At 33.4% G+C, this 72,089-nt stretch overlaps 4 protein-coding genes across 4 annotated transcripts; 2 read left to right on the top strand and 2 right to left on the bottom strand.

The window, feature by feature from the left end:
- The first annotated feature begins 16,700 nt into the window (after positions 1-16,700).
- On the top strand, positions 16,701-17,861 carry LOC141688895 (protein LIGHT-DEPENDENT SHORT HYPOCOTYLS 5-like). The gene has a single exon (XM_074493039.1). It carries the CDS (start codon positions 17,057-17,059, stop codon positions 17,708-17,710), a length of 654 nt encoding a protein of 217 aa, XP_074349140.1. The 5' UTR covers positions 16,701-17,056; the 3' UTR covers positions 17,711-17,861.
- Positions 17,862-20,230: 2,369 nt separating this feature from the next.
- LOC141693273 (gamma-interferon-responsive lysosomal thiol protein) lies at positions 20,231-23,721 on the bottom strand. Its single transcript, XM_074498310.1, has 5 exons — positions 23,347-23,721; positions 21,836-21,901; positions 21,486-21,626; positions 20,890-20,982; positions 20,231-20,675 (listed from the first exon to the last, which is right to left on the bottom strand). The coding sequence occupies exons 1-5, from the start codon at positions 23,617-23,619 to the stop codon at positions 20,460-20,462; spliced, it is 789 nt and encodes a 262-aa protein (XP_074354411.1). The 5' UTR covers positions 23,620-23,721; the 3' UTR covers positions 20,231-20,459.
- A 292-nt stretch (positions 23,722-24,013) lies between these two features.
- On the bottom strand, positions 24,014-46,835 carry LOC141693272 (phenylacetaldehyde reductase-like). Its single transcript, XM_074498309.1, has 6 exons — positions 46,648-46,835; positions 46,305-46,480; positions 45,659-45,844; positions 44,197-44,359; positions 24,533-24,719; positions 24,014-24,396 (listed from the first exon to the last, which is right to left on the bottom strand). The coding sequence occupies exons 1-6, from the start codon at positions 46,772-46,774 to the stop codon at positions 24,252-24,254; spliced, it is 984 nt and encodes a 327-aa protein (XP_074354410.1). The 5' UTR covers positions 46,775-46,835; the 3' UTR covers positions 24,014-24,251.
- Positions 46,836-55,885: 9,050 nt separating this feature from the next.
- LOC141691589 (uncharacterized) lies at positions 55,886-58,350 on the top strand. Its single transcript, XM_074496359.1, has 3 exons — positions 55,886-56,655; positions 56,899-57,490; positions 57,589-58,350. Exons 1-3 carry the CDS (start codon positions 55,886-55,888, stop codon positions 58,348-58,350), a joined length of 2,124 nt encoding a protein of 707 aa, XP_074352460.1.
- The last annotated feature ends 13,739 nt before the right edge of the window (positions 58,351-72,089 follow it).

Here is a 72,089-nt window from a genome sequence, read left to right on the forward strand (position 1 = left end):
TCCTCATTCGGGGGACAGGGACGCGTCTGACACTTGGGGTGAACCGTGGCTATACCTGCGTTCGTAAATCAAGGGAGATAGCTGTAGCGGAGTGTTATCCTTGCGCAGGGAGATGCACTATCCGTGAAGTCCTGCGATTACGGACGAGCCTTGGGCCTTCGCGGTTGGGCCTCATAGTTGGACATTCCTAAAACTAGCGGAAGATGGATTCTGGACCGGGCCTGGGAATAAGAAGTCTAAGCCCATTAGATTTCTTGTTCCCCAAGAACTACGTGGGCTTGATTCCCTATAAATAGGGATACGTAGGCAAATTGTGAGGGGTCGGAAGCGAGAGCCATAAGGAGCCACCACCAACCCTAAGCAATCTCAGCCCCCAATTTATCACAACCACCACACTCCGCTCACTTTTCAGGCGAAGAACCACCATCGTAGATCTTGATTCCGGCGACGAACCTCAAACTTTGTTGATACCAAATTCCTCCGTGAACACCTTGTAATATAAACTATATAAAATGTACTTCCTTAGTTATGGTATGGTAACGAGAATGTTAGAGAAAATAAGATAATTATTTATATTGGAAGGATCTAATATTTTAATAATTTTAATTATGTATAATATTATAAACAAGAAATATCAGATGTAAAAACAAGATATTATTATTGTGTTTTCACATATAATATAAAAAATTTATAAAATATATTTTGATTAATAAGTTTAGATTAAATTTATTTTAGATTAAAATATTAATTTGTGTAGAGATTATATCTATACTATTCTATAATAGCCGGAATAGAGATAATTTGGTTCAACGGTTTGATTCAACGATAATTCCCTAATTTTGATTATTACAAAAATAGATAAATAGTGTTTTATATCTAATAAACTACTAAATTATTAAACTACTAGAAATAGTCTATTTATTCTAATAAATTACGACCACATGTCATTCTATTATTTTTATTATAAATTTATAATCATTATATATTTATATAAATATTTTAAAAACATAATATAACTGAATAAATAAAAATTTAAAATATTAATGGGCGATGCACAGGATTTATGCTAGTTATATTATAATAGCCGGAATAGAGATAATTTGGTTCAATGGTTTGGTTCAACGATAATTCCCTAATTTTGATTATTAAAAAAATAGATAAATAGTGTTATATATCTAATAAACTACTAAATTATTAAACTGCTACTAAATATAGTATACTTATCCTACTAAATTACAAATACAACTTATCATATTATTAAAAGATATAAATAATAGTGTTACATATATGCTAAACTACTAAATTGTTAAACTACAAGAAATAGTCTATTTATTCTACTAAATTACGACCACATGTTATTCTATTATTTTTATTATAAATTTATAATCATTATATATTTATATAAATATTTTAAAAATATAATATAACTTGGTAAATAAAAATTTAAAATATTAATGGAAACCCATGAATCGCACGGGATTTATACTAGTATATATAATTATATATATAGGCTTTTACTCCGTGGAGAACCATTGTTTTCATTATAAAATCTCATCACAAATTGTAAAATTTTTATTTTAAAAAATATAAAATTCGATGCTAATCTAGAATAATAAATATAATAAAAAATTTAACAATTAAAATTTGATAAAATTACCTAATTTTAAATTTGATTCTACAGTGAAATAATTTTTAATAAGTGTGATTCTACTTACAACCAATTTAAACTTTTTTAATAATTTCAATGATTTTTTGTGTAACTTTGACTTTTAACTTGATAATTAAAATTTATAATTATATATGATGAAAAATAAAATAAATTTTATATATTATATATTTTAAATAATGGTTTTTCGCGATTCTCTATGTAAGAGATTCTCTATGTAAGAGGGTATTCCATGGAGTGTTAACCTATATATATAAAGACGTATAAAATTATAGTTAATTATAATTAGTATTTTGTAATTTTATAAAATAAATTGGATTTATCTACGAAAAAATTTAGTTAATCCATTAAATTGTAAAAAGTTAAAAAAAAAGTCAGTTTTTCAGCTAATAACTCTTGATCTTTCAACCAGCTTCTAGAATGGCTGCACCGATACACGAGCCTTAAATATAAACTTCGTAATATACTCTCTTAAAACGTTTGGCATAACATTATTTTGACGGATATAACAAGGGTGCATATCACAGTTTTAATTAAGTTGTATGTACCCCAGATACAACTCACCCTAAACAAACCAATTGTCAACAATACCGATAAAATATAATGATGTGCATTATTTCTGTTATCGAATTTAAATCATGGAGTCTTGGTACTTTTTTCGAATGAAATAGCTAGAGCGTAAAAAAAAATTAAAGAAAACAAGTAAAATTGGCGGTGATAATTCCGATAAGCGGGCGGCTCCGTCCGACGGCGTTCCTGGACCTTCCGTGCGGGGGTGAGGTGTAGCTGCTGGTTGGGCGCCTGCAAAACAACACCGGAAAGAGGGTTTGGCTCCCACGGCGCCTCCGGTGTTTTTGAATGTATGAGAGTGTGTGAATGTGTATATTTTCTAACCTCTAAACCTTTCAGCCTTGGGGTATATATAATCCCACAGTAGGGTTTAGGGGTAGTTACCTCTAAATCTGGGCCGTTGGATTTTGGGAGCGGAGGACGCCTGGCTTAGAGGATTGCTTACACGTGTCCAGGGGAGGACCACCTTCAGAGTGTCCTAACGGCCTCTGACATGCGCCGTGTTTGTCTGGTGTGTTGGTTGTTGATAGCTGTCAAAATCACGTGCCCGCGTACCCTTACTTGGCGGGTTGTGGGATGTGCATGTGTTTGCTAGGGACCCCTCATGGTGGCTTGAATCCTGATTCGGATCCGGATAGGCATTAGGTCCGGGTTCCGGGTTGGATCCAGATCCGGGTCATGGTATGGGCCTGGGTCTGGTCTCTCCATTTGATTGTACTGAGTGAGGGGGGTCTCGGTACATCGATTGGGCCCGGTATTCCATAGATCCAGGTTGGTCCTTACCCGGGTCTCTTGTACCCTATCAGGCGGTACTACAAAATTTTATGGAAGATAAAGAGATAGTTATTTAGAAAAATGATTTCTAAGTACTTGCAGGTTGGTATCACAAAAGAGAAATGTAAGTAACGAGAAATAGATAGGCGAAGGGATAATTTATTAGTCGGTGAATATCGGCAGCGGAAAATTGAGAGAGTGAGATAAAAAAAGGAGGAGAGTTTCACCGTGTGACGACAAAGTCTTGCCATTTTTCTGACTTCTTCGTGTATTTTTGACGAAATAGACTTACCATAAAAACTATGTTGGGTTATTAATTATACTAGTTATAATATGCACGGCTCCCGTTAATATTTAAATTTTTTATTTATTTTATTATACAATAATTTTAAAATATATTTATATAAATTTATAGTAATAATAAATTTATAAAAAAATAATAAGATAACATGTGGTCGTAGTTTAGTAGAATAAATATATTATATATGATAGTTTAATAATTTAGTAGTTTAGCGGATATATAATACTATTTATTTATTTTTTAATAATAAGATAAGTTGTGGTTGCACTTTAGTATGATAAGTAGCCTATGTGTGTAGTAATTTAATAATTTAGTAGTTTAGCGGATATATAACACTATTTATTTATTTATTTTAATAACCAAAAATAGGGGATAACCGTTATTATAGTATAGTATAGACTAGTTGATAACCCGTGCCAAGCATGATTAAAATAATAATGATTATAAAAGTTAATTCTAAATTATAATTAAAATATATAATAAATAAAATTGTACTATAAGAATAAAAAAACAGGTAATATTACATATAAAATTATAAGTCATCTAGAAATCAAAAAAAATAATGATATATTTAGAGCTATAGTAAGATTTAAAAAAGGGTGAAATCAAAAGTTCGTGAAATCGAAAAGGGATTCAACCGAAGTACCCCTTAAAAGATGGATTCCCTTATTAATATATAACAATGTATAAATGATTTCATTTTATTATTTTAATAAATAGTAAAAAAGAATTCTATGAAAATAGAAATATCGTAATTATAATATGATTCCAACAATTTATATTTTGTTAAAAAAACATAGAGCTCTACGCGAAATAAAAATTTAGGAGTGAAACCAAGATATGGCTACTAAGATAAAAGTAAGTACCATGTCAAAAAATAATTAGTTCTACGGATATATAATTGTAATCATAATATATTTTGAACAATTTTATTATTTTTTAGGGGTGAAACCAAAATATATTGTTTATAATATCTATATTATTTTATTAAAAAGGAATTTCAACAACAAATTGAAATATTCTAAATTAAAATATTCCAGTCTAAACACATGACCTATTTACTTGGTCGTGATTTATATTTTCAGAACCTATTTAGCTGAGCCAATACATGAACCTATTTATTTTAAAACATAATTAAAAATAGGATTCAAACTTATAAAAATAAAAAAACATGGCTTATAACATTTAAAAAACGGGTAAAATTAATACATATAGAATTATAAGTCTTATAAGAATAAAAAAGGATAAAGATGATACAATTAGAGTTATAATATGAACCATGTGAAACCAAAAGGTAGTAGAACAAAAAAACAAGTGAAATTAAAGTGTCACTTGAAAGAGAGTTTCGCTTATTAATAAAAGTTATTAATTACTATAGTTTACCAAAAACACATGTCTCCGCAAAGTCGGTGGAGCATGTGGGTTAATTTGATGCAAAGCAATTATTCTTTTTATTTTGAAATAATCGTACTTGCATTAAAATCAACTTGCCTCAGCAGCAATAGTACATATAATAAACTCCGGAGCAGTGACTAACCACTCCTGACTCCCTGACATTGAACACGTAGCTTGTGCTAACAAATGTGCTACCGTATTCGCAGACCTATTGTGACGAACGAGAATTTTGCGACGTAATTAAGTTAATAAAGTATGATTTATGTGATTTAATTATAAAATATGTGATTTATGTGATGATTAATTGTCCTTATTGTATATTAGCATCTGGGAGCGTAGATAGACGCGTTCCAATTTAAAGAGTCAGCTTAGGAATTAAGATGTGTTGTCGGGCCGTCAGGTAGAACGGAACCCGTCCTAAAAAGGGATTAAAGTATTTAAAATATGTGTTATTATGTGAAATGAATGTTTAAGTGATGTATTGCGTTCTAGTGACGTGTCGGTCGATAATGATATGGTAAAGCGTAATTGAAACGCTGAGCGTCGGGCCGTCAGGCAGAACGTGACCCGATACGCGAAAAGAGGAGTAATGATAAAAAGGAATTTTTTTTTATGATCAGACATGAGTTGTCATGTGTCAGTATATGTGCTTGCTTGTCTGTATGCGTGATTACGTGATCCGTTAATATTTTATGGATTTAAGGGAATCATTTGATTTAGATAAGGTTTATTTAACCTTCGCACATTTTTATAAAATTATCTGAGTAAGGTAAAGGCATGAGACTTATTTTGTTATCTTCGAAATAGTCCTAAAGACTTTCTAAAAATGATAGACGGATTTATTTCGATGATCGTGCATTTTAAATTGATTTTTATGTGATAAAATGCTATTTTTAGCACAAACTTGTAAAAATCGTATAAAATCAACCGTACGCTCAAAAGTTTATTATGAGTAATGGTTGGAAATCTAATTTCGAGATCTACGTCTTAAAATTGTCACTCGCAATAATTTTTGACTTTCCGAGAGAGATAAATTCAATATTCAATTTCTATCTTATTTGAGTAAAAAGAGAAGGTAAATAAAAAATAAAGGGGAATTAGTGAATTACCAAATTACCTCTGCCCCCTTATTATATATAAACTCATTCTCTTCCCCTTTCTTTCTTTTCCACCCGGCCACTTCTTTCTTTTTCCATTTTCTCATTCTTCTCTCTCTCTCTCTCTCTCTCTCTCTCTCTCCCTCTCGGTACATATCTCTTCTTCACTTGATTTTTATGGATTCTTCCATAGAACTTCATCCTTGTTCTATATATAAGCTTTGATCCTCTTGCATGTGTGGTTTGGTACTTGCATGGGGATGTGTGTGTGTAGGTTCGGTTGTGCCGAGTTCTTGTTTTATAGAATCAAGATGATGTGAATTTGTGATGATCATGTCTTGCATGTGTTTGTTGTTGAGATTTTTAGAAGTAATCGGATGTTTTGTGGTTGGATACCCTCGAATGAGGGCACCACCATGAAGCCACCGCCACCGGTGATGAACTCCGGTGAACCGGTGGTGAGTGATGATGCTACCACACCAGAAAACTCATTTTTGATTGTTGCATGTGGTATTCTTGAAAAACCCGAATGAGTCCTTGATTTTTAGAAAAATAAATGTGATTGTTCTTGATGAAATGACTTGTTCATGCATGTTCTTAGTGGTAAATAAAAGATTTGACTAGTTGAGGATTTAGAGAATCAAAATAGAAGTTGCATGTATTGTTTTGCTTGAAAACCGATTGGTTCTTGTTTATTAAGTTGGTTTTATGATGAAAATAAGTTGTTGATTGATAAAAGGATTTTTATGATTATTTTAAAAATATTTGGACTTGTATAATTGATTTGGATGCTAAAGAAATCAAATTTGAGGGTTGTATATTGAGGTTTTGGTTCGGCCTTTGTACTAATAAAAAGGGAATTGGATTTTGTGACTCGATCTTGGTGTAAACTATGTTTAAATGAGATTGCATGTTGGTTTAAAAGAAGAATTGGTGATGCATGTCATTGTTTGGTTCTTGAGTTGTGATTTATGGTTATAGCCGAATGAAAAATGAGTTTAAAAGAGATTGGTTTGATGCTAAGTGAATGCATGCATGATTAATTAGGAAAATTTGATTAGGGTTTAAATCATTAAGTGATGTTTTGATGTGTAATTCGGAAATTGTGGTTAAAATGAGTGTTTGATTTAAGAGATGAACTTGAATTGCATGTAAGCATATATGTATAGTTATGGTTCGGATTTTGTTGATTAGAGGAAAATGATTCTTTAAAGGTTTTTGAATGATTTATGTGTTTATGTGAACTAAGTGAGTATTTGGTTGATTTTGTGGTTGGTATTTGCAATAAGGCCGAATAGGCCCTAAGAGTTAAAAGTCAAAACTTGGTTTTTGATAATCGAAAGAATGATTGGGTATGTATATATAAATGTTTATGGATTTGATTGTTTGATTATAATATGTGGTTCGAATTAAGGAATAAAAGAAAAGGGAACTAAGTTGATTGATTTTAAAAGCTATAAGTGATAGTTATGGTTGTAAAGATTTAGTGGTGTATGAATTGTGTACCCGTATAAGTTATAATCGTTTGATTTAAAGAATAGTCGAGATTAAAGCAAGTATAAGTTAATTATTGAGTATTTATAAAGGCTACGAGAAAAGTATATGTTATGTGTTATGTGCATGTGTGTATATAAGCTATATTCGTATAGTTCGAGTCAAAAGTATAGTCGAGCTATCGTATTGAGTGAACGTTCTGGGAACGAGAGTTGAAAATCTAATTAAGGTTTGGTTATGATTGTAGATTCGGAGCGTAGGGCATTCAGGCTAGGAAAGGGAAAGGTATACTAGGTGGCAGTAGTTTAACCTTCAGGAAAGCGAATTCAGGCAAGTAACTCTAATTACTTGTGTAAATGGTTATAGAGAGGATATTGGTCATGCCATGTAGAGTATTGAACTGTTAAAAGAATGAACTCATGTTATTGATTTGAGATACCCTGTATTTGATCTTGTAAACTGATATTGATAAGCTTATTGATTCAACCCTTTGGTAACCTATCTTCCTGTTCAAATTATTTGTCATACCATGAACTGTTATAAACCCTATAAGTACCTTTACATATCCTTTGTAATGAAGCGACACTCCTTGATCACCATATTCCCTATTGATCCTCGAAACAGTTTTGATTATTTTAACTTAAGTACCTTGTTATCATTGATTCAAAGACCCCTAGAATTGCACCTTCTTATCCTTGATTCATTTCCTTAACTTTGATTTCTTGAAATTGAATCTAAGAATGAGTTTCGACTTGAAAGAGTCCGAATGATTTCATATTCTTGGTAATGATAAAATGAATTTAGAAAACCTATTTTTTCCAACTCAAGGTTTTCCAAATGAATTCCTGATGGATTGGATTGGGACGTAAGAGGCTAGTGGGACTAGTCCAGTCATAGTAAGAGGCTAGCGGGGCTAGTCCAGTTTAAGGCTGAAATTATGCCATTTGGTACCTTAAAGACCAGATGGAGGTCTTTACGGGTTGATCACCTGTATCATAATGAAATGAAAGATAAAGTGGTCCAATCAAGGGTTTCGTATTGATTTTAAGAAGGAATTGAAATTTCCTACTCAGTAATTGATTCTTTGAAAATGAAAATAGTTATATTGCTTTGATAAGAGTTGATTGTGATATTGTGAAGCTTATAGTTCATGAACCCCGATTTTAATTCTGTTGATCATACAATTGATTCCATATAATAAAAAGATTGTCGCTTTCCATTTGAAAGATCTGTTTGGATCCTTTAATGATTTGTGATGAATGTCGGCTTTCCCTCTATTTTGAGCCTTGTTCATTGAAAGCCTAAAAATTTGCTTCATAACCCTTTCATAACCCGAAAGATATAAATCTGCCACCTAGATCTGATAAAGTAGAATGCCCTGAGATTGATAAAGTATATTGTGGGTTTTATACCGTAGAACTGCTTTATAGTTACTTGCTGAGTTTTATACTCATATGTTCTGTTTTAATCTAACCATGGCAGTTAAGCAAGAAGATGGCCAGGCTTAGGCGCACTGCTCGTAAGAGCGTACCTGGTGGTCCCTATCATGTTGAGGGCTTCCGGTTGCCAGAGCAGGTAGTGGTGTTTTTGAGTGAGCAAGCGTTTGCCAGAGAGTTGTAAAGATACAATGGGTTATCTGTCGGTTTCAAGCCGGGATCGACTATGTATATTTGAATTTATTTTGGGGTTGTAAGTTATATTTTATGATTGGTAGTTGTAATCTTGTCTCATACTTTATCCTGTTTGATCATGTTAGTAGGCAATCGGGGTTTATGCTTATTTCATTAGTAGATTAGAGGTATGTGGGTCCTCATTTCCTAACCCCGAGATTGAGGGCATCACACCTATAACAAAAAACTATTAACACTTCATTAAAGTGTTTAAGTATCTCTACAATCTTCGATGATAGTATGGAAATAAGAACGACCTTCTGCCTCATTAAGTGCATCCACAACTCATTTTGCATCACACTCAAATATACATTTGTTCCATGAGAGGGCCTCCCTCAGCCCTATGGCTTCAACTTCCCGAGGCTGCAAATGCTTCTGGATGACCTGACTTCGAGCTCGAACAAACTACCCTTTGTCGTCTCGAATGATAGAACCTACCCCCGTATTTCCAGTTCTTGTATAACACATTGCATCTATATTTATTTTTATCCAACCCTCAGGAGGCTTACACCATAGCCTGTTATGCTCATGCTTCTACATCTGTTGCTTGACAAGTTCCTCTTTAACACGAACCCATTCCACCAGCATATTACTCGATCTGGATTGCACTCCAAAACTTGAAGTGGCATTTCCATTCCACACCCAATTGTTTCGCCTCTGCCACAAATTCCAGCACACCATTCCCACCATACCAATTCTGTCATTTGTACTACTTTGAAAGACTCGTTTAAGTAAGGATAAGGCATTGTCTTTGATGATCGGTTGCATAACGTCGACAAGGCCTGCTTGTAACCACACCTCTCTAGAAAAACCTCATTCAAACATAACATGCATATCACTTTCAACCGTTAGATGACACCAAGGACAACTGGGGTTAACATTCATAGTTTTCCCCCACAACGTTTCAACAGTAGGAAGGACTCCTCTGCCTAAACTCCATAATAAGTTTAATACCTTACCCGGAAGTCTCAGACTCCACAGCTTCTTCCAAAAAACTTTTTCAGTACAATCGATCTCCCCTTTCAATCTTCTGTAGCAGCTCTTGACCGTGAAATTTCCTATATCCTCAAAAAGCCAAAACCACGAGTCTTCTCTGTCTCCCAATGGTATAGGAATTTTCTTTATTAGCTCACAATCTCGAGCGTTACATATATCAGCCAGAACATCATTATCCCATTGTCTCATATTTTCTACAAACAAACTCACCACATTTTCTTCCTTCAGTTCATCTGGCATATTAGAAGTAAGACAACCATTATCTGGGCACGGAATCCACGGTACCTGCCAGATTTTTGTACTTTGTCCATTTCCTATCCTGCGTCTACAACCTTGTTTTAACACCCCTTGTGTTGCCAGCAGGCTCCTCCACACATAGCTGGGGTTTGATCCCATCTTAGCTTTCAAGAAAGTCGATTTAGGGAAATAACGGGCACGTAGGATACCCGTCAGTAAAGGATTTGCATCAGTTATAATACGCCAAGCTTGCTTTGCAAGCATTGCAAGATTGAACTCCCTCAAACTTTTGAACTCCAACCCACCATTCTCCTTAACCACACAGAGCTTTTCCTAGCTCAACCACTTTATTCCTTTCCCTGCTTCGCCATTTCCCCACCAGAATGAGTTCATTTTCTTCTCGATCTTATCACACACTTCCAGTGGGATCAGGAACATGCTCATCCAAAAATTTGGTACCACTTGAGCTGTTGTTCGTAACAAGGTCAGTTTTCCAGCCTTCGACAACGTTTGCTTCTGCCATGCTTGCAATTTCTGATCAACTTTCTATGATAAAAAAGAGAAAGTAGCAGCTTTCCTTCATCCCACAACCATTGGCATTGCCAAATACTTACCCGGATTCTGCACTGCATTTACCCCAAGAATTTGACAGACTGCAGTTTTACTTTCAGCACTCGTGTGTCCAGAAAATGTAACCGAGGACTTCATGTAATTTATCTTTTGCCCCGACAACTTCTCATATCTATTCAGAATATTTTTCATCACATTTACCTCTGTATTATTTGCTCGGAAGAAAAAATAACAGTCGTCCGCAAACAAAAGATGTGAAATTGTAGGTGCACCCCGAGCAATAGTACATCCATGTAGCAAACCCATTTCTTCATTACGTCGAATAATATAAGTAAGCCCCTCTGCACACATGATATAGATATAGGGAGATATCGGGTCTCCTTGACGTATTCCCCGATGAGAAATGATATTTCCAAACACACTACCATTTCAGATAAAACTGTACGAAACAGACGTAATCAAACCCATTATTCTTGTAGTCCACAATTCTGAAAAACCAAACTTACTCATCATGTTTCGAACAAAGTCCCATTCCAATCGATCATATAATTTCGAAATATTGATTTTGAACCCAGCTATACCATTTTTCCCTTGAGACAAATGCCACATATAATGGTTAACTTCGAAAGCAATTAACGCATTATCATTCAGTAGACGTCCTTCGATAAATGCACTTTGTTGGTCCGAGATTAGCTTGTTTAAACATCCCTTTAATCTATTAGCCAACACTTTTGATATGATTCGAACAAGGACGTTGCATAGGGATATAGGGTGTAAGTCCGTCATCTCTTGAGGCATCTTTATCTTCGGAATTAAACACACAATGGTCTGATTCACCTCCCTCGGTAACACACCTGTACTTATATATTGTTGGAAGAACTTTACCACATCTCCCCTAACTATACCCCAATAATTTTGGAAGAACGCAGGATTCAAACCATCCAAACCAGGCGATTTCTCCGGGTACATAGAGAAAACCGCTGATTTCACTTCCTCAGCCGAAATCACAGATTTCAGCTCTGTATTTTCCTCCTCTGTAACTTTTTTTACTATCTCCCTATCCGTAATTTTTCTTTTTTTACAAGAGGACATAAATATATTTTTGAAATAATTTATCACCACGTCTTGAATTTCCTCTTCTGTCTCCACCCACTCCCCTGCCATGTTTTTTATTCGCTGAAAAGCATTATTCTTCTTTCGTGCTGATGCAAATATATGAAAGAATCTAGTATTCTGGTCACCATGTTGTAGCCAAAAGATTTTAGCTCGTTGTTTCCAGTAAACCTCTTTTTTCTCCAATAAATTTAAGAACTCCCATCGAACAACGTTATAAGTTTGAATCCCAACAACATCTTTTCTTCCTCTGAACCTCCTCAGCTTTGTTCGACACTCCCCAAGTTCATGGTTGAACTCCTGACTCTTCCCCCCTCCCCATTCCTCCAACTTAAGACAGCAGTACTCTATTTTTATCAGCTAAATTCCTGTCCTAAGTATCTTCCCAGTTGTTCTTTATTAAATTGAAACACTCCTGCTACTTGATCCATACATTCTAAAAGCGAAAACGCTTACTTTTTGGAACATAAACTTTCTTGTTTATCTGTAAATTTAAGGGCAAGTGGTCCGAAGTGGCCACCTCTACCACTGTAACCTCTGCTAAGGGGAAAAGATGTCTCCAACTCGGATTACAAACCCGCGATCTAGACGCTCTTGTATCCAGTTTTGATGTCCTCATGATTTCTCCCATGTGAATTTCTACCCCACGAAACCCAAGTCCATCAGCTCACTGTCTCTAATGACATCTCCAAACCCGTTTAAACACCAACGTGGATGGTCCTTACCCCCTCTCTTCTCATCTGCAAACAGTAAGTCATTATAGTCACCGATTATACACCATGGTAGTGATGACTTACTTGCTAAATACCGAATTAAATTACATGATTCATATCGCCTTCCTCTCTCAGGACACCCGTAAAAGCCAGTGTATCGCCATCTCCCCACTTGATTATTTTCAATCTCAAAATCAAAAAAATACTTATTACTTTCAGTAATTGTACATCCTCCTTCGTTCCTCCATAACAAAGCCACCCCTCCACTGTGACCTACTGCATCTACCACCAGGCATCCTGCATAGTTTATTTCTTTACACACAGTTTCCACTTTATTTTTTGTCGTTAAGGTTTCAGATAGAAAAATAAAACTGGGCTTGTATTGTTGAGTGTTTTCTTTCAGAAATCGAATTGTTCGTGGTTTTCCCAGCCCACGACAGTTCCAAGCTAGGATACTCATTGCATTAGGCGGGCCTGATTCACAGGTCCCGCATCTAATACGTTTTTTGGCCCATTAACTTGGGTTTGTCCAGTTTCTGCTGCTCCCACAATTTCGTCCGAGATATTTACATTTTCTACTCGCTTCCTTTTAGGGTCAAACATAGCTATCTCTCTTTCAACTTCATGCCCGCCTATTTTGCCAAAGTTGTTATTTAAAATATCTTGATCCCCAAAATCTTTCCCCTGTTGCTTCCTGATTATCCTTATCCCACCATCATCTCCCCCAATCTCGGTTAGCTTACCATCTATCTCCATGAAACGCTCCTCCACCGTGCCTCTGCCTTGTACGGTGGTCATTGACTGCCTACCTCCTCCTGTCTCCTCCCTCCTCATACTACCTTCGCCCCCTTCTCTCAACCATTTTACACCCAGGTTTTGATTATTTGAGTTTCTAGTAGGAGCTCTTAGCCAAACTCCATAAGCCCGAGTTACTTCCTTATCAGGGTTAGCGTATACCAGGTTATAGTCTCGTTCGGAATGCCCCATTAGACCACAAACGAAACAGAATAGACTCAAGCGTTCATACTTAAAATTTATCCAACTCCAGTCTCCACCCTCCCGCTTTATCTTCATCCTTCTTCTTAATGGCTTGTTTAAATCCAGTGTTACTCTTATACGTGCGTACATTCGCCATCCTCCATTTACATTAGTAGGGTCAGATTTGACAAATATGCCCACTACATTTCCAATATTCATAAATATATTCTCAGACATAAAACCTTTTGGACGATCGTAAACTTGTACCCAGATGTCACTTTCATTCAGATTTACTAGGTGTGGGTCTTTGTCTTCCTCAAGTTTTTTATGTACCAGTAGGCTTTGTTCAAACGTCCACGGCCCTCCGTCCAAGACCTTCTGCATATCTAGAACATGGTAGAACACGAACGAATAACGATGATCTCCCAAATCATGTATCTCCACACCTTCCTTTGGTCTCCATAATGATGCAAGTACATTTTTCATAGCAACAAAATTAATGTTTTTCTCCGTGAGGAATCTCCCCACCAATACGTATGAGTTTTTCTGCTTCTTCACTTCCCCCTCAGTACAATTACCCCTCATTCGTCATCCTCTTCCAATGCTAATCGTGAATACAGCTCTTCCAGGATTGATGGTATTGCCATAATAAAAACAGAGATAAAAAGGCAGACGAAATAACACAAAAGATTTACTAACTTGTCACAAGGACAAGACAAAAGACCTTGCAATTTAGGTTGTAATCATGCAACTATGCAAGACTAGCTAAAGCCTTTAAACCTTTAGCAATTATTCTTTTATTATGAGAAAAAAATTGAATTAGGGCATAATGGTTCATGTATGTATAGTCTCTCGATTTCAAATTAGCGATCATACTTTTTTAAATATATATAGGTCGTTTTGTAAGAGAGGAACTTTTAGTGACGAATCTTAGAGAACTCGAACGTTTCATTTTTTTTAGAATTTTATCAAGAAAAATTAAAATTTTATTCAAAAAATATAAAATTTGTACTAATGTAGAATAATAATTATATTTGAATATAATAAAAAATTTAACAATTGAAATTTAAGTTTTTCATTATTCAAATTTGATTCAACTATGAAATAATTTTGAATAAGTATGATTTTACGGTGCTTATACTACATAATTATTTTATACTATTTCATTAAATTTTAATTATTTTTTAAATAGAAAAAATTGTATAACTTAATTTTTAATTTGATAATTAAAATTTGTTATTATATATAATGAAAAATGAAATAAATTATGTATTTATATTTTTTTTTAAATAATGGTTTTATACAAAATTTTATAGTAAGCCATGCATGAATGGCCACCTTATACACGCTCAGTCTCAAATTTGTCATACCTTTTAAACGTATTTTTAAATCTAAAGTGGGCAATTTTATATATTATATGTCCATTTTCCAATTAGTTATCTAATCATTTTTCAAGAAATAACAATGAAAATAAAATTCTTATATATCTTAAGATATGTATGAAAAAATAGAAAATACTAATATTTTGGGACCGGACAGATGATTGGTTTACTAGATGACGGCTAATACTTAAATATGTATTATCATCTAAAACATTTTACTAATTTTTTTTGTCAAAGAATAAAGCTTGAATGTATAACAATATATACAAATTAATAAATTGAATAACAATTCCTACTCACATATATTTATACCGTAGTCACATAGGAGTACATTTCAACCAAAAATAAAATCTAAATTGAAAAACAAACTTTTTTTTCCTAAATAAAAAGACAAACTCACTTATATGCACACCTAACTTTCACGCACCAACACTGTCATTGACCAATTATGTTGTCGGCAGCGAGCATTTCCGATATTTCAAATTCTGAAATTGTATTTTTCAGACAGCGATAAGGTTTCTTGCAAAAATCTAAATAACAAACTATTTTAGTTATTTATGGCCTCTTTAGCAGATTATGGGCTCGTTTCATATTGTTGTTGCACATAATTACAACAGTTTTTTTGCTGAAAATTTGTTAAAAAGGTGTTTAGTAAATTTTAAAATCGATTACATGAAGAAGCATTTTTATTCTAAAAGTTATTATTAGCAAAATATGTCCTCTCATACTTTTGTAAAAAAACCGTTTTTAGCATTTGCATGAAGTAGGTATCAGTTTCACAATCAAACTTTCCAAAAAATATTATTTTTATATATTATATCTAAAAATATATATAGATTAAAAAAAAATACCAAACAATCATAATTTATCCTTACACTATTTTTTCTATGAGCTTAACAGTTTTCAACAGAGCCATTCCTTTACCTTTTCTTAAGATACATTTTTCCAGCTGCTTTAGCTCAAAAGATCGCCTATCACCGCGAGAAACATGATCTTTACGAACCCCTAAATCGATCATTTTAGGTTCAATCAAATTGGCCGAAATAAACTTACATAGATGCATGATAATGATTAGTCAACCAATTTTGAATGCTATCATAATAATCGGTCGGTAAATATTGAGTATCGACCGAGTTGGATGTCCATCAATATTTACTTTGAAATTCCGACTGTTTATATAATTTGATGGTTTATTCTCGCTGCATTGTTCGATCAGTGTTGTGCAATCGGAAAATACGTCATTTCTAGTAGTGATACATGCACTTTCCAAAAGTAACATTTTTATTGAAAAAATCACAAATATTAGATAATAAACATTTTTTAGTTACAACTTACAAACCATTATTCTATAAATTAGTTGACTCGGATAGACAAGTAATCAGAAATCAAAATCGGAGATCAACTATTTGAAGTTAAAAGAATAAGTCATCCTTGGATACTATAAATGACAATAATGAGTATCCAAAAACTGGGCTATTTACTTGTTTTGAATACGAAATAGAATATAACGGATTTGAAAGTTTGACAACCTTGGTTACAACTTAATATGTACTCTCAAAATAAAATTTTGGCTACTGAAAAAATCAAATTACTCATAAAAGCACGACAAAAGGACGGAAATGAAAGAAACAAAAACAACAAACCCCGTATATCAAGGACCAAAGGGAAGACAAAGAAATCACAAGAAACAAAAATTTAAATCCAAATACCTCAAGACATCAATATCTCTCTTGGATTCTCTCACAAGTCACAAGTCTCTCTCTCTCTCTCTCACTTATTGGTTCATGCATTTCTTATTCTCTTTTATTTATTATTTTATTTATTCATATTGTTCTCCTATCATTTCATTTCCCACTCTACCTCTCTCTTCCCATTTCATTCTCAATGGCCACTCTTGCAAAACTTTTCTAAGCAGAAATATTAGTAAAAGGCCAAAAAAACAGAGAAATTGAATTCACAAAATCTTATTAAAGCAATGAAATATCCTCTATTTCCCGTGACAAATCCTTCTCTCTGATCCCCAGCTCTACCAAAGTTCATGCACATATATATTTGCTTATTTATGTACATATAGGTAGCCTTAAAAACCAAAAACAAAAAATGGATGCAGCCGCATCAACAGGAGGAGGAGAGGGGGCTGCATCTTCATCGGCTGTTACCGTGGCAGTAGACGGTGGTGGATCAACAGCTGCCCCGCCTAGTCGGTATGAGTCACAGAAGCGGAGGGATTGGAATACCTTCCTGCAATATCTGAGGAACCATAAGCCACCATTAACCCTAGTCAGATGTAGCGGTGCTCATGTGATCGAGTTTCTTAAGTACCTAGACCAGTTTGGAAAGACTAAGGTGCATGTGGCCGGGTGTCCATATTTTGGACACCCGAATCCTCCAGCACCCTGTGCTTGCTTACTTAGGCAAGCATGGGGTAGTCTTGATGCGTTAATAGGCCGCCTAAGGGCAGCATACGAGGAAAACGGAGGCCGTCCTGAGTCCAACCCGTTTGGAGCCAGGGCGGTTAGAATATATTTAAGGGAGGTTAAAGAAAGTCAATCCAAAGCTAGAGGTATACCTTATGACAAGAAAAAAAGAAAGCGGACGGCAACTGTGAGGACTGCCACGACGGTAAGCTCTAATATACCGGTGGCTGATGGGGGAGGTGGAGGTGGCGATGTGAGTACTGGTATGGTTAATGCTAGTATACCTCCTCTTCAGCAGTGTAGTCCTATCCACAAAGCTCAATTTCCAGAGAAGTAAATTTTGCTTCACAATATTTTTAGTTGTTTTTCAAGTATATACTATTTCTGTTAAGAAAATGATTCTAATACAAATTATAACCTAGCTAGGTGGACCATCAAATTTTGTTAGAATTTTCTTCTGTTTAAATCTACTAATCACTTTGTTTCTACTCTCTTTCTATCTAAAGGGGACAAATTGTACAAAGATCTAAATATAAGATGTACTCCCTCTGGTTCGTTATACAAGATGTTTGACGGAAATTTTCTTGATCCGTACAATAAGACGTTTGCAAAAACATAAGTGATTATACGTGCGTTACACTGCACACACTAAACCTTGAACATTCATATTCGTAAAAAAGGCACATAAGTGATTATATGTGTGTCCGCACACACTAAAACTTGAATATTCTTGTCCGGAAAAAAACATGGACAGAAAAAATGTCGAAACAAGTAACACTGATTGAACACTGACGAGGACTCATGGTTAAAAGAAGAATTTATTTTTCCTCTTTTCTTAAATAACTAAACTTGAATTATTAGTAGAAGGTTTAAGATAAGGGTTGACAATGATCAATTTGATGTATAGAGAGAATTACTTAGGCGTGCAACTTGATCAATCATTTAGTTTTATGTATATGTATATTAATTGAAGGTGCTAATTTGAGTGGTTTAGAGGTCTGCTTCCTGAGGAAATGTAAATTACTTTATATTGATAGGAATGGATTTGTTTTTATATTCGGTGTATGTGCTAACGTCTAGCCTAACAAATTTAATTATTGACCTATAAAGATTGATGTATTCACTAATGTTTTTATATTCCTTGCTGGGTATAAAAGGATTCATTATTGCCTAACTCTGCAGCACACCTCCAGATATATTCATACAATTAGCAGCCGCTTAGACTAGCTTTTAATTGCTAAAATTTCCCGCAAAATGATATGCTATAACGTACGGTTGCTCCTGAGTATCTCTCGTTATGAGAACAAATTAAAGAAACAAGCATGTCACTTTAGGTGACTATATATATACCTATAAGTATCCAAAGCAAAATTTATTTGGGCAACTATGCATACATTACATGGGGACACTCCTCACTTGTATACAAATAAAAATTGGTGTATAGGTCAGTCTGTGACTCTGCGCGTGTATGATTGTATTATTATGTACATACAGAATTCACACGTGGGTTCAGGGTCACAGACGTATAGTAACAGTATTGACTTGGAGTTCTCAGGTGTGTTAATCTTGTATATTTATGACCATGTTGGGACCTCGTCTAGTCTCTTTTCAGATGTAGATTGATCCTCCATCTCCCCCACTCTCTTGTTTTCTTACCATCTCTGTGTTTGTTGTTTTCTTTCTTCAATATCTCATCAGTATGTATGGCAATTCTTCCTGATACTTCTGTCACATCTCGTACATAGGAAAATGACCAAAGTAACAGTTTTTTCCGGGTAGAAAACAACAATCCCGGTGTATGTTATATCAGGGAAGGATCTAGTAAGGGACACGAGGAACACTGTTTCTAAAAATTATACAAAACTATGACAGTGCCGGTAAAATTAAATTTTATTAGGTGGTGTTCCCGTGAAATTCATTCCTGGGTTCTCCCCTGATACATCTATCTACGTACACTCCGAAAGCCCGGTGTAAGTAGGTAATCCTGGTTAGATTTAAAACGATTCCAAACATGCAAGTAACATCCATCTGAGGTCTCACATCATAACTTTTAGGCACTGTTTTGGATATAAAAATCAACAGTTTATTTTGTTCCTAAAGAGCCACTGGTCCAGATTCCCCAACTTTCTACAATTAACTTTTTTGCTGCACTTGTAAGATGAGAAATTTACACAACAGCCTATCCTCGTTTACATACATATAAATATAGTATTATATATCAGCACTAGTCGATTCATAAATCAGTATCTCACAATTGTACTAGCTACATTCCAGCCCTGTAGTCTTGCGAATTGTGACTTGTGAGACCCACGAGAATATTTACTATTTATATTGAATTATTGTACGGATATCGAATGCTAATAATAATAAGAAGCACCTTTTCTAGCTTATACAAATGATACAATATAAGCTAATGATTATGTATATTTCAAATACAGATCCTAATTCAGCCTTTGGTAATACGAGGTCAAGGTCGATACTCTAGTAAATATGATGGTATTTAAATTTCTGACCTTATCACAAACACATCATATGCTGGTAAAGTAGCCACTTCATAACTGACCTTGAGTTCAAAATAACCGTCCACGGTAATAATATTTGCAAAGCTAAGTAGGGGACTCCATCTGAGTAGAGCAGTTCCTAGAGTTACTGGGCCTAGCTTGGAGGCTCAGACTAGTATTTTCAGAAGTGGTTTTTCCTAAAATATAACATCTAAGCCACGGCCCAAATAAAACTTTCAGGCTTTCAGCCCATACATTTGTAATTCTGCACACAATGTATCTTGCTACTATCAATGAATGACCTAACATATAGAAGATATATATAGCATAAAATTTAATTTCCTATGCAACGCATATCAAAACAAGTATAACGTCGTAAAATATTAATTACAATACGATCTGAATTTTGTATTTTCCAACTTGAATGACTGGGTAAGTTGCGTAACGTAGGGCATTTTGCAGTCCTCCCGCATTCAAGTACAAAGAAATTAGTAACACAACTGTATGTTTCGGGAGCCACAATTTATTGGAGTACACGAGTTTATACAAGATATTTATCACACACTTTACGGGAACAGTGCATACCTAGATCGAAGCAGCCACATTATCCTGCAGAACCCAGGATGATATTGCTAATACTAATTTGGACAGCATTGTCTTGGTTGCTTTCTCTGTGTAGCATACTTTGTGTATACCATTAGCATTCTTCTGAGTTGGGCTACTAAGGGATGATTCACACGCTTTGGGCAAGTTGGTGCCTTTATAAGCCTTACACACGTAACTTATGAAATCCGTGTAGTCCTAAGACAGAAGTGGCAGTGTCATCTTTTGGACATACATATGTCAATGGAATAAGAACAGTAGTGAATTTTAAAAGGATTCATGATTGGCATATTTTAAAGTTTTGCGATCTATAAAATACATCAGCTGCATACATAATTATGATCTGACAGTTTATAAGAAAAAGAGATATGCACTTCTTAAATATGCTCTTAACAAGGCAAGTAACACTTACATCGTATAAGGGCTGTCCATCCACAACTAACCAAGGCACATATGTATGACGAGGTTCGAGGGCATCCGTTTCAGCTGCATACTGTAGTTCAAGCTGTAGAAGAACATTTTTAGTTTGATTAATCGGGCAAAACAAAAGTATTAAAATTGTAAACTTTATCAAACTATCTGAAGCAGTGAATAGATTAATACGAAAACTAACCCAAACTTAAAAAATAAAACATATGGGCAAAACAACTGACAAAACTAAAAAGAAATATACAGCACAACAGATATATGTGCAAAACACATGTAAAGTGCTATAACTATTGATCAGCTAAACAGGAATGCAATTAGTAAAAAAACATCTGCTACTTCATTTTACACTGTCAGATAAATAGGCAAGGCCAACTATATATTGAGCGTGCATGATGATCTAAGCAGCTCTTCACAAAGTTATAGAACGACATAATATAACTTTATGTTGACAAAATCAAGGACATTAAACCTTATGCTGGCTTACTTAAAGAAGATTAATCAATATGTCATACAATGTACAGGTATAAGAATAAATTCGTGGAAACAATATACATGTACAGAAAACTTTTGAGAACTAACCTTTTTCCCGTATCCACTACCATAACAATCCATAACAGGTTTAGGATCCAAATTCAATTTTGCAAAGCATGTCTCCCACTGGTCATAATTGTCCTCATACACAAGACTTTCAACACAGTAGATAAAAGGGAAATGATCTTTCTGCATCAAATAATTGACAATATTACGAGAGTAAGTTGATATTTTTTTCGTCAATATGAAATTAACAACGATAGCCAACTCTGTAATCAGAACTTCTCAACCACTCTCAATGGTGTAGTGTAGCTATATACATATTCATTCAGATGAATGATAGCATAAAGTTAAGTTAGGAAATCCATTGTAGCAGTAAAATTGGTGAGTGAGGTTACCACATCAGGCCAGGTATGTATGGCACATGACTCTACCGTGTTGAGCACGCATTCCATGGCACCATGCTGCAGATAACAAGTGAAATTTTGTAAGTGCGAGTTATTGAGTATGAACACTATGTTATTTTACCAACTCCTTCAAAAGTCAAAACCTTATGAGCTACAATGTTAGGAATAGGACTTAATATTCAACCTTATGTCCATGTTGTATATCTGAGAATATGGGGTTCTCACAATTCGAATTCGAGACTGTTGGGTCAGAAGAGTTTTGATACTCATACCAAGTCAAAGATTATGCTCCATGTACTTGGAAGTTATTTTTTTAATTTTTGTTAGATATCGCATTATTTTCTTCAACACCTTCATTTCATTCCTATCATTATATGTTTAGTTAGGCTTTTAAACCTCTAACAAGGGGGTAATTACTACCACTTAAAAGAGGTTTTCATCCAGACCACACACCCTTCTAAACCAATATAAACCCGCATTTTTTTGAGAATAAATACCCTATTAACTTTGCTACTCGATTTCTTCGCATAGCTCATCATAGAAAATTGCACTTTTTATACACTGTCCTTAAATCATACCATCCCCCTTTTATATGTTCCCAGTTTGCATTTAATTTCTACCTCGTTCCATTTCTTCCAAACCAAACTGTGCATCAGTGTTCGCAACTTGCGAGTATAGCTTAATATGCATATCATTCTTATATGTTAAGACACTGCACCATCTATTTGATCATACACTACTAAAACTAATATATTTTTCTTATTAAAAATTGAACTCCTATAATAATTTTTATGATGATTAAAAAGATAAAGGAACTCTCAGGCTGATATCTTTGAAGTGAATAAAACTTGGTTAAAAAAGAGTTGAAGAACTATATGTTGGCTGATTGTTTGAATTAATATATCACTGCATTTTGTCAAAAAAAAATTATAAAAACACCCTAAAGCCTAAGGCCCTGTTTGGCAATTAGCGGTTAATTAGTAGCGGTAACGAATTGAATTAACTGTTTTGACTAGCAATTGAATTAGCAATTTTGAATAAAATTGTTTGACAAAGAACTATCTGAATCAGCTATTTGTATATTAACTAGACACATACCAATCCTCCAACAGGTAGCTTTTTAAAAATTAGCAGACTGGATCCAAACTAGACACATTCAAATCCACTAACCACCGAACACCAATACCAGAGCATTCATCTTGTCAAACCTCTAATTTGGTGCAATCCGCTAATTTTCCTCAAACCCCTAACTTCCAAACACGGCCTTAATCCTCCATCCGAAATTTTCATATATCATATTCAAATTCTAAACATAACAAGCTAAGCAATATGGCATAATATGGTCTAAAGCTAGCCAATCTTATACTAATTGATCTAAACATTAATACCAAAAAATAAAAAAACACCCATAAACAAAAAAAAAAGAAAAAGAAAAAGGTTCAACTCCTACAAAGCATCAGACTCACTAAATAAAATCAAGAACAACAAACAAGAAAACTGACCTGGCAAACAATGGTGTTATTGGGTTTGATCTTAGCATTACCATAAGGAACAAGCTTAAGAATAGAGATAGAATCAAGCCCGTCTTCAAAGTACTTGTACAAATAATTCACTATCAGATTTGAACAGTATGGGCATAGTGTTTCATAATACAAAGCTATTACAACTTTTTCATTTTTCTCAGCTTCTTTTTTAGAAAGATTTGTAGATGATATTAATGGGGTTGCAGAGATTAAAACGAGAAGAATAAAAGATACGCATGTGCTGCGACTCATTTTGATGCTGTGAATGTGATCGGATAGTTTAGTGTGTGTTTTGGAACTACAAGTCTTGCACACTTTATCTTTGAAGTTCACGGTTAGACTGGTAGTTCATGTCGTGTAATGTATACCGTGTTTGACTTTTTGTACATATGTATCATTTTGGAACCACCATAAATAATATTAATCATAAATAAACAAAAAATATCATTTGAAATATTTCTGATTATTTCTCTATATTCAACTTTTTTGTTATCAGGTGTTCGATTCATCTCATACGCACCTCAGAAAAAAGGGTTTTCGGGTTTTGTTTTATTTTATAACGGAAAGAAACCTTTAAAAAATATTATCATGTGATAAATAAATGATATTGGCATTTTGTAATTTGTGAGTAGGTGGCATCAAGATATATGACAAGCAGAATGCAGACATCAAGCATAACGTATATGGTACAACATTCAAGCCAGGTGCAGACCTGTTTTCTTACAAACCTGGTTTCTCTTCAAGCTATAAAGAGATTAAATTTTATTCTTCCAGTCACTACAATGTCTACATGATAGTACATTAATATATTAGAAATATCTATTGTACAGTCTGTAGATCCTGTCAAGACACTGTGACCACAATGGCACAATTTAATGTCTACTTTAAGACAGAAACCCTTTGCTCTTCAAGCTTTCTACAGAATCCTTGATAATCTGCTCCATCGGAGTAAACTGCAATCCCAAGTCCATCAGCTTCTTCGCTCCATCCTTCGATCTTAACAACCCGGGTTGGGTATCCCTTGGTATGCTGTTATAATAAGCATTTGTTTAAGCAACAAGTTATCATCCATTGGAGACAGATGAAAGAAATAACATTAAGCTCTGAATACAGTGATCAATTTCTTATCAGTAAAACATTAGCTTCAATGAAGTTGACACACTACCTAGGAAACTGATGTTCAGGATACAATTCTGCAACCTTCGCCGCAAAGTCGCCATAATGAGATATGGCTTCAACACACATGTGCCTTCCAGTTGCTGACAGGTTTTCATAAACTAGTATATGAGCTAGGGCCACATCTTTAACATGAACTGATCCCATAAAGAAGTCCTCATAAGTTTCCGTACAACCTGCAAACAAGTACAGGAAATATAACTCTGGTAGTCTAACAAAGAAGTCTAGACTACAAAATCAATGAAGAAGAGAAGTTCTGTAAAATTTAAACTACCAAGAAAGTAAGTGTAGTTTTAAAAATATAATTAATCCAGTTGGTTGATGTCATGCAAGATTTGAATAAGCCAATACAATACAGAGAGTATTGAACATATGCAAGTATAATATTTACATAAATCATAAAAACAGGAATCTTTGATAGTTGATTTTTCCGGTTAAAGAAGAAAACTCGGGTCATACTAAAGTACATGTAATAACTAATTTTTTAAATAGTTCAGCATACAAAACCAAATTCTACAGTTAAATTTACATTGCAGCCATATCTTTCAATTACAGAAACTTAATTACCTACACACCTGTGGCTCCAGTGAGCCATCAATCCTCGACATCTTAAGCCAAGGGCAGAATTTAGATCACAAAAATATACGGGATTGTCATTAATTTTAAGGGAAAAGAATAAACTGCCTGATTACGGTAGTTGTCATGTCTCTTTTAAAGGTCTGTAAGGCTTACATGCCCAAAGCTCTGTCAATTAAATTTTATCACTCAGACGGACTGCATGCCCTAAAAGCAGAAACACTTCTGGGGCTAACTTAAGAACGAATTTAGAGAAGCTGAATCTGGTAAAAGAAAGATATAGATCAAATGAATTTCTTCATTGAAAACATTCTCTGTGAGAAATGTAATGCATTTCTGCACCATTAATTTACAAAGAGTCATTCAGAAACATTTAAAATATCAAACTGACTTGTCCCTTGTTGTTCAAACAAACCTGTATTCTAAAAAAATTCTTAAATTCTCTTTAAAGTTATTTGCATAGGTAAAATATCTTTTAAGCATTAATGGAGTAATAGTGAAAACAATCTGCGATTAATACATATAAATCAAACAAGTGTGTGCGTGAGTAAACGAAATCAAACAGAGAAAGAAAAGATATAAACAGAAGAGAGATCCTCGAGTCCAGTTGAAACTGTCTCCTTAAAACTATTTCGTCTCTCACCGTATGTGCGAGTCGATAGCCTCCCAGGATAAAACGAGGTAGCGGCGGCGTTACGGATAACGAGCACCTTCAGAGAGCTTGAACGGGCACGAAATTATCACCGACCGAGAGAGAGATGTAGGGTTTGTGTTTAGGAGGACGGCTGTATATGTTGAGTTTTTTTGACCCTAAACCCTATAGCGAAAATATATAGGCTTAGAGAAACGTGTGCACTACTTCTCTTATTTAATTAACGCGTTAATTAAATTTAATTCGAGAGACAAATATTATTCGTAATTGAATCGAATTATAACTGTCAAATCAATTCATATTTCTATGTTCATCAAATCATTTGATACAAGTGGCAATATAAAAGATTTTGATTATGTTGCAAGTTTGTTTCTGAATGTTATTGATCAAGAAGGGGCCGATAATGTGGTTCAGATCATCACCGACAATGCTGCTAACTTCAAGGCAGTTGGTTTAAGCATTGAGGCAAAGTACCCGCACATTTCCTGGACTCCGTGTGTGGTTCACTCGCTTAATTTGGCTCTCAAGTCCATTTGCGAACCAACGGTAAACTCCAACCACTTTGAAAAATGTAAGTGGATCTCTACCTTAATTTCTGATTGTGATGAAATCACTATGTTCATTCTAAATCATGGCAAGGCCCTCACTTTGTTTCAAAAGCATTCAAATCATATGTTGGTTAAAACGGCCGAGACTCGTTTTGCATCCCATGTCATCATGGCCCAAAGGTTATTGTTAGTTAAAACTTCTCTTGAAAAAACAGTTTTAGATCCTAATTGGAAAACATTTAGAAAAATAAACTTAGAGTCCAAGGCTGATCATGTTAAGGAGTGTGTAATTTCTGATCGATGGTGGGATAAGCTTGAGTATTTTATAGGCTTCACATCTCCTATATATAACATGATAAGGTTGGGAGATACTGATACTCCATGTTTGCACTTAATTTATGATATGTGGGACACAATGATTGAGGAAGTAAGGGAAAAAGTTTTTAAGGAAGAGGGGGTAGATTTAAAAATGGGTGAATCTTCATTTTTTAATGGTATTCAACATATTTTGGAAGCAAGGTGGAATAAAATTAACACCCCTCTTCATTGCATGGCTCATTCACTTGTTCCTAAATATTATAGTCAATCATGGTTGGAAAGTGGTAGTGGAATTGTTCCGAGAGTGGCCCCAAATGAGGACCAGGAGGTTTCTCTTAATAGGGCCAAGTGCTTTAAAAAAATGTTTCCAAATCCAGATGATTTAAGAAAGGTGAATGCTGAATATGGAATGTTTTCTGCTGCGTTGGGTTTTTTTCGGAGTCTCATGTTATGGATGCTAGGATTCATGAGGAACCACTTAGTAGGTGGGCTAGTTATGGGTCTGAAACACCAATGTTGCAAAACTTGGCTTTCAAGTTACTTTCACCACCTGCTTCTTCCTCTTGCTGCGAGAGAAATTGGAGTTCTTTCGGAAATATTTAAAGTGTAAAGAGGAACAAATTAGCATCAAGTAGAACCGAAGAGCATGTGTATGTTCATAGTAATTTGAGATTGCTATCTCGTAAAAGTGAAGAATACACTAAGGGTCCTTCGAAATATTGGGATGTTGGTATGATTTTTGAACTTTACAGCCAATTTATTTATTTTTTTCTAACTAATGCTAATATTTTCTCTTTTTTTGTAAGGTGGAGATTCACTTTATATTGATGATGGATATGCAGAAGCATTTGCTAATATATTTATTGATGATCCTAATGCCGAGGATATGTTGTTTAATGAGGAAGGTGGAGAAGGAGAAGAAAATGTTGAGAAATGATTAGACTAATTTTGAAGTCCTAAAGATGCATTGTGGCATCTCATATGTTTTCCTTTGTTTTTCAAAACTTTATCACTAAGTTTGTTTCATTTGAATTATTGTTGCAATTGCTGCTACTTGGTTTTTTGATAGTTATTTCATGGAATTTAAGTTCGTAATTTTGTTTTTTTTTTAAATAACATAACTCAACATAAATTCTGAAAACACTTTATATATAATTTAAATTTATTTAAAATAAAAAATTGAAGTGTCCATATCCCCGTGTCTGATCCTTATTAAACGTGTCCCCGAGTCTACGAATTTAAATTTTGAAGAGTCTGACACTCCGATCCGTGTCCGATCCGTGTCCGTGTCCGATCCTTTTACAAGAGTCCGAGCATCCTAGAGTTAGATTACGCATTGCAGCAATAGCAAACATCATCCTTATGGACGTTATTCTCATTACAGGAGAATATGTATCAAAGTAATCAAGGCCTTTTTGTTGCTTGTATCTTTTAATTACAAGTCTGGCCTTATACTTATCAATAGTGCCATCAGTTTTCAACTTCTTCTTGAAAACCCACTTGCTACCTAATGGTTTGCAACCAGTTGGCAAGTCCACTAATTCCCAAGTATGATTCTGCATAAATGAATCAACTTCATTCTTGATGGCCTCTTTCCACATAGGCCCATCAGGTGAGGTAACCGCCTCCTTATAGGTTTTTGGGTCACCTTTTTCGAGCAAATAGGTCATAAAATCAGACCCATAGGATTTCTCCGTTCGTTGTCTTTTGCTCCTTCTCACTACCCCACATTTTCGTCTTCACTTTCGTCACTCTCATTATCGTCATCTACAGACTCATGAGATCGTTTAGACGTCGTAGGTTGGTTTCCTGGATTACAGGGAAACATCGTCTCAAAGAATGAGGCGTTCCTTGATTCCATAATGGTATTCTTTTGAATATCAGGAATCTTAGATTCATGAACAAGAAACCGATATGCAGTACTGTGTGGAGGATATTCGATGAAGATACAATCCACAGTCTTAGACCTATCTTCACTTTCTTCGGTGTAGGGATCAGTACCTTTGCAAGGCACCCCCACACTTTCGGGTGTTGGTAACTTGGTTTCTTTTTCTTCCACATTTCATAAGGACTTACATCCTTATTCTTGCGCATCGTAATATTTAAAATATTATTTGCGCTTAAGATGGCTTCTCCCCACATCGATTGTGGAAGCCCAGAGCTTAACAACATCGCATTCATCATCTCTTTCGGTGTGCGATTCTTCCTCTCAGCCACACCATTTGACTGAGGGGAGTATGGTGCAGTGACCTCATGGATTATACCATGTTGTTAACAGAATTCCCCAAACGGTCAACATATTCACCTCCACGATCATTTATGTATTTTAATGCGCCTTCCCTCTTTAGGGTTGTTAGATATATAAACGATCCAGAAAAGAAACCTACCCCCAGAAATTGGTATCAGAACCAGTAATAGGCGTGAGATGAACAGTAAAAACACTGTAGCAAAAGTAGCCGTGAATAGTAGACAGTGAATAGTAACTAATGAATAGTAAAAGGTACTTGAATAGTGAAAATGAAATAAAATTTAACGTTAAATGAGACTTCCGGCAAGAATAAATAGAGAAACGAATAAAGAATATAAATCTAAAATAATAGCAACTCTATTAATTTTATTTATAGTAGAAAACAAAGCAACACAACAGATGTGTAAGAAAATTTTATACAGACAATTAATAAGAAGAATTTGACTTATGGAAGATTTGAGGATACGATCAATTCAGTATATAGCTGATAAAGAACCAACATATAACAGGCTAATAAATCAACAAATTGAAAGTTGTAAGATAAGCATGCAAATAATAAATGAAAAATTAGATATTATAGCTATGTTACGAACAACGTTGGAAGAAAGAGATGAAAAAATTAGGAGACTAGAGGAAGAAAATCTTTTATTAAAACGAGAAAAATTTATTAAAGAAACTAATTTAGAAATCCAAATAAAAGACTTAAAAGAAGTATTAACTGAACAATATAGATTAATAAACGATTTGAGACAAAAAATTAAAAAATGAATTGGACAGATCCAAATGCAATAACTAGAAATAATAGAAAACTAAAGCAATTAATAAAAAATCAAGAAAAATTAGAAATAGATCTGGAAAAATTACTAGAAAGAAAAAATAAAATAACATGGACAAGAGAGAATAGCGAAGAAATTATGAGAATTTACCAACAACTTGGAAATATGATAATAACATTTAGAAATGATAAACTAAGAATACAAGGACTTAAAAGAATAATTTTAACAAATAATATAACTGGATAAAATATAGATGGATAAAATGTCATTAGAAGAAATAAGTGAAAAACAAGATATATATTATCAAATGGATGAATACGAAGGAGGAACATCACAAACCCTAAGTTTTAAACCAGATATATATAATCAAATTCAAAGTGAAACAGAAGAATTAACAATAAAAAAGATATTCAAGACATCATATTTTGAAAGAAATAAGGAAGTTAGGTATATAGCCCAAAAACATGAGAATGTAATAGATATAGATACAATAAATGGAAAAACAAGAATAAATTTAATAACGGATGGATTAATAAAAAGAGAATTATCCAAATTAAAACAAAAGGAAGCAAATAAACTAAAAAATATATATTTTGGAGCAATAGAATTTATAATAAAAGCATATTTTCAGAAAAATATCGATACCCCTATACAGATATATGTATTGGATGATAGAATAATAGGAAATATACAAAATTCATTAATAGCGGTAATAAAAGGGAACTTGATATATCAGAAATTAAAATTTATAATACAACCCGATTTCAGTATATCACTAAGGGATGAAAATAAAGAAAGATCTTTAACATTATACTATAAGTTAGATGGAATAAAAATGCAAAAAGGAAGTAAAGTTATTAGTATAGAAACCAAAATGGTTTATGCTATGACTGGAAACCATCACGTAAAGAAACAAACGGAATTAGGAATAATAGTACCAAAGTTATATAATGATATATTAGAAAAAATTGAACATAAAGAAGAATCTCAAATAACAATCCCAGAAGAAATTACAATAGATTTTAGTAATAGACAAATGATTCCAAGGCAAAGAATTAAACCAATATTAGAAGGATCTAGATTAAGTTTTAGAAAAGAACAAAATCCTATAAGATTAATTAGATCAATGAGTATGACGAGTAGAAAGATAGATTTAATAAAGATAGATACTGATAGTTTGAAAATAAAAATAATAATATTTGACGAAACAATAACAAGAGACTGTATAGCAGAAATTAATACAGGAGCTACCAAAAGTTTTATTCATATAAGCAAGGTAAATGAAGAAAATTGTAAATGGATAGAACCTCAGACTTACAGATATGCAGAAAATGATAGAGAAATATTTATTACTAAATGTACTAATTTAAAATTTAAAATATTAGACTTGGAATATAATATAAACATAGGAGTAATAGAATATGATAGTTCGAGTGAATTATTATTAGGGAGCGACTTCTTAAAAATGATAAATTATAAAATTAATAATAATGGAATAAAAATAGTAGATCAAGGAAAAGAAAGATTTATAGAAAAACTATGAATATACAAGAAAAATTAAGAAATAAGAAAGAAAAGTTAAAGAAGATACAGAGTATGTTAGAGAGCGAAATAGATTCACAAATAAAATACTTAGAATATAAGGAAAGACAAACAAAGTTAGAAAATGATATTAAGAAATTAGAAGAACATAGTAAAAATACTAGTAAATATTGGATAGATGTTGGAAATGGTTGGAAGAAGCGAATCAACAAATAATAAAATGTCAGACTCAGAATTTATAAAAAATTTATGGAAAATTCTGAAATAGAAATAGAAAATAAAAATATAATAGAAGCTTTAGAAAGAATGAAAAATGTAAATGCAGTAATAAAACAAGAATCTAATAGTGACCAAGAAGATAAAGATAATTATACTGATATAGAAACTGAAAGAATAAAAAATGAGGAGATGAATAACTACCCGGAAGAAGAAGTAACCGACCATAATATGGAAGTTATAACAAGATATAGGAACACGATACCAAAACACATACCAATAGGACAACATAATGAATTTAAAGAATTCATAGGATCAATGTCACAAGGCGTAAACTTAAATGGATACTTTTTAGACTTAGATAATGTATATGAAGAACAAGAAATTAGCAGGAGAATAACTGATTGGAATTTAGGAATGTATATAGCATTAATGAACTCCACTCATACAGATGAGTTAGAATATACTTATAACTTGATCTCAAAAACGTTAATTGGAAAGGTAGCATATTGGATAGAATCCATAGAATATCAGTTAAAAACTGAAGTACTAAGGTATGCAACGGATTGGAAATCAATGTTACAAATATTTGATATGATATTAAAAAGAGAATTCTTAGGAGAACCTTGGATAGTAGCTAGAGACCAAGTTCTAATAGAAAGAAAAATAGAAATAATAATGAATCTAAATAACATGAAATGCTGTAAAATTAACAAGTTACCAGAATATACTATAAGTTTTACTAAATTCTTTTATGAAGCTAGATTCTTACCTGAAGAAGGACATATATATCAACAATTATATTATGATCATTTACCAGAACCTTATAATACTGAGATAACTAAGGAATATAATAAGTTAGAACCTCGTGAAAACACTCTGGGTGAAAGAATAAGAGTACTAAGAGGATATCTAATGAGAAAATGTGAAGAATATAGGGTAAAACAGAAGGTTAAAAAGGATAAAAAACTAGGATTAAGAGAAATATGTGGATTCACTGAAAGAAGACTAGTATTTGGATGTGAAGATAAAAAACCCTATAGTAACTATAAGAAGAGGTATAATAAGAAAAAATCATATGATAGGTACAGAAGCAAACAAAATAGAAATAATTATCCTTATAAATACAACAGATATAAGAGAAAAAGATTTAGGAAATTTAGAAATACACCAGAAAATAGGAGAAGATATAAAAATAAGAGAAAGTTTAGAAGAAAACCTTTTAAAAAGAAAGATATAAGTGAATGTAAATGTTGGAATTGCAATGAAAAAGGACATTATGCTAATAAATGTCCTAAACTGAAAGAAAAGAAAGTAAAATATATAAATACATCACAATTCATAATGGAAATAGAACAAATTAAAGAAGATGACAATAGATGGTATGAATATGAAGAGTTTTATGTTAGTGAAACTGATAATGAAATAAACTTTATAAATTATGAATCATCTAGTGAAAGCAATTGAGAGGAATGGTAGCAATATACATAGAAGCAGATGTAGAATATAAAAAATATAAATTCCTAAAACAAAAAATATTTATAGAAAGTGGAGCAGATCTATGTCTAGTAAAAAAGGAAGTTTTAGCTTCATATAGATGGTAAAAATCTAATGCACATAGAACTAGGGTATTAGGATTTAATGAACAAAAGAAAGAATTAGATGTAATAGCAAAAAACATGAGAATAAAGCTAAATAAAACATTATTCAATTTACCTATTGTATATCAGAATAAGATGAAGCAATCTATATTATTAGGAAATAACTTCTTAGATTATTTTAAAACACATATAGTAACTTCAAATACCCTATCATTACAAACTTCGTGTAATAAGTGGATAGTATTAAAAAGAATTATGTCAATAAGTACTATAAGAATAAACAATTTAAGAATAGAAAGAAATAATAATCTACAAGAATTAACTGAAAAATATAATAATTTATTAAAATCCAACTTCGGAGAAAATCCTATGAGTTTATGGGATAAGGAAAAGATATATGCTGAAATAATATTATTAAACCCTAATGATATAATAAGATCTAAACCTATAAGGTATAGCCCTTCAGACCAAAAAGAATTTGATAATTTTGAATTATTAAAACTAAAATTAATACAAGAAAGTAAAAGTCCACATAGCAGCCCGACTTTTCTTGTAAGAAAACATAATGAACTAAAAAGGGGAAAAGCCCGTATGGTAATAGACTATAGAGAATTAAATAAGAAAACTATATTTAATGGATATTTCTTACCATATAAAATAAATCTTATAAATAGACTAGGAAATAAGAAATGGTTTAGTAAATTCGATTGTAAAAGTGGATTTTGGCAAATAAAATTAACCAAAGAATCAAGGCCTTTAACAGCCTTTAGTGCTACGCAAGGACATTATGAATGGATAGTATTACCCTTTGGATTAAAAAATGCGCCACAAATATTTCAACGAAGAATGGACCAAATCTTTAGAAAATTAAAAGATTTCTGCATAGTATATGTAGACGATATATTAATATATAGTGAAACTCTAGAATAACATATAAAACATTTAGAGCAATTTATAAAAACAATAAACCAGCATGGAATATTATTGTCTGAAAAGAAATCTGAAATCTTTAAGAATAAGATAGAATATTTAGGATACAAAATAGATAAAGAAGGTATACAATTACAAGATCATATAGTAACAAAGATTGTAAATTTTAAGGATAAATTAGAAAATAAAAAAGAGGTACAACAGTTTTTAGGAATAGTAAATTATGCCTCAGATCATATTAAAGACTTACCTAAATTAAGAAAACCATTACAGAACTAACAAAAAATAAACCTTTTGAATGGACAAAAGAACATGAAAACTGTATAAAAATTCTTAAGGAAAAGGTGAAAGATTTACCAAAACATAGAATACCCATAGATACAGATCATTTAGAATTATATACTGATGCTAGCGATATAGGATGGGGAGCAGTCCTAATAGCATATGAGAAGGATGACATAGATAAAAAAATATGCAGGAGGAACTTGGAAACCTAATGAATCAAACTACCACATATATGAAAAAGAACTATTAGCTGTAAAATATGGGATTAAGAAGTTTCATTATCATTTATTACCTGTTAAATTTGTAGTAAGAACAGATAATACTCAAGTAAAAGCCTTTATTACTAATAAAATAGAATTATTACCAGAATTAAATAAAAGAAGAAAATGACAATCTTTTTTATGTTGTTATGATTTTGTAATAAAAAATATATCAGGAACAAAAAATGTGTTAGCTGACTATCTTAGCAGAGAAAATAAACAATGAAAATAGAATATACAAGAAGACAAGCTCAACCATGGAAAATAATATCGGGATCTTTAATAATATGGACTACTACTTCAGAAGCTGTAGAATTCATAAAAAGTTTTGCTCTCGAAGGATTAGATGAAAATAATACAGAAAAACTAGAAGAAGCATATAAAGGATTTCTAGAAATAGAAAAACACATTGGTTATTATTTCACTCCTAATAGAAGGTATATTGATGAATTATTAATATCAATTATTAGAAAATTAAAAGCCATTGAATGTCATGCATTTTGTTTTTGTAAAGGGAAAATTTAATTGTTTATTGTTCTTAGCAGGATAACAAAAGATGGAAAATTTTGAGAAATATATCACTGATGTCACTTCTTATATATCAACCAATAATGAGAAAATCAACAAACTCCAAAAGGAGATAGAAACCCTAGTTCAGGAGAACCAACATTTTCTGAAACAAATTATGAAAGCTATAAAAGACGAAACAACTCTACAAGCTTCAGTTGCAATCCCTACAATAAAACCTATAACATTTTCATCAAAACTTGCAACCATGCCATCACCTTCAACCAACATATCAACTACTCTGTCAAATTTATCAATGAGTGATAAGCTGAAACACTCACCGGAGATAGTGAAAACATATGAGCAAATGATGAAATATTATGATTATAAATCTAACCCTGATATTTGCAGACTGACAAAATCTACAAAATATCCCAGATATATTTGTTGTGAAAATGCAAAACCTGACATAGTCTATAACCTGTTTATACATGGTTTTGATGATAAGATCTTAACAAATGAAACCATGTATTGTATATCAAAGCTACCAAGTATAATTGTCAAATCCGTGGAAGCTATGGTACGGGAAATGGGAGCAGGCTCATACGGAATACAAGTTTTTGATGCATCAACTGATCTAGTTGGAAAACCCATAATAATATGTCAACTATTTAAATTGGGAAGGAATATGGCAGATATTGTGGGAGAAACCAAAAACTTGAAATTGCCAAATCCCTGTGATATTAACAAATTCCAGGAATGGTTATGTGAAAAACGAGCCATTGGACTAGCTACCCTCAGGTCCAAAATACAAGATATATTACGAGCTCGGAAAGTTATAATCATTTCTGAAAGCCATGGTGGAGGTTTCACCGAAAGTATAATAACCTTATATTATGATAATATTATACAAAATTCAGATACTATGGCATTAGAAATAATGCTTGATAAAATAGAAAACCTGAAATATAATCATGCAAAACATACTACTGAATATTATCAAAGAATAACAGGTCCTAGAAAGAGACCTATTATCAGTCTAAAAGATGATGATAAAAGGGAATTCTGATCCATTTGCATGATACAAAAATGGTGTGATACACCAAAACACTGTAAATTGAATGGTGAAAACCAAAAAAAATATGAAAGAGTTATATTACCAGGAGATAGAAGATTCCCTTCAACAACAAAATATCAAGGCAAAATGATAAAAATGGAGAAAGAAGAAAAGAAAAAGCAGATTCCCTGGAAAAGATGACAGATCCTGCAAGATATCATGGCAGACACAGAAGATAAAGATGAAGAAAATATGAAGAGACGAAAAAAAGAAATGGCAGACAAAGAAAATAAAAGATTCCTGGAAAAAACCTGCAAAAGAGAATTATTAGTAATTACGTAAAAGAAACCGGTTATCCCGGTAATCTGTAACGATATAGAAGTACTACTATAAATAAGTCCATGCATGAAATGTAAAGGATATCTGAAATTTCTGAAGCTAAAAATTCTCTCTTTGAATATGTCAGGCTAAACTTCTTCACTCTCTATAATCTCTACTAAGAATATATCATAATAATAGAAAAGATTATTTTATATGTATTATATACAATCAGGATTAATTCAGAAAAATAATACCTTGAAGAATAGCAATATGGAAGAGACCGTGTGAGGACTCCTGCATCTAGCCAAGAATATCCAAAGGAGCTTGGAGAGCGTTAAGGATAATAGGGCAAGGGTGAGTTGAGACTTCCGGTGACCAGAAAGCTATTGTAAGAGATAAAAATTCTGATTTAAATCTTATTGTGTATGATAGCATTATAAAATAATGTTCTCTAAGATTGTGATGTTTAATTAGTATGAGGTTATAAGGATGATTTAAATTAAAAAAAAAAATGAATTCGTTTTTGTCTACTGCTTACTACATGCGAAAAATAACCATATTAATCGATATGAATATGTATTTTAATGCGCCTTCCCTCTTTAGGGTTGTTAGATATATAAACGATCCAGAAAATAAACCTACCCCCAAAATTGGTTTCTTTTCTAAAACTTAATCTAGATCCTTCTAATATTGGTTTAATTCTTTGCCTTGGAATCATTTGTCTATTACTAAAATCTATTGTAATTTCTTCTGGGATTGTTATTTGAGATTCTTCTTTATGTTCAATTTTTTCTAATATATCATTATATAATTTTGGTACTATTATTCCTAATTCCGTTTGTTTCTTTACGTGATGGTTTCCAGTCATAGCATAAACCATTTTGGTTTCTATACTAATAACTTTACTTCCTTTTTGCATTTTTATTCCATCTAACTTATAGTATAATGTTAAAGATCTTTCTTTATTTTCATCCCTTAGTGATATACTGAAATCGGGTTGTATTATAAATTTTAATTTCTGATATATCAAGTTCCCTTTTATTACCGCTATTAATGAATCTTGTATATTTCCTATTATTCTATCATCCAATACATATATCTGTATAGGAGTATCAATATTTTTCAGAAAATATGCTTTTATTGTAAATTCTATTGCTCCAAAATATATATTTTTTAGTTTATTTGCTTCCTTTTGTTTTAATTTGGATAATTCTCTTTTTATTAATCCATCCGTTATTAAATTTATTCTTGTTTTTCGATTTATTGTATCTATATCTATTACATTCTCATGTTTTTGGGCTATATACCTAACTTCCTTATTTCTTTCAAAATATGATGTCTTGAATATCTTTTTTATTGTTAATTCTTCTGTTTCACTTTGAATTTGATTATATATATCTGGTTTAAAACTTAGGGTTTGTGATGTTCCTCCTTCGTATTCATCCATTTGATAATATATATCTTGTTTTTCACTTATTTCTTTTAATGACATTTTATCCATCTCTATTTTATTCAGTTATATTATTTGTTAAAATTATTCTTTTAAGTCCTTGTATTCTTAGTTTATCATTTCTAAATGTTATTATCATATTTCCAATTTATTGGTAAATTCTCATAATTTCTTCGCTATTCTCTCTTGTCCATGTTATTTTATTTTTTCTTTCTAGTAATTTTTCCAGATCTATTTCTAATTTTTCTTGATTTTTTATTAATTGCTTTAGTTTTCTATCATTTCTAGTTATTGCATTTGGATCTGTCCAATTCATTTTTTAATTTTTTGTCTCAAATCGTTTATTAATCTACATTGTTCAGTTAATACTTCTTTTAAGTCTTTTATTTGGATTTCTAAATTAGTTTCTTTAATAAATTTTTCTCGTTTTAATAAAAGATTTTCTTCCTCTAGTCTCCTAATTTTTTCATCTCTTTCTTCCAACGTTGTTCGTAACATAGCTATAATATCTAATTTTTCATTTATTATTTGCATGCTTATCTTACAACTTTCAATATGTTGATTTATTAGCCTGTTATATGTTGGTTCTTTATCAGCTATATACTGAATTGATCGTATCCTCAAATCTTCCATGAGTCAAATTCTTCTTATTAATTGTCTGTATAAAATTTTCTTACACATCTATTGTGTTGCTTTGTTTTCTACTATAAATAAAATTAATAGAGTTGCTATTATTTTAGATTTATATTCTTTATTCGTTTCTCTATTTATTCTTGCCGGAGGTCTCATTTAACCTTAAATTTTATTTCATTTTCACTATGCATGTACCTTTTACTATTCACTGTCTACTATTCACGGCTACTTTTGCTACAGTGTTTTTACTGTTCATCTCCCTCCTATTACTGGCTCTGATACCAATTTCTGGGGGTAGGTTTCTTTTCTGGATCGTTTATATATCTAACAACCCTAAAGAGGGAAGCCGCATTAAAATACATATTCATATCGATTAATATGGTTAATTTTCGCATGTAGTAAGCAGTAGACAAAAACGAATTCCCATTTCTGGGGGTAGGTTTCTTTTCTGGATCGTTTATATATCTAACAACCCTAAAGAGGGAAGGCGCATTAAAATACATATTCATATCGATTAATATGGTTATTTTTCGCATGTAGTAAGCAGTAGCGAAAAACGAATTCATTTTTTTTTTAATTTAAATCATCCTTATAACCTCATACTAATTAAACATCACAATCTTAGAGAACATTATTTTATAATGCTATCATACACAATAAGATTTAAATCAGAATTTTTATCTCTTACAATAGCTTTCTGGTCACCGGAACTCTCAACTCACCCTTGCCCTATTATCCTTAACGCTCTCCAAGCTCCTTTGGATATTCTTGGCTGGATGCAGGAGTCCTCACACGGTCTCTTCCATATTGCTATTCTTCAAGTTATTATTTTTCTGAATTAATCCTGATTGTATATAATACATATAAAATAATCTTTTCTATTATTATGATATATTCTTAGTAGAGATTATAGAGAGTGAAGAAGTTTAGCCAGACATATTCAAAGAGAGAATTTTTAGCTTCAGAAATTTCAGATATCCTTTACATTTCATGCATGGACTTATTTATAGTAGTCCTTCTATATCGTTACAGATTACCGGGATAACCGGTTTCTTTTACATAATTACTAATAATTCTCTTTTGCAGGTTTTTTCCAGGAATCTTTTATTTTCTTTGTCTGCCATTTCTTTGTCTGCCATTTTTTCTTTTGTCGTCTCTTCATATTTTTTTCATCTTTATCTTCTGTGTCTGCCATGATATCTTGCAGGATCTGTCATCTTTTCCAGGGAATCTGCTTTTTCTTTTTTTCTTTCTCCATTTTTGTCATTTTGCCTTGATATTTTATTGTTGAAGGGAATCTTCTATCTCCTGGTAATATAACTCTTTCATATTTTTTTTGGTTTTCACCATTCAATTTACAGTGTTTTGGTGTATCACACCATTTTGTATCATGCAAAGGGATCAGAATTCCCTTTATCATCATCTTTTAGACTGATAATAGGTCTCTTTCTAGGACCTGTTATTCTTTGATAATATTCAATAGTATGTTTTGCATGATTATATTTCAGGTTTTCTATTTTATCAAGCATTATTTCTAATGCAATAGTACCTGAATTTTGTATAATATTATCATAATATAAGGTTATTATACTTTCGGTGAAACCTCCACCATGGCTTTCAGAAATGATTATAACTTTCCGAGCTCGTAATATATCTTGTATTTTGGACCTGAGGGTAGCTAGTCCAATGGCTCGTTTTTCACATAACCATTCCTGGAATTTGTTAATATCATAGAGATTTGGCAATTTCAAGCTTTTGGTTTCTCCCACAAGATCTGCCATATTTCTTCCCAATTTAAATAGTTGACATATTATTATGGGTTTTCCAACTAGATAAGTTGATGCATCAAAAACTTGTATTCCGTATGAGCCTGCTCCCATTTCCCGTACCATAGCTTCCACGGATTTCACAATTATACTTGGTAGCTTTGATATACAATACATGGTTTCATTTGTTAAGATCTTATCAACAAAACCATGTATAAACAGGTTATAGACTATGTCAGGTTTTGCATTTTCACAACAAATATATCTGGGATATTTTGTAGATTTTGTCAGTCTGCAAATATCAGGATTAGATTATAATCATAATATTTCATCATTTGCTCATATGTTTTCACTATCTCAGGTGAGTGTTTCAGCTTATCACTCATTGATAAATTTGACAGAGTAGTTGATATGTTGGTTGAAGGTGATGGCATGGTTGCAAGCTTTGATGAAAATGTTATAGGTTTTATTGTAGGGATTGCAACTGAAGCTTGTAGAGTTGTTTTGTCTTTTATAGCTTCCATAATTTGTTTCAGAAAATGTTGGTTCTCCTGAACCAGGGTTTCTATCTTCTTTTGGAGTTTGGTGATTTTCTCATTATTGGTTGATATATAAGAAGTGACATCAGTGATATATTTCTCAAAATTTTCCATCTTTTGTTATCCTGCTAAGAACAACAAACAATTAAATTTTCCCTTTACAAAAACAAAATGCATGACATTCAATGGCATTTAATTTTCTAATAATTGATATTAATAATTCATCAATATACCTTCTATTAGGAGTGAAATAATAACCAATCATATCGATTAATATGGTTATTTTTCGCATGTAGTAAGCAGTAGACAAAAACGAATTCCCCAAACGGTCAACATATTCACCTCCACGATCACTTCGTATCGTTTTGATTTTCTCAGTTTGTTGTGTCTCAACTTCTTCTTTATAGATTTTAAATTTATCTATAGCTTCGTCTTTACTTTTCAACAAATATACATACCAGTATTTTGTACAATCATCAATGAATGTAATAAAATACTTGTTTCCTCCTCTTGTTGGAGCGAATTTTAAATCACATATATCGCTATATATTAGGTCTAGCACTTTGGTGTTCATTTCCACACGTTTACGTTTAAATGATGATCTCGTTAATTTTGCCTCAACACAAGTCTCACACTTATGTTTTGAATCAATAGTGAGTTTTGGTATGTATTCTTTTGCACTTAAACGTCGTAAAGTGTCATAATTTACATGTCCTAATCTAGCATGCCATAAATTAGGAGACTCCAGCAAGTAAGCAGAAGAATTCTTCATTTCATTATCGTCCTTCACGGACATCACATTGAGCTTAAAAAGCCCATCGGTTACATAACCCTTGCCTACAAACATACCACTCCTAGACAAAATAACTTTATCTGACTCTATTATAATGCGAAAGCCATGCTTATTCAACAGAGAACCAGACACAAGGTTCTTGCGAATATCAGGCACATAAAGTACATTCTTCAAAGTCAGATTCTACCCAGAGGTCATCTTCAGGATCACCGTGCCTTCACACTCAATGGTAGAAGTTGCTGAATTCCCCATGTAGAGCTTCTCACCAGCATCAGAAGCTTTGAGGCTAGAGAAAATCTGTCTGAGCAAACATGCCTAGTAGCACCAGTATCAATCCACCATTCACGCGGATTAGAACCGACCACGTTCACTTCAGAGACCGTAGCACAGAGGTCTATATCACCCATCTCCTTGGAGATATTATCAACCATGTTTGCTTCTTTCTTCTTGTTGGGCTTCTTGGGCTTCTTGCAGTCAGAAGACCTATGACCAACCTTATCACAGTTGTAGCACTTCCCTTGAAATTTCGACTTCGAAATCCCTCCCTTGGGTGCCAGCTTTGCCCCTTTCCCAGAACTAGTCTTCTTGGGCTTGGAGCTTTGAGCATGCTCCACCATGTTTGCCTTCTCAGTGGCAACATTAACTTTCTTCTCGGACCCTCTGTTGTCTTCTTCAATACGAAGTCTAACAATAAGATCTTCCATAGACATCTCATTTCGCTTGTGCTTAAGATAGTTCTTAAAATCTTTCCATCCAGGTGGAAGCTTTTCAATAACAGCAGCGACTTGGAAAGACTCACTTGTGACCATTCCCTCAGCATGAATGTCATGAATGATCACCTGCAGTTCCTGCACCTGACTGACCACAGTCTTAGAGTCTGTCATCTTATAATCAAGAAAGCCGCCAACAATCCACTTCTTTGCCCCAGCGTCCTCGGTTTTATACTTATGGTCAAGTGACTCCCATAAGGCCTTAGCTGTTGGCTTCGTGCTGTACACGTTATACAACGAGTCAGACAAACAATTTAGCACATATTTCCGACAGATGTAGTCGGAGTGCTTCCAAGCATCAGCAGCATACACAGTCTGCACGTTACACTCAGCAGTGAGCAACGGTGGTTCTTCCTCAAGGAAGCGATCCATATGCAACGTGGTCAGATAAAAGTGCATCTTTTGTTGCCAACGTTTGAAGTTCGTTCCGTTGAACTTCTACGGTTTTTCAGCATGTGCAGCAGGCACAGTTGGCATAACAGGTGCAGCAGGCACCACAGGTGTGACAGTCGGAACATGCGTCTGTACTACAGGTGTAGGCACCGCATGTACGTTCGACGGAACGTATCCTGTCGACGTTTGTCCAAAGGGTACACTGAACTGCCCAACGACAGTGTGTCCCATAGGCACATGCCCCGAAGGCACATGCCCCGAAGGCACATGTCCAACAATCGGCTGACCCCCATCAGATGCTACGATCTGTGCGTCAGGGTTAGGAGGCTGCTGGTGACCCCCATCAGGTATTACAACCTGTGCGTTGGGATCAACCATCACGTTTCCAGCGTTAATCACAGTTTGGTTCTCCATCGATCTGTTACTCAACAAAACAAGCAGATACGGATGTATAAAAGAAATAGCTTTAAGATTGTGAAAACAAACTGCGATTAATACATATAAATCAAACAAGGGTGTGCGTGAGTAAACGAAATCAAACAGAGAAATAAAAGATATAAACAGAAGAGAGATCCTCGAGTCCAGTTGAAACTGTCTCCTTAAAGCTATCTCGCCTCTCACCGTATGTGCGAGTCGATAGCCTCCCAGGATAAAACAAGGTAGCGGCGGCGTTACGGATAACGAGCACCTTCAGCGAGCTTGAACGGGCACGAAACTATCACCGACCGAGAGAGAGAGGTTGTGTTTAGGAGGACGGCTGTATATGTTGAGTTTTTTTTACCCTAAACCCTATAGCGAAAATATATAGGCTTAAAGAAACGTGTGCACTACTTCTCTTATTTAATTAACGCGTTAATTAAATTTAATTCGAGAGTCAATTATTATCCGTAATTGAATCGAATTATAACTGTCAAATCAATTCATATTTGTATTTATAAAAATAAATACCGAATAATGATTATTTATTTAAGAGCCCGGTGGAAATTAAATTAGCAAAACTAGTCCGTGATTATTCGAGCCAATTTTCTACTACATTCGTGTCCGCACGTCGCACACGCGGGCAAGCCCGAAGGCTTCGCAAGCCTCGGATTACCCCTCGAAATCCCACAATTTGCACCCCCTTGCGCGCGCACGTAGGAGATGGAGCAACACCTTACTAACACTTTTAAACACTACTAAAGTGTTGTGCTATATAAGCAATGGAAACCCCTTTTCCATCTCAATGTGGGATACAAGATTTCCTTTCTACATTTTCACCTTCAAGGGACCAATTTAGATGATCACATCTCATTCATCCCTTAACCATTTTGAGTGTTTCAAAGTGTCTCGGAAAGCTCTCACGGAAGAGAACATACTCCAAGCGTCACCCACTCAAGAACGGCTCAAAATGACTTGACAATGTGGGGCTCAATACCCACATTTTCCAACAGTAATTGCATAAATATAAAAACTAGGATGTGCCTTAAAATTACCCTGGAAAAGGCGAAGAAGCATTAACATGCTTGCATTAAGTGTTGGAGGGAGAACGGGGCCCATCACAGTTCCAGGATTTACCACAACCACATCCAAACCTTTTTCCTTGGAAAATTCCCAGGCAGCTTTCTCAGCAAGTGTCTTAGATGCTGGATACCATAACTAGCAAAGATGGAACAAAGAGGTACAAGTTAACAGCTGAGTTAATATCACTAGCTCTTGTTTGAAGTTAAAAGTTGAAGCCAATAACTATGAGCAATTTATCGAGCCCATTCAGATCAAGGTTATTCTTATCAATTAAGTGCTTCAAGAAATATGTAAGTACCTATGAGTCTGCCTCAAAATGAGTTTAGAAAAGTATTAAACCACTGGGACAGAAAGGAATTTTTAAAGGCCAGTTATATACATAATCAAAAGCAGAACAGACAAAATATCAGTGCATTAATCTACATATATTTTTATGTTTCCAGTTTTTTTTCTCTATTTAGCCTCCTATGTGAACTTGATTGCAAACTTTGTCTTTGAATTTATTATGTACTCTCTTCTTCCCAAGAATCAGATACGTCCTATAAGGCTATAAGCCTATAACCATGATTCTAAAGTATCATTTTTAACTTCGACGCAAATCTATGACATTAAGTACATAGCGTTATGCTTGTAGTGTCCCATGCACTTCGAGAATGGCAATGACACCAAGTCAATGTCGGGAGTCCAGGAGGAACCTGGAGGAGTTATCCCTATTCTTCAAGGAGACATCGACTCTATCTAAAGTTAAATACGCAACAATGTACTAATTAAAAACAGTCATGGAAACAAACATGGGGGTCAGCTCAACGAACTGAATTCCATGAAAGTCAATCCCTTCAACAGTAAGGTTCTGACTTGGCGAAACTGCTCCCCCCTCCCTCCTTCTTCTCTACTCACAAATGGATAGTAGCTTTACCTGTGTAAACAGTTAGACACTCAGCTGCACTTCGGAGAGCATCTCGGCTCACATTCATTTCAACACATTACCAAAACATACGGATACTCTCTCGCCCCTCTCTGTCATTACACTCAGCATTTAAATTACTTTTCTTGTTCTACCTTCAGCTTACCAGAGAAGATCATTGTACTTAAAATGGTCAGCACCCCTTTTTTGCACCAAACTATCCGAATGGTGGACCCATTGCCGCCCACAGTTTACTACTCTAATAAGAGGTTTCTGTGTCACCATTTCTTGTCTTACTCTTTTCCTTCACTTCCACTTTATTACTCATAGCACACACACATCAAGATAATTTTCTATTCATTAAAGTCCCAATTAAAGCTGAATCTGGCATAGACACCGAGTTACACTGAACTTCAGTCCTAGATAATTATCTATTGTCATTACTCATTACTTACACCAAGCCACTAATTTGAAAAGTTCAATTTTCCATCCACATAGCTAGAAATGAACAATAGAGATAGCATGCGCACCTCCTTCTGCTTACAATAATCAACATCAGTCCAACAATTCTCATTCTTAACCACATCTGCTGGCCAATGACGGCTGGGAACAATTGCTGAAACAGATGAAGTAATCACCACACGCTTAACTCCAAGCTCCTTGGCAGCCACAAGCACATTATTGGTCCCCTTGATCGCTGGTCCCAATACCTCCTTCTGCAAACTCAAATATTAAACGCATATTGCGTATTTCTATTTAAATATCCGCAACTGAACATTTCAATATATAACACTATATGTGTATAGTATATTGAATACAGATAAACTTCCATAAACGAATACCATTCAAACCTGAAAATTTGATTCATTTATCAAATTAAAAAATACATTGTGTCTATATACATTCAGAGAACTTTATTCATTAATCAAATCAGAGAACTTTGTTAGAAAGGACAAAAAGTATGATAAATGAACACCATCAGAATCAGAGAACTTTATTCATTAATCGAATTACTATATACATTCTCTCTGTTTTATATTAGAATCGACAAGAAGTATTAAATTATTGATACTATTCATGTCTCGCGTACTCATATGCGTACTCATATATCAAGGTTCTACTGTTTTTAAATTTCTGCAACTCAAATATGTGTAAATATGGAATACGAAACCAAACCTCCGGATCATGAATTTTATCCACAGTGCAAGGAGAAGCAAGGTGAAAAATCCCAGTAACACCAGTAATCGCCTTAACAATCGAATCATAATCGAGAAGATCAATCTGAAACAGACGAAGACGTTGCGATTTGTGTTCTTCTAGAGCTTGCAAATGCTTTGTTTCATTCTCATTATCTAAATTACAATCAAATTAATCAAATCATAATTAATTTAATAATTCACATAAATTAAAAGAAATGTAATGTAATGAGATACAATGAGAGAGAGACAGAGAGGGAGCCATAGAGAGAGAGAGAGGGAGACGGAGAGAAGGAGAGGGAGAGAGGGAGAGAGAGACTTACTGAGATTTTGAACGGTGGCGTGGACAGTGTAGCCACGGTCGAGAAGGAGACGAACAAGCCAAGCGCCGATGAAGCCACTGCCGCCGGTGACGCAAACTGTCTTGTCTCCGATGTGGTTAGAAGCCATTGTTTGTTTGTTTATCTCACTCTCAACTAAGAGCAAGTCAAGACATCCAACGATAAGGCACTTCTCTCGGTTGTTTAAATAATTTTAATAAATATCTGAATGATTAATATTTCTGAATAATCTGAATTATTCAAAAATCTGAATGTTAGGACAAATAATATTGTTTGATATATTACCTTTTTTCGTAATTTCTGAATGACAAAATTTTGACATCAATTTTAACATTTAGAAAACAATAATTTTAAATATTAAAAAATAAAACATTATAATTTGTTATGTATAATTAACCCGTCATGAACAATGTACATCAAGATATTTGATAATATATTTAATTTTCATTTTATGAATATCCTCAAAATCAAATAATTGTTTACTTATTTAGTTTATTTATCATTTGATGTTAAAAATATACTATTTTTTTTATATTAGGAACCACGATACAAAATATAAATAATAAAATAGTTCTTAACAGTAAATTATATAAATTAAAATAATGATTAGGTGTAAAAAGAAAGGTAGAAGTACCATATGAACGACTCAGTTACACATTTTTACATGAATGATTAAGGGAAATATGAATCGCTCAGATCAAGAATTTTTTTAAACAAATGTGCTGAATGTTAGAATCGGTCAGGTGGATGCTCATTCATGAGTATTCAGAGGTAAACAAATGGGGCCTAAGTAAGTATAGTTGAATATATTTTTCACTAAATTGCAATAATTACTTATAATAATTCGATTTTAAAATAAATGACTCCAAACTCAATAAATAGGTTCCGAAAAGTATACACCCGACTCAATTAAATAGGTCATGTGTTAGATAAATTTTATCTAACATACTATTATAGGGCGTCGGATCTATATTTCAAGATCCCTGATTTAATGAATTTTTTTAGTCGCAAGGGTTTTTTCCCTTTCTCCCTTCCGCGAAAAATATCCGCAGAAAGCTAAAAAAATTTCCTAACATCTGGGCCCTTCAAATATTGATATAAGAGTTCCGGAACATTGTGTTAGATATGACTTATCTAACACACAATTGTTAGGGATTACCACCCATAAATAAAATGTGCTAATCAAACACATGACCTATAACTATTATATGTAATTATAAATTTGATTTGAAAAATTTAATGATTACAATTTAAGTGAGAAAACTAAAACTGAGTTTACTCGAGATTTGAAGTGTGATTTTTTATTTATTGTTTAACATGATACTATATTAGTGTGTTCGGGCTTGATGTCGGCTTCAAAACGGACAATGCGAGTCTGTATTTTTTAACCGCGTTTGTAGTATTTATTATTTTATTTTAACTCAATGCAACAAATCCAGTTACCTATATTTATCTATTTTATTTGTTATTTTAGCTTGTATAAATAGTATAATTTTATCTAAACCAAGATGAATAATGTATATTATTTTCTTTTATTCGGGGCCATTATAAGTACTAACAACTTATCTTTTGATTTAAATTTGGTTTTAGAAGGTTCAATGGTAAAAGTTGTATTGGCCTAGGTGAATTGTTTATGTTATTTTATCTTTTTCCGAGGTATTTTACATATATAATATCATTTGTATTATTATTATTATTATTATTATTATTATTATTTTGTGAATAATAATTAATTAATGAGAGTATTTTATTTTAAATATAATAATAAATTAGAGTATGAGCAAAATACAGGTGATCGGACCAGACTACCAACAAAACTTTTCATGTTTCATATTTATTATAACTGACTATATTTTTTTATATTCTTTTAATTTAGCCCGGATAAATTTCATAATTTTATTTAATTTCGGATAAATAATGTGTATAGATTATATTTGTATATACATACTTATATTTTGAATATTAATATATATTTTTTGTTAAATATAATTATAAATTTTGAAGATAACCAAAAATATAGGTGATCGGACAATTACCAACAAAACTTTCATTATTTTATTTTTAATATAATAGTATAGATAGATAGATAGATAGATAGATAGATAGATAGATAGATAGATAGATATAGTGTAAATCATATTTTATTAAACGGAGTAGTGTGTAATTTAGAAAGAGGTGTTTTAGTCGGATAAAATAAGAAAGGTCGTGTGTTGTTTTTTTAAAAAAAGTAATTGATATACACAGACTATTTAAGTGATGATAAGTAGGTAAATATTGAAATTACTAATAAAGGTAATTAAGTAAATTAACGAAATACCGTAACAACCAAATTTTTAATAACAATTATATATACGTCAATATATAATTGAAATTGATAAAATAATTTGATTTTAATATCAATTAAAACAATATAAAGTTCAATATGAGTTAGAATTTAAATCGGTGGATGAATTGACTTCAATATCAATTAGAATTAGAACTAATCAACCGACAGACCAAACAACTTTTTATAATTATGGTAATGTTATTTTTTTCAAATTGAAACAAAAGTGAAACATATTTGATCAATATTATTATTTTTTTCTAAAAATAAATAAATAAATATTGTTATATACTATCATCACATGGTATAACAGGAGGAATACTCGGGTCTCGGTACAATCTACTTATTATTGAGCTTTGCTTTGCTTTGCTTTTCAATATGGACCGTCCGGAAGCTTTACCTTATGACTTGTTAACCTTTGTTAACCGTGATTTTATTTTGCCAAAATATTATGCATTTCATCAAAAAGACTTAATTCAGCTTGGACAAACCCCAAAACTGGTGATACGATCAGGTTGACAAACAAATAAACGAGCTAAATGAATAGCCGTTTTGTTTCCAAATCGCTTAACATACAGAATATAAATATTATTTAAACTGAAAACGATTACAGTAGTTTCCCAAAAAATCCATCATACACCATCTCCAAAATCAGTAGCATCACAATTGACCTTCACACAATAAATTCCAGTTGTAATCCAATGTTGAGAAGTGATTGGAGGTACAGATGCCCTCATAATATGAACAATTTTCCGTTGTGAAATGTGAGCTTTTACGATTTTCACCACCGATTCAGACTCGATGCGAGCTTTAAGATTCCCCGAAACACCAATTGAATCATTCTCAACGATACAAATCAACAAGTCAAAAATATCAAAAACATACGGACCACTCCAAATGGAGGACAAACAACCACTCCAAAAGGAGGACAAACAAAATACGTAAAAAGATTGGGTACGATAGTAATTCTTACAAAATAAGGATGATTATTGAAAGAAAAATAAAAAATTGATTATTAGATGGGGAGAAGAAGATGGAAGTGATTTTTGGAAAAGGAAGAGTGTTTAATTAATGAAAAATAAGGAGTAGATCTGAATATTTTTGAGACGGCTAACTAGGGTTTGGGGGTCGACTCTCATTAAAAGAGTACTCTTGTGAGAGTATTTTAATATAATACCGTGAAATTTAATAAGAGTAATTTAGCGAGGGTTGGCTAGTTCCTGTACAATTTGGCAAGGATAAATTTTAATTTTCTTTTTTTTCCCCGGGTTGCAAAAGTAATTTAGTAAGCATAGACTTTTTTTAATTTGCTTTAATATTATTTGAATTAGAATAAACTAAGCAGGGATAATCACGTAATTTCAATAAGTACCGATCGACCGACTACCAAACTTTTAATGTTTCATCTCATTATAATATAGTATAGATTATGGTACATTCTCTGTTTCTCTCTCTACTATATGATGAAAGTAAACTTTTAATAATAAAATATTAAATATATAATGAGAATAAGGCATATTGTTGGAGTTAAAGTAAGATAAATATGTCCTAAATTACTAGGACATAATATTTTATATTATATTTAAATCTCCAACTAAGACATTGTTGGAATTACTCTTAACACACTCACACTTCTGTTTCAGTTTAGTTTCGTCTTAAATGATTTATCCTCGTTCTTATTTGAATTTATTTGATTTTTTTGGACAAGGTTAATAAATTTAGAGAATTTACCAAAAATACTAACTTTTCTAAATTTTTTTGCAATTTTACTATCTTCTGATTTTTTTTTTCAAAAATACAGAATCAACCAGATATGCAACTACTTGAATGCAGTTTTGTTGGTTGATTTGAGATTGCATGTAGTTGCGAAAACTCATCAGAGATTGCATACAATTGATTCTGGTGGTTAAAAACCGTATTTTTGCAAAAAAAATTGAAAAATAGTATTTTTGCAAATTAAAAAATATTTTTGCAAATTTTTTAAAAAAGTGACAGTATTTTTGCAAAAATGTTTTTAGCCTTGGGTATTTTTCAAAAAAGCCCATAAATTTATATCATATCAAAATTCCTTTTATTTTATTTTAATTTAATTTAGAAAGAGACATATAAAAAAAGAATTTGGATTTCATGTATATATTTAATTGTTAAGTTAATGTTTTCTTACTCTCATTTCCTTTTTACTTAAAATATATGATCTATTCTAAAGGGGAAAAAAAGGCAAAAAAAAGTATTTTTTAAATTTAGTTCTTAAAACCCTAGCTACTAGTCTCTTCAACATAACATAAATTTTGCTACAATTTTTTTCCTACGTAAACAAACTCACGACCTCACCCACCCTAGGCAACTGATATTCTGGATGGAGTTCTTTCCTCCTATGACGCGCACAATCTTTAGCATCCATTCTACAAAATACAAATTTCTTGATCAAAATGTACTCAACCACTGAGGCTACCCTGTTTTGTCGATGGTTACTCGCAAGTGATGCAGATATAAAATTGAAATTTAAAGGCTCGATAGATAATATTATATTCTAACTGTCAAAACAAATAGGACAGTCTCTTATGCAAATGAGACAGTCCCTTTACAAATGAGACAGAGTATGGGTATAGGACAGTCTCTTTTAACTGCAGAATGAAAATAACAGTAATATAAATGCAGTATGCTGAAAACTGAATAAAGTAAAACACCACAAGTTTTCACTTGGTCCGGCCCCTACACCTAGTCTACGGCCTACATCCAAGTCCCCATGCCAACTAGCATAGAGAATATATTATATCAACTTTAATAAAGAACTTACAGTCTTTTCTTGATTACAAATATAGCCCCTGAAGAAGGCCCTTTTCCAAGCTACCCAACCCACTGCTATTTCTTAGCCTTCTAGCTACCTTGTTATACTTTGAAATCAAGCCTTGCTACAACCCGACACAAAGTTGATATGAATACACGAGTACAAGAATAAACAAATTGATTACAACTCAAACTAGATCTTATTCGACTGGATTTGTATCTCGAGAATAATGAACAAGAAAATGTTTTCAGATGAAGAGAAATTGACGTGAAAGCATTAGTACAATCTGAAATACTAGAGTTGTATTTATAGACAAAGTCTAACAGATTTTGTTTTCAAATAAGTGATAAGATAAACATTATTAAGAACAGCTTTGAAAATATTTGAACGAGTCCTGAAGATGATAATCTGTTAGAGTATTTGTAGAATGATAAACTTAGTTAAAGATAGAGATTTGAAAGATTCAAACTAAGTTCAAGATAAGGTTTGTTTGAGAAGAGATTTAAATCCAGCCAGACTAAGATATACATTAAAAACCTAAACTTTATCTGTTAGACTTGCATTAATCTCGGATAGATCTTGTCGAATCATTCTGTTGCATTGAGATAATCCATTCTGTTGTATCATCATCAGAAACCATGAAGCTAATAATCTCCCCCTTTTATGATGATGACAAATTGCTCCCCCTATCAAAAAACACTTAAGGCCCTGGAGGAAAGAATCCGTAATAACAAAATATATAACAAATATGATATGAATGCAACAATGCGAATGAGACAGTAAGATATGTTATGGATTAATGAGACAGTAAGCATATAATATAAATGAGACAATCTCAATTATATAAAAACTTAACAAACCAAAAAGAACAACCCACCCATTCAACCAGGGTGTTCAGTTGTCTTTCACAATCATTCATCAAACAAACTTAGTCTTATCACAGAAACAAAACATCATAGTCTGAAAATATAAACCATAAAACCAAGTCTTAAAACATTTAACAAAGTTTCCTCCCCCTTCATCATCTTAAAAGGATCAATATGAGTCGTCTAAATTAACTGGAGTCTTCCTTTTGTTTGTGCCGAGCTTGAAGCTTTATCATTGGTAGTTGAAAAGACAGGAGCAGAACCATATTCCGAGAAAAGCTTGTCAAACGCATCCTGAGCTGGTGCTTTGCCGTCTCGTTCCCGAAGCTATTCGAAGATCTTCTCCTTGTATTCTTCCCTTGTCATGCCGAAAACAGAGGGTGGAGGGATGGCAGGAAGTGGCAAAGGGGTTATTATCTCTTCCAACGTATAATCTTCAATCCAGTCACGCTTCTTATGCCAGTACATTTTGCTCTTGTCCTGCATAGCAGACAGCTGCTGCGACACAAACTTGGTTTCGAAGCCAAGCTTAAAAAACAGCTTCACAAATTCCTTTTCCCAGGCCTTTGCCGAGGAAACCATACCCTCTTGAAGGGTTCCAAACTCAAAATCCAAGGTTTTAGACAGCTTAACATCATGAGCATGCAAGACGAACAATTTTGCATTGATCGAATCCAAAGAATAACAAAAAAAATTTCTAAACAACTCAAAAGAAGCATTCATTATGCTGACTTGTGAAGTCAGTGAACCAAATGTCTCGACAGAAGCAAAGTGTTGATTAAGATTGGCCAAAGAAGCAGAGTTTTCATTTAATTTGACTAACAACGAATTTAACAGAGTATTTATGGGTTGATCAGAGGGGTCAGAGGCATAGTTTGGGGATTTTGGAAGTCCACCAACTGGCCTATGAGTTTCATCAAAAAGCAATTCATTTGACTCGGAAACAAACAGATTATTTGTTGTTAAAACAGACAAATCAAATAAAGTACTAATTTTCTCAGACTTAACAGAAGCAACAGACATACAGAAATATCGAAACGCTTTAGACAACAAGGCAGGGTAAGGCAAATGCATCGACTCGTGAGTCGAGCAATGATGCATATTTTTGATTATCAAAGAAGACACATCACAGGGAGCCTTTTTAATAAACATAGAAATTAAAATCGAATCTTGAAAAGTGATTCGATCTCAACCACTTTTATGAGGCAACAAATTTGTGTGAAACAATTTAAAAATCAACAGAGATAGTGGAGTTAAATCTGATACCGAGGGTTTGATGGAGACATCAACAAAATTCTCGCCAATAATTGCTTTAAGCTGTTCCTCATACTGTAGCCCTGGAACATCCATAAAAGCCTGGTGTGTAGTGAATGGACACACCCCTTGATCCGAAAAACCTCTGATTCTGGCAAGAGCATCGGCCTTGAAAACGACAGGAGTCCCTCGAACATTTGAAAACACAAGTCCTTCTTGAAGCAATTGAAAATTTGCATAAAAATCACGAACAAGCTCTGGGTAGATAACCTCCTCCGGTGACAACAGTGACTCACAACCTTGGAACTTGAACAAATCAACAACACCAACTTGGGTCAACAACTCAATATCGCAAATCCGCTCTTTGAGAACGGGCTTGGTTAAGATTTTGGAGCCGCTTTCTTTTGCATGTCGTTCAAACGAGTTAGGAGATGTTTCGCTGGACGCTTCAGAATCAACGACAGTAACACGACGACGTTTGGAGCCTGATGGACCGGTGGTTGGGGTTTGGTTAGTGGTGGATCTCGATCGACGGGCCATGGGAAAGAGATGTTGAGGATTAAGAGAGAGAAAAAGAAGATTTTTTGGAGAGAATGTGAGGGTGTAGTGAAGAAAACGAAGAGATTAAGAAAGAGGAGTTAAATATGAGTGAGAAGCCAAAGAGTTAGAGGTGGAAGTGGAAACGAACAGAAGAAAGAAAGAAGTGATGTACTAAAAGAGAAGTACATGCACGAAGAACGAGGAGATGATAAGTCTAATCAAAAGATAGCCTAATTCTATTTGCATTCCACACGGAGAAACACACGGACTCAAATAATAAAACAATTATAAAACTAATAATTATAAAATCACATACATAAATACATGTAATAATTATGCATTAACACAGAACTAAATTCCCTATTAATCACAGAAATAAAAGATACAAAAACATATATATAAACATTATGACATAATGCACAATTAATCACATAAAATTACATGGAACACATACCTAGTTCACGACGCATTATACAAAAATGATCTTCAGCTAAAGGCTTGGTGAAGATATTTGCACGCTGTTTCTCAGTAGATATATAAATAAGCTCAATATTACCTTTAGAAACATTATCTCGTAGAAAATGGTGACGAACATCAATATGCTCAGTACGAGAATGCATGACAGGATTTTTAGAGATATTAATTGTAGAGGTATTATCACAATCACTACAAGGACAAAGCCTAAATGTGATGGACTAAATGTGACGGAAAAATGGAGCGCTTAAATGTGACGGATCCTGTTACATTTAATTATATGACATATTTGACTTTGACTATTTTATAAATATGACGGATTTCATGGTAATAAAAGTCAACATTGACCATGAAAGTTTTCCCCCTAATTATCGGAAATTAAAAATGTGACCAACACGGTTAATACTTTTGTATGTGACCAAATCTATCATGTTTATGTACACTTTAAATGTGACGGAATATGTTATATTTATGTGTATCTTAAAAGTGACAAAATCAGTTGTATATAGTAGTTCTATACGTGACCGAATCCATCAAATTTAGCCTTACCCTAATTTTTTAGATTACTTTTCCCCTGCTACGTCCATGTCTCTGTGATAGCGTGACCTCTCTTCTTTTTCCCTTCTACAACAGTTGTTCTTGTGCACTTCCTTGTCCATGTTTGATTGGTATTTCTTGTAATAGTGGGTCAATCTTTACAGCTGATATTGCTCATTATTAAAGATTTCTTATAATCAGGTATGTGTTTGCAACATTAAAATTATAATACATACAACATGATAATTTTATATTTAGCAATAAAACATGATAGCTTTATTGATATAAAAATTTATTATTTGAATTCATTTCAAGATTTGGCTAATATATTTACTAGTTAATTTTCTGTTTTCACTTTTTTGCTTTAGACATAATATCAATGTGTTTATTATGCAAAATTAAATGAATAAGTGATTAATTTGTATACGTGCATTGAAGATGTCATCGGATCGAAGTTGGATGAGCCATAGGGATAATGGTAGAGGTGGTTTATCTGATGAGTATAAAAGAGATGTTGATAGTTTTGTTGAGTTTGCGCAAAGAATAAAAGATTCTGATGGAAACATATTATGTCCTTGCAATGAGTGTAAACATTTATTGTGGAGGACTGGAGACGAGTTAAAAATGCACTTATATCGATTTGGCATTATTGAGTCGTACACAAGATGGTATTATCATGGAGAAAAATCTGATTTTCACAACCATTATTCCATGAGAACCAATCAGAATGATGAAGATGATGTGTATGATGCATTCAAAATGTTAAGGGACCTTGGAGAAGAACAAAATGAAATTGAAGATATGGAAGAAGAACCGAATGAAAAAACATCTCAGTTTTATAATATGTTGAATCAGGCCTCAGTACCGCTTTATCCTAATCATGAAAAACATTCAAAGTTGTCATTTATTATGAAGTTGCTGCATTTTAAGAATAGACATCATTGTAGTCAAAAGGGTTTTGATGAGTTACTTGAGCTGATTGGATCTGTTTTGCCCGATAAACATACTTTGCCTGAAAAATACAGTGAAGTTAAAAATATGGTAAGTGGGCTAAATATGGGGTATGAGAAGATTGATGCTTGCGAGAATGATTGTATGTTATTTTATAAGACTGACGCGGACAAGTTGAAGTGTGATATTTGTGGGGCAGACAAATATAAAAATATGAAAGATGAAAAAAAGAAGCCAATTGCAAAAAAGATCTTACGGTATTTTTCTCTTACTCCAAGACTTAAGTGAATGTACATGTCAAAACACACGGCACAATATATGAGGTGGCACAAAAATAGAGATGTCGTTGAGGGGCAGCTAACACATCCTGCTGATGGAGATGAATGGAAACAGTTTGATAGAGCATTTCCTTCATTTGTAAATGAGGTTCGTAATGTCAGATTGGGACTTGCAACTGACGGATTTGAACCATTTCACAATAAACACTAAAAAAAGTACAGTGTTTGGCCTGTTTTTGTTGTTGTGTACAACTTTCCGCCATCTATGTGCATGAAAGATCCTTTTATATTTATGCCTCTTATCATTCCTGGGGACAGGGACCCGACAAAGGATCTTAATGTTTATCTCCGACCATTAATTGACGAATTAAAAATGTTGTGGAACACGGGGGTAACAGTATTCGATAAAGCATCACACTCTAATATTGTAATGAAGGCTGCACTATTATGGACTATTAGTGATTTTCTTGCATATGGCATGATTAGTGGGTGGTCAACACATGGAAAGATGTCATGCCCAGTCTGTGTTGGGGATGTAAAAGGGTTTCAACTGAAGTACGGAGGAAAGCCTGGTTATTTTGGCACGTCTAGAATTTTTTTAGAGCCTGGTGATCCTTTGAGAAAGAATAATAAATATGGTGCAAGAGAAACGAGATTAGTTAAAACTCATTACTCCGGTCAGGAGATGAAGATACGTTGTCAACGTGTTAAATTCTTTCCACACGGGAAAAAAGCTTGGCGCAAACCTGTTGGTTTTGGGGTAAACCATAATTGGACTCATATGTCTATGTTCTGGGAGCTTCCTTACTGGGAGGTAATTCGTCTTCGCCATTGTCTAGATGTCATGCACACCGAAAAAAATGTATTTGATAACATATTCTATACAATTTTGGACGATGGTGATAAATCAAGGACAACCTTAAATCAAGAAAGGATTGCAAACATTTAAATATACGAAAGGAGTTATGGATTCGAGATGATGGTACAAATCCACATGCAGAATATGCTCTTACAAAGGAAAAAGTCAATAAATTATGTAAATGGCTCGAAGATTTAGAACTTCCAGATGGTTGTAGCTCGAACATAGTTCGGTGTAGCAAGGAGAAAAAAGGAAAATTTAAAGGTATGAAATCTCATGATGGTCATGTATTTCTACAAAAACTTTTGCTTATTGTTCCTCGTGACCTTCTTCCTAAGTCGGTTGGTGAAGCTCTTATTGAGTTATGCAATTTTTTCAAAGATTTATGCTCTACATCGTTGAAGAAACGGGATCTTGAAAAGATGGAGAAGGATATCATAAAGATATTATGTAAACTTGATTTGATCTTTACTCCTGGTTTCTTTGATACAATGGAGCATTTACCTGTTCACTTAGCAACAGAGTGTAAGCTCGGTGGCCCGGTCCAATATCGGTGGATGTATCCATTCGAAAGATACTTGGGTAAGTTGAAGCTAACAATAAAAAACAAAGCCCGTGTGGAGGGCTCAATGGTGGAACCCTATGTCGAAGAGGAGCTTGTAAATTTTTGCTCACTTTACTTTGAGCCGGGTGTGCCAACTATACATAATCGGTTACAACGTAATGAGGCACCACGTCAAAATCATAATCCGCATTTATTAGAAGCTTATACATATCCAACGGGTACTATTGGAGCAGAGAAAAAAGGGCTTTAACTGAAAAAGAATTTGAGATTGTGACTTATCATGTCTTGATCAATATGCCAGAGGTTGCAGAATACTTGGAGTAAGTATGCCAATGTTTTACACTTTATATTTTGTATATTGTGGATGTTAATTATTTTACCATTTTTGCTTTACTAATTTCAGAAAATTCGAAAATTTAGTGTACGGGAAGAAGCCACACCTAGACCCTTCACTAAAATTTTGTATTTGTGTTTACTTTTTTGATACACAAACATGAAAGTACACTAACACGAAATTGCACGAACTAATTTAGTGTTAACTTTGAGTTTACCCTCGAATACACCCCATGAAATGAAACAAAAAAATTAAAATTAATAAATATTATAATATTATATGAATACATATTCTATATATATATCTTTTATACAAGTAAATATAAAATAGTTTTATGTTTAATTTTAAAGTTTAACAAGATTTAACCACATTATGAATCTTTTGACTTGTTGATAAAGACTTGTAAAAGTACCCTCCCCCAAATTATACGAAACAAACGAATTTTCATTTTTAGGTAAATGTGATATTCTGATTAGTGTTCGAACACTATTTAGGGTGATTGAGATCTGGTTTGGTTCGGATTAGAGGTCAAACCTAAACCAACCTATACGTTGTGGTTTTTTAAAATTTTAAACTAACTCGTGACCCCCAATTCATTTAACGCGAGCCATGCTGTATGATCTTAGATATTTCGGTTTAGCGAATTAATCGGTTTCAGAATGGTAATACAATAATTATCATTAATTAAGAATATTAGTGAATGCATTAATAGCTTGCAAATTCTGATTTATTAATTAGGTAATGATAAATAATAGTTCTTCGATAATACTGATAAAAAACTTGCACTAATTGAATAACAAGTGCAACCAAATAATTAATAGATATTTCAAAGGGATAAACAATGAAATAGGTAAATTTGTACTTCGTATTAAACTAAAAACTTTTAAATAATGACAAATTCGATAGATTTCGAATAGGGAGTAATTATGTTCACATTAGAGAGATTCAAGATGATCTCTTGAGCTGATATAGCTACTAATTTAATGTATATATTTATTATATATATACAATTCGGTCTGACAGCTAATTGGTTTATGATAAAATCGGAATCAAACCACGAATCTTGGTTTAATAGATGAGGTGAATCGGAATCACGAGACTAGTTTTGGTTCAGATGTTCAACACTAACCATGATCACCATAGTCGTATTCTCTTAATTCAACTAATTATGATAAGATAAATTAACACCTTATCCAAAAATTAATTTAGTTCAAAATATTACTAAGAATTGTTAATTTTACTTCCAATAATTTTGGAAATAATAATATTTAATTATGTCTCATTAAATTTAATAAAATTTGTACCAATATTATTATTATTAGTTGTACAACCATTTTCCATTTTAAAAAGTTAAAATCCATATTACCTATTAAACTTCTCTACCTTTCATAATCCATATTATCTATTAAATCTATCTTGTTTTGTAAATTAGAAAACGAGAATAGATTTATATCCCTAATAGATAATAATTTTATATGCAATTGAAGTAGTTAAATGAGACGGTTCCGGTAGAAAATAAGTGACATATATGATAGAATTGGTGACATCTGACAAAATATTTTAAATAATATTTTTAATGTAATATGTAAATATTTTAATATCTTAAAATATATAATCTCAACAAACAAAAGTATGATAAATAATATGAAAAATTAATATAAAATAGAAGTCCAACGACGTCGTTCACTTTGAATGTGAGATGTAGTTTTCTTTTTCAATCGTGTGTCTTCTCCTATTCCCCCACTATCTATTCTTAGAACTACTACTGTGTTCCATAAGCTCTCTTGGCGGGCAATATTGTGGAGGCAAATTGTTATTATCAGGCAACTATTCCTTAAGGTAACTATCTAAATTATAGTTTCTTTTGTGATTCCTAAATAGTCAGCTCACCAATTTTATATTTTGTGTTTAGATATATGGCTCCTTTGAAAAGAATTGTTCGAATCTCAAGCTCTGCTGAAGCGCTTGACGGAACTAAAGTTTCAGTTTTTCAAAGTCTTAGAACTATTGTTATGGACGGACGAACAGAGGTATTGGAATGTTGGTTTATAAATTTTGGGTTTTAGGGTTTTAAATGATAAGGAGTGTGCTCTTTTTTTGCTTGGACATCCTCCTAAAATTCTTATCTGATATTAGCTTTTTGTTTTATATATTTTCATAACTAGGAATATAATTTTTAACAAAGTTAATTTAATGTTTATAAATATGGGGTAATTGTGTATGTGTATACAAGTGTTTGTATGGGTAAAGAGCTAGTTGATTTTCTATTTATGTTAGGGATGAAGTGTTTTGTGAATGTTAAAGAAAAAGTTTCTACTCGTACATAGGGTTGGTGAATTCTCTTTTATACCTTCTCTTTGTAAAACAGAACACCATCCTCAATTTTGGCACAATTATTTTTAAAACAGTGCTTCACTGGGTTTTAATAATATTCTGTAGCTTGTAGTTTATTTTCTTAAATTTTATATGGTGATTTCGTATTTTCTAGAAATAATATTTATTATGAATTTATTATCATAATTTTTATCAGGTGTCAACCGTATTTATGTTTTTACTGTTGTCGGTACTGGTTATGATGGTTGTCCTAGTAATAAGACGGGGGGATGGAAATGGTAGAAGGGGGGGTGGAAGGGGCAGAGGAACTACTACTGCTAGTAGAGAAAATAGGGCTTATAGGGGTGAATGGTCCACGAGTGAGGAAACTGGCCGAGAGAGGGGTGGGGAAACTGGTAGCAACGAAGACACCTCTTGACTCATTATTTCGAGAGGGCGGACAGGTCAATATCTTGTGGTGACTTCCACAAAATGCCCAAAGATGGTGAACCAAAGAAGGGAATTGTGGAGTTTACCGGAAAATAGTAAGCCTTCTTTTTAATGAATTTTCAACATATCATTTATTTTTAGTGAAGTTAGATATGTACTGACCTGGAAAGAAATTATTGCACCTTTGTTTCAATCTGGTATATGGTACACTAATAAATGGAAGTTTTTTTTCATGTATGGTGCAGAACTACAGAGTACAATTTTCACATGCATATCTTCTTTAATACATAGTTACATACCAAACTACATTGTGTTTTCTTGTAGCCTCTTTTAAGTATTTATTTGATCACTCGCAGAATGCAAGTCTTAAGTCACATTGTGCTTTTATTTCTTGAATATATTTATGGGCCTGGGAGTGCAATTTGTTAATCAATCTCACATACATGGATACACATGGGGTTTCCTAAACACCTTTTCATTTTCAAGATTAATAATTTTGATCTTCTCCACCTAATACTTTTTCGCATGTCATTATTGCCGAACAAATCTCCACTGAAAATTGTTAGTATAACATAAAGAAAACCCTTGATGTACTTTTAATGAAGATAGATGGCTGAACATGAGATTTATTTTTTTAATAAAATATCTTCTTCAAATACCTCGACAATTCTATTGTTTATATTTTGACACATGATCATGCTGTTTTTATCTTCTCCTTAAGTCATTTTGCAGTCTTAATTAGCAACTGTTGAATCTTTAGTCAATTAGTACATTAAAAAGACGTTGCAAAGATCTCTTAAAAAATTACGAGGAATGGAAAAATATTATAGCAAAAGGATCATTCGAAAAGTATTCCAAAGATCTTAGGTAATTGAGCGTTGTTTTGGGCCTGATAAATGTGCAAGTATTTTTCTTTTAGTGAAATCTTAATTTGTATTCGAGTATAGTTTTTCTCATGCTATTTTAGCTATATTTATAAAACAGATTCAGTGCAATTGAATCTCTTTTGTATTTTATGATCTCATTTTTATGTTAATAACGATTAACACATTTTTGTAGCATAAATAATAATACTCAGAAAAAGACTTTAAAAGCCATTGTGAGAGCTCATTGGCCTGTTGGGCCAGTGCATACTGCTGGTAAACCACGTTCTGCTTTTTTCGACGACACTTTTTATTCAAATGTGATTGAGACATTTGAGGTAATGTATAGTGCATCCTTTTTTCTATTTAGATTAGTTACAATATATAGTTGTCATTATATTTTGTTAAAGTTTCTTATGTTGTTATTCACTGGCAGAAATATTATGACTATCAGCAAGGAACTAGTCCAGGGGAGGCGCGATATAAAATAAAGGAACATTTGAAAAATAATTTAAAAAATTTGTTGTACCGCGAAAAGGAGAATGCTGAGAAGAGGGTAAATAAAGGGCCACCAGGAACAACACGTTGGGATGTTAAGCCTCTACACATGAATAGATCTGTATGAGATTCACTTTGTGAATGGTGGGATACCCAAAGGTTTAAGGCCATGTCTATTCAGAATAAAGAGAATCGATCACATGGTGGTAAGATTGTGCACACAACTGGGGCAAAACCCTATATCATTTTCAGAAAGGCAAGTAATTACATTTTATGTCAAACTTGTCCTTTATCATAGATGCTGGTAAAAGGTTAACTCAATTGGGATATGAAAGAAATTATGGAATGAGAGCATGTTGTGACAAGTTACATAAGTGAACCTTTTTCTATTAATTTTGTTTCAGATTCCAAATACTTTATCTATTTTATTCTATTTTAGAAACCACTTGGTGCAAATTATTTAGTCTTTAAACTCATATAGTATATTAAATATATTTAGTCTGTAAAATCATATCTTACATATTACAAAATTATTTTAAATTTATTTTGGGTATTACAACAATAAAAAAAACTTAATAGTGTTGGTTATAATACTTCTTACGTGTAAAGAATGATATTTTTTACTATTTATTTCCATTCTGTAATTATATGTATTTGTAAGTTAAAATATGTGATGAAATAGTACTACATCATTTTATAGGAGCTCGAGGATGTGAAAGAACGCCAATTGACACTTGTTGAGTTTTATGAGGCTACCCATGAGAAAAAAGGAGATGGTCAAGGTACCTTTTGGACAAAGGAGTCGGAAGACATGAGGGTATGTTTTTCCAGATTCCAACTATTAGTTTTAGAGTTTTTTTAATGCAATTAGAGTAACCATCTACTTAATGTTTAGGACCTGCTGGTAAATTCATGGGAGGAGTATAGACAGAGTTTAGTCACTGAGGGTGCAAGAGGAAACGAGGATGAGGCACACACCTCTCCTCATCTATCCCCGAGTAAACGCAGAAGAGTTGAGGCTGAGGTGGTTTGTCGAGCTACAAAAGGGCCCAAAAAAATAGAGTTTTCATGGAAGGTCGCTCAACATTTTCTGAAATTTTTGGTCCTGATGCATCGTCCTTAAACCAGCATTTAAAACCTCAAACTGAGTCTGCAAGCCTTCCAGATGGGTTACTCCAGCATGTAATTGGTGATGATGCGTGCATTGTTCATGCACTTGGTACGAGAGGTAATAATAACAACACTTATGTACCTCGTTCAGAGCTTGATCGTGAGATTCAGAAATTCGCAGAAGTCACACTCCCTAAAGATGATGTTCATTGGACTGAATACATCCATGTTGCCTCTAGTGTGATTGACAAGATGCTTGACAAGTTTGGAAAGACTATTAACGAGGTATTAATTTTTTGGTTTATTAAGGTCTTATGCGATTTAAACAATATGTTTTGTTATTTCTTTCATGTTAAAACTTTACATTACGCAAAAATGAAGTTTACATGGTAGAATTGTTTATAACACTTATGTAGTTGAATAGAATTACCCCAAAAAAATAGTAAAACTGATGTAGATCTTAACAATCATACCACATGTTAAGTAAGAGGAGATAAGGTAAGTTACGTGGCTTTTCTATGGAACTTAATTAGATATTTAGCATTGTTTATATGCTAGTAATCTTTGGACCTTAGATCAAGAAGTGATTGTTGTGGCTGCCAAAAAGAATTACTGCTAGTCTTATTTAATTGAAAATGTATTGCTTTATATCAACTCTTAACATCTGTTTGTTCCTTTTTTTGTGGGATACCAACAGGGGAAATCTCAACCTCTCTGATGATGATATTTTTGCTTAGTATGCTTTTAGATTGGCCAGTTGATTTGTTTTTCTTTTCGAGTATGAACTGCAGTTAGATTAGTTTGTTAGCAGTTTGGCTTTTTATTTAGTAGGTTTCTCGGGACCAGAGACTACTTGTTATTATTTGTTTGCTTATTGATGACTTTTTATTATTGATTTAATTTAATATATGACTTTTTTTAGTTAATTTAGTCTCAGTAATGTTGAATTGCATTTTTACAGTTTCATTAAAATGGCATGGGGACATGTATTTAGTTTGGTATTATTATCTGAATGTGGCAATTATTGTTACTATTATAACGTCAATTATATGTGACCGATTCCGATTAATTAACTTAACCAAAATTAATTATATAAAATTAAATTTTATTAAAAATATTACATATACGTCATTAGCCCTGTCACGTTAAAAAATTATTAAACATGACCACCTCGGTCATACATTTAAATTAAGCGGGAATTGCTAAAAAATAGAGGGAAATTCAAATTTTTTTAAATTTTTCAAGGTATTTAGGAAAATATATTTGTGACAGATGATTCCGTCACGTTGATGGGTAAGCCGGTCAAATTTAAAGATTAAATGTGACTGATTTGTTAAATGTGATGACAAGAAATGTGACGGATTTGCTTTGGTCATATTTAAGCTAAATGTGACGGAAATATATTAAATGTGACGGACCCTTATTATATGTGACGGATTTTTTCCGTCACATTTAACCTTTATTCTTGTAGTGAATAAATAGGAATATTTGAGTAAGAAATACCAAAATCCTGCAATGTTTGTTGCATCCATAAATTTGAGCACAGCAACTACCAGCTGCAATGTACTCTCCTTCAGCTGTAGAAAGAGCTACAAAAGTTAGCTTTTTGCTATGCCATGCAACCAAACAATCTCCTAAAAATTCACAAGCACCACTTGTACTTTTTCAATCAACCTGTGACCCTGCATAGTCAGCATCTGAAAAACCGATTAAGTCAAGGGAAAAGGAGCTTGAATAAAACAATCCCAAGTCATTCGTACCCTTTAGATTTTTAAAGATACGTTTAACGGCATTCTAATGAGATTCTTTAGGTTGAGATTGAAAACAGGCACACAAGCATACACTATACATAATGTCAGGTCGTGAGGCAGTTAATTATAATAATGAACCAATCATACCTCAAAATTTAGTGACATCTACATGTGTACCTTGTTCATCTTTAGTGAGCTTAACTGAAGTACTAATTGGTGTAGCTTTAGGTGTGACATGATCAAGTGAAAATCTTTTGAGTAGATCCTTTATGTACTTGCCTTGGTGAATAAATATTCCTGCATTAGACTGATTAATTTGCAAACCTAGAAAGTACTGCAATTCACCCATCAAACTCATATCAAATTCCTTATGCATGCAGTTAGAAAACCACTTGCATAAAGATTCATTAGAAGATCCAAATATTATATCATCTACATAAACTTGAACTAAAAGAAAGTTATCACGTTTATAAAATATAAAGAGAGTTGGATCGAGTGTACCACGAGTGAAACCATTGTTTACAAGGAATTGACTAAGACGCTCGTACCAACATCGAGGAGACTGTCTCGATCCATAGACAGATTTCTTGAGCCTGTAAACATAGTTAAGATATTTTTCATGAACAAAACCTGGAGGCTGCTTCACATATACTTCTTCCTTAAGATAGCCATTTAGAAAAGCGCTCTTGACGTCCATCTGATATAGCTTGAATTTCTTATGAGCTGCAAATGCCATAAGTATCCGAATAGCTTCCAAACGAGCTACAGGGGCATATGTCTCGTCATAATCGATTCCTTCCTGCTGGTTGTATCCTTGAGCAACTAAACGAGCTTTATTTCGAATGATATTTCCATCTTCATCCTTCTTATTCTTGAAAACCACGAGTACCAATGATTTTGGCATCCTGAGGAGGTGGGACAAGTTCCTAAACATCACAACGCTCGAACTGGTTCAATTCTTCCTGCATTGCCACATACCAGTGTTCGTCTGCAACTGCTTCTTGAGCATTTTTCGGTTCGAACTCAACAACAAAAGCACAGAATGCACATAGATTATGAGGTCTGCTTCGCGTAGAGATTTCTTGATCCAAATCCGTAAGTAGATTATCTGGTGGATGATTTTTTACTGTTCTGGAAGACTTTGGAAGAGGAATATTACTCATTTCTTCTTCATTAGAATTTTCTGCTTGGAACTGAATAGGAGTTGTCTCATTTGAATGAGACAGTCTCATTTCAGCTTGAGAAGAATTATCTAGAGGAGTAATAGATATCACATTTGAAACACTATCAGGAGTCTTTGGAGAGCCATAAGAATCATCAGAAGCTTGAGTAGATCCAGAAGAATTATTAGAAGACTGAGATGGTCCTGGAGAGTCTTGACTGTTTGATTTATCAGAATATGACTGACTCTTTTGGGAATGAGACTGTCTCATTTGAAAATGAGATGATAGATCCACAGTGTCTTCATCAATTTGAGATATATTCCTTGAAGATTCATTGAAAGCAATATTGATGGATTCTTCTACTTTGTTCTTGACAGAATTATAGACACGAGAAGCCTTGCTTGTAGTAGAATATCCCAAGAAGATTCCTTCCGTAGATTTTGCATCGAACTTGCCTCGATTATCTTGAGTATCTAAAATAAAACACTTGGAACCAAATACTCGAAAATAATTGATGTTAGGAGTATTTTTCTTAAGCAGTTCATAAGGAATTTTAAGCAAAATAGGACGAATAAGTACTCTATTTAAAACATAACAGGAAGTGTGTACCACTTCAGCCCAAAATTTTCTTGGAAGCTTACTCTCATGCAGTAGAGTTCTAGCAGTTTCCTGTAAAGTCCTGTTTTTGCGTTCCACTACACCGTTCTATTGAGGAGTATGAGGAGCTGAGAATTCATGAGTAATTCCTCTCGATTTGCAGAAGGTTATGAAATCCTTCTCGAATTCACCTCTATGGTCACTACGGATAGTCTTGAGCTTATATGAATACTTAGTTTCAAGGTTAGTAATAAGATCTTTAAACTCAACAAAAGCTTCATCTTTAGTACGTAAGAATAATACTCATGTAAATCGAGAGTAATCATCAACTATAAGAAATGCATAATTTTTACCTCCAAGACTTACATACCTTTCAGGACCAAAAAGATCTAGGTGAAGAAGCTACAAAGGATCAGTAGTTGACACACGATTCTTAGCAATAAAAGATGTTTTTACCTGTTTTCCTAGCTCACATGTCGAGCAAGGTTCAACCTTCTTGTATTACAGCTTGGGCAAACCTCGTACCAGATCATGAGAAGATATCTTCCGAAGGAGATCCATGTGAACATGACCTAGACGTCGATGCCAAAGATTCTGCTGATCTTGAACAGTAGTAAGACATATTTCCTCCTGCTATTCGTCAAAATCTAACACGAAAATATTCCCTTTTCTTTTGGCAACTAAAGCAAACTCATTAGATTGAGTACCAATATAGCATACATCTTTATCAAAATTAACTTTATGACCAACATCGGTAAGTTGACTTACACTAATAAGATTGTATTTCAAACCATGTACTAAGCGAACATTAGAAATAGCAAATCTGTCATTACCAATGGTGTCTTTTCCAATGATTCGGACGGTGTTAGAATCTCCAAGACTAACTAAACCACCTTGCTTGACAACTAGAGATAGAAACTTGGATTTATCACCGGTCATATGACGTGAACAACCACTGTCGATGATCCATTTATTTCGCGGAACATGGACCTTCAAGCAAACCTGCAAAAATTGCTTTATCTCTTAGGTACCCACTTAACCTTGGGTCCTGGTTGGTTAGTATCACAAATCTTATATAAATGTCTATCTGATTTCTTAATCCACATCTGAACAATATTAATAGATGCATTAACAGATTTATATCCAGTAGACGATTTATAAGATGAATTAGAAGAGTGGCCCTTGATACCACATAATCTAGATTCAGAAGTAGTGTGACCAGATTTGCCACAATCTCGACATTTTTCATAAGGCATCTTATACTTCTGTTATTCCTAATGAACTAACAATGAGATTTACAGAAGGGGGGTTGAATGTAAATCTCAAAACTTTTTCAAGTTTTGAGCAGTTTCAAAGGCTATGTGTTTAAGATAAACAAGTGTATGAATTGCTTTAAGCTAATACTGACAGATATATATTCAAACACTAATGTAAAGAACACAACAGACCTTAAAAACTTTTTTGGTGGATTGTTGTTCCACCAGAGATGGTATTTCATAAAATATGTGATTCAAGAAGTTGATCACAGCTACGTCCTAGTACAAACTAGATAATTTTTCTCTCAAGATTTTTCTAAACAGCTCTGGAAAAATTCTCTTCTAATTACTAGCTGCTACTTGGTTTATATATCACCAAGTTTACAAGTGAAGACAAAGATAAAAAGTATAATAATAAAATAAGTTCTCCACTTGTTTCTTCTCCATTTTACTCCAGTGCATTGTTGACTATTGCCTCTTTATACTAGAGTAGAACGACTGCTTTTTCTGATGTTCCTGAAATATGCTACCACATCTCAGTTGTCTCTGTCAACCCATGTGCCTCTGTTTGTAGGTACAACTACCACTTGTCAACTGCTATTTAACAGAACATCCGTTGAAGCCTTCATCCGTTGATGGCTTTATCCGTTGATGTGTTAGCAGTTGAAGCTCTATCCGTTGATGCACTCATCCGTTGAAGGATGTTATCCGTTGAAGCTTTAGAGACATCCGTTGAAGCTTTGTTTCTCATCCGTTGAAGGTCTTTAAGTTATCCGTTGACACCATTTCATTTATACAAAATTACAAGGCATGAAATACTTACAATTGGCCTTCCTATCTGCATATCCTCTAGTAGTCAACATGACTTATAATTTCCCTCAACATTTAAGAATTTATATCTCAAATTCAGAGACTGAAATGTGCTACAACACTAGACTTATTTCTAAGTAAAGCTACACCATCAACGGATAGCCAAAATGGTCTTATCCGTTGAGGCTACAAACACTAGATTTCTACTTAAGTGTTTTGTTAAACATATCATCAAACTAATGCACATATATTCCTAACAATCTCCCCCTATTTATGTCTATAAGAATTGTAGACATAAATTCAAGGTTAACTTGATGATAACAAAACACTTAACAATTATATGAACTGAAACTAAGTAGAAATTCAGAAGTGCTGCAAAAGTGTATGTACTAGAAGGTAATTGATGATTTACAGTATTTCCAAGGATGCTCCTCTAGCCTGAGCAAATCATCTTTTTCTTCTTTGATCCCTGGTTTTCTTTCCTAGCCCTTTGTCATTTTCCTCAATTTGGAGTTGGAGTTGTCTGAAGAATTCAGCTTCATCTTCATCACTGATATCCAACTTAGATTGCATTTCTTTGAGAGTTTCATTGCTGGCAATCTTGAGTTGGTCTTCAAGTCTGAAAAATCTTCTGACTCCTTTATCATCTCTGAATTCCATCAACCAATGAGGTGATTTATGAATTGTAGTTCCCCTTTCTTGAATGAGTAAGGTTATGGGCAAGGCATTGGGCTCCCTCCAAGTTTTCCTTATGTTGGCAATCTTGTTGAGAATTTCAGTCTTGGCAGTCCTGGTAAAGCCAGAATCCTTTTGTATGGCTGAAAAGACTCTGATCAAGGTAGAGTGGCCTTCATTCAGAATCCTGTAGAGAGGCCATGTTCTTTCCCCAGCTCCTTTGTATCTGAACACCAATCTCTCTGGTAGCTGTCTGTAAGCAGCAATTCCCCTTACATCCTCCAGCTCATCCAGATAGAGTTCAATGTCTGAAATTTCTTTTATGTCACAGATGTGAACATAATCATCTTTAGAAATGGGTGGCTTAGGGTTAGGTTTATGTTTTTGAGTGAATTTCTTAGAGTTTAGGGGAGGTGTAGATTTGGATTTTCTTTTCTGTTTCTTTGGTAGTGGAAGAGTGGTTAAAAAGGTAGGCAAATTGATGGTGTCCCAATCAATAGGTTCCTCTTTTGGGATGATTGGTTCACCATGGATGTTTATAGTGGGATCAGCAACAAAGGGTTCAGGTATGGAAGGTAGAGATTTAGTTTCTTCAGTGTTGCCTTCACTCCTTCTATGTGCCTTGGCCTTTCTTCTGTTTCCCTTCTGCCATTCCTCTTTTTCCTCCATACTTTCACCAAATATACTCCCAAAAACCTCATCTAAGTTTGCAAACTTGTCTTCACCCCTGACTTCAATTCCTTTCTCATTTTCAACTAGACTTGACTTTAGCTTTTGTTCAAGCTTTGCTTGTGCTCTTTTGTCAGCCTTGAGTTTTTCAGCTTCTTTCTTTAACCTTTTGGTTTCTTCCCTCTTGGCTATTGAGAATTTGGGATGTCCTTGCATCACACATATGCTCTTTCCCTCTCTAAAGATAATAGCCATGTTTCTCCTTACTGCCTCATCCATGGTCTCCTTGTGTTTTATGATGCTAGTACCCAAAACTTTGTCTTCATCAGGCTTTGGAAGAGGAAAGTCCGCTTCTTTCATCTGAGCAAAGTCTAGAGGGTCCTTTATGGAGTCCTTGCTGGATCTAGTGTTGGGCTTGAGAACCATAGGTTTTAGATTCTTGAAAGAAGTTTCTCCAACCTTATTTCTCCTTTCTGGCTTGTGCTCCATATTGATTGGTTCAACCTTTGTGCTATGTTTCACAGATATTGATTTATCTTGTGTAGAGCCAAACAGCTGTTGCATCCTTTCATCAATTCTCCTCCTTTGCTCTTTCACTTGAATTTCAGCTGCTGCTAGCTGGGTTAAATCAATTCCATCAGGCTTTCCTTTGATTTGAATGATTGGAGAAGTAGTGATGGCAGGAACTAGCACTTTAGATATTTGGATTTTTGTAGATGGCTCTCCTTCCCCTTCCCTTTTACTCTCCCCCTTTTTGTTATCATCAAGGAGAGGGGTCAAGCCCTGTGCTTTTGCCAGCTGCATAAGTAGATTTGTTTGAGATTGTTGGTTGTGAAGAATGGTGGCCACAGAATCTTCAATAACTTGAACTCTGTCTTCCAATTTGGCCAGCCTCTTTTCAGTATGTGATTCCTTTTTCAATCTCAACAAAATGTCCTGCATTGTACCATAGGGCATGACTGAATCCAATTTTTCAGAATTGTAGGATTTCAAGTCAGCAATATCCTTTCTGAGTTCATCCACACTCAGATTCTGTCTTACTTGCTGCAACTTCATGAGATGCAGTGAGTCCAAGTGAGCTGTAAGGATAGCCTTTGTACCAGCATGAGAAGTTTTCTGAATGGCCTGTTTGATAGTACTGATTTGTTTGACTAAGGAGACATTGAATTGCCCTGTTGTAGACTCCTTTGTGAAGGCCCATTCAGGTAGATTTAGAATAGAACTAGGGCCTTCATCTCCCCCTAAGTTCATGCTTCCATCAGAAGAAACAAAGTCATCATCATCAGAATTTACTCCAAATTCTTCAAATGACTCACCAGCTGTTGAAGGCATCTTGTTAATAGCAGCTTTGTCCCTTTGAAGAGATGCTGTTGTATGTACTAGATGTAGTGTCTTTTCTGCCTCCACATTGCCCTGTGCAGCCAATAATTGATAGTCTGAAACAGGATGAGTAAAAGTGTCAGCATCCAAGGAAATGTTATCAATAACAGCTTTGTAATG

The sequence above is a fragment of the Apium graveolens genome, chromosome 10 (assembly GCF_009905375.1).
Source record: "Apium graveolens cultivar Ventura chromosome 10, ASM990537v1, whole genome shotgun sequence".
Classification (NCBI taxonomy): domain Eukaryota; kingdom Viridiplantae; phylum Streptophyta; class Magnoliopsida; order Apiales; family Apiaceae; genus Apium; species Apium graveolens.

Bases quoted from the DNA above. Each gene is read 5' to 3' on its own strand.
- LOC141691589 (XM_074496359.1), top strand. From the start codon at position 55,886: ATGTCATCGGATCGAAGTTGGATGAGCCATAGGGATAATGGTAGAGGT. The intron at 56,656-56,898 runs GTATTTTTCTCT...AAAAAAGTACAG, and splicing joins ATTGCAAAAAAGATCTTACG to TGTTTGGCCTGTTTTTGTTG. The intron at 57,491-57,588 runs GTAATTCGTCTT...TGATAAATCAAG, and splicing joins GGGAGCTTCCTTACTGGGAG to GACAACCTTAAATCAAGAAA.
- LOC141688895 (XM_074493039.1), top strand. From the start codon at position 17,057: ATGGATGCAGCCGCATCAACAGGAGGAGGAGAGGGGGCTGCATCTTCA.
- LOC141693273 (XM_074498310.1), bottom strand. From the start codon at position 23,619: ATGAGTCGCAGCACATGCGTATCTTTTATTCTTCTCGTTTTAATCTCT. The intron at 21,627-21,835 runs GTAACCTCACTC...TATTTGATGCAG, and splicing joins TACATACCTGGCCTGATGTG to AAAGATCATTTCCCTTTTAT. The intron at 20,676-20,889 runs GTAAGTGTTACT...CTTCTGTCTTAG, and splicing joins ATGGACAGCCCTTATACGAT to GACTACACGGATTTCATAAG.
- LOC141693272 (XM_074498309.1), bottom strand. From the start codon at position 46,774: ATGGCTTCTAACCACATCGGAGACAAGACAGTTTGCGTCACCGGCGGC. The intron at 46,481-46,647 runs GTAAGTCTCTCT...ATTGTAATTTAG, and splicing joins CGCCACCGTTCAAAATCTCA to ATAATGAGAATGAAACAAAG. The intron at 24,720-44,196 runs GTAATTTTAAGG...ACTTGTTTGCAG, and splicing joins GCTTCTTCGCCTTTTCCAGG to GTTGTACGGAAACTTATGAG.